This window comes from Lotus japonicus, chromosome 2 (assembly GCF_012489685.1).
Source record: "Lotus japonicus ecotype B-129 chromosome 2, LjGifu_v1.2".
Lineage (NCBI taxonomy): Eukaryota > Viridiplantae > Streptophyta > Magnoliopsida > Fabales > Fabaceae > Lotus > Lotus japonicus.
Genome location: NC_080042.1, coordinates 740,081 through 812,169, shown reverse-complemented (window position 1 = coordinate 812,169; position 72,089 = coordinate 740,081). Strand labels below are relative to the sequence as shown.

The window sequence follows — 72,089 nt, the reverse complement described above, 5'->3', positions numbered from 1 at the left end:
GATTGTGAAAAGTGGCCGAGAGCTCCTCATTAAGGGGGGGAAATTTCGTTTTTCGAAAACTTGTCTTAACGCGTTAGATTGTCGTACTTCGGAGTTTGTAATGTTTCGTGTAACCCTAGTACGTATTGTTTGCTGAGTTTCTGACTCATTGTGATTGAATTCTGTGAATTTGCTCTAAGGTTCGTTTGAGGAACTTTGTGGATTCGACGAGGAAGATTGTGAAGGAAGAGTTGAGGAACAAGCTGGAAAACCTACAGGTGAGGGCTACTCACTGAATACTAGATAATGCTTTAGGTGTCGACGAATTCGACTTGATTTATTGTTTATGCACTTGATTGTGTTTGACTGGGAAAAACGTTTTCTGAGGCTACGGCTGACAATTGATAATCATTTATCGCTTGAATTGTTTTGAGAATGATTCACATGCTATGTGCTAAATGGTTAATCTAGGATGTGTGATATTTGCCCTATTTGCTAAGTGCTACATGGTTAACCTACAATGTGTTGATATATGTGCCAGGATTGTTGGATTGTGTTACTTTGATTATGCAAATACACATATAACTGTTGTTCGTCAGAGTGAGGATAACGGGCAGTTATGCCAAATTTATCATGAGACTTTGGGAAAGATTGACAGGACGGACCGAGGTTCGGGCCCTTAGTAATATTTTAGCGGATCGAGACCTTCTCTGGGAATTACTTGGGATTATGAGATCTTTTAAACTCATAAGATTAGAGACAAAACTAAATGCAAACAATTTTACAAGGAAAATTCATAATACATTAAACAACCTCTGAACCCTTTAAATAATAATAAAAATCTCAGATGAAAGCTTAGGGTTTGGATATTAGCTTTGGAAAATGAGAAGTGTCGCCGAATCCAAGATTTAGGAAAAACTAATAAGTTTCTGAGTATTTTATACTCTTTGCTCGATGAGCAGTTTATTTATTGGACTATCTAAATGATAAGTCAAGGAACTATAAGTTTCCAAGTACATTGTTAGTCTTCGCTCGCTGAGCAGATTTTGACCATCGGATGGAGATGAGTCAGATGACTCGAGAAGTTATCATGAGTGATTACACTCTTTTTATATTTGATTGTCTTTTGTCGCAGAATCGACTTTTACCTTAGGGTATTCTTTTTAGAGACAATAAGTTAGCTAGAACACGTGACGACGTGACGAGTGAGGTCGGAGACGTTGTTTGGCTAATCACGTTGCATTCATTCACACATTTTGAGGTATTAACACGGCAGGAAGTCGGACCTCGATGGATTCCAAAATGGTCTTAAGACCCGGATTTCCATATAAGAACACTACGGTGATTCTTAGTAGCAGACGGAAATGGCAGACCTACGGGTTCACTGCTGATCTGACTACATTTTGTTTGGTATAAGAGACGCCCGAGCAGAAATGGTCCCACCTTGGCCGGTGTTAGGGCTGATTCGATGGTGCCCATCCCTCCTGATTGTATCTTGTTCCTTAGCATTACATTCATGCAACATGCATACTGACTTAGTTGCCGAGTGTGATTGATACTTGTTAAACTTACTTGATGCATGTTAATTGTGATTATTGTCATATATATTCATTGGGAGGTATACAATGTTATGATGCTATCGCTAACTATTAAGCCTAAGTAGCTATTCCTTAAACTTTATCTACTGGGTGTATTACTTATGTAATTCTTTGGAGTTGACCCTCGCGTCTTCTGTGTGTGTTTGGGCGGACTACGCCTTTTGTCAGATGTTTATGCCGGATTGGTTCGAGATGGTTGTCCTTTCGGGGGGGACTAGGTTCGAGATGTTGGACCAGGATACCTCGGGCTCATGGGTGGTCGACCCCGCCGGTCACCGAGCTATCTATTCGGGGCGAATAATGGAGGACCGCGTCAGAAGAATGGGAAACTTGACGCATGGAGTTCTGAGACGCTACACCGTCAGCTTCAACCTACCACCGGGCGTGCACTGTGGCCCTGGAGTTGTAGTACCACCACCACCGTCGCCTGAGGACGAGGAGGACCCTTCGGAGGAGTTGCCTGTAGGAGGGGCTTCATCTGATTCTAGCTCACCCTCCGTCGCGGCAGTCATTGACCTGATCGTCTTGGATTCAGATTCAGACGACGATCATGGTGATGCGTAGCTGGGAGTGGTGTGTAGTACTCCTCTAGTCAGGATTAGGGTAGGAGTAGTGTCGTGACTCTGATCTTCAGTTTTTCTCATTTTGGGGCAGGGTAGGTCCCCGACCTTTAGCTTTTTGTGTGGTTCTCTTTACGGGAGTCACAGGGAGTTGGTAGGACTAGGAGGTCTTCAGGCTGTTTTGGGCAAACCTACTTTCGTTGGAGGACTGTATTCAGAATACTGACCTTATATTTTGTTCTGTACATATTTGCCGACAGGCACTACTTTCCGTCACTGGAGGATACTCGTGACGTAGCATGCTACTTACTGTGGGGGTTGTATATATATCTGTATATTAGTCATGTCTACCTTTCGTCGATACGTCTTTAATTTCGACAAGTCTTTTCATTTAAACAAATCGGAAAAAAAAATACCTGCTTTTCCGCTTTATTTTATTTTTGGTTACTAAAGTGACGCCACCGAAATCGGGGTGTTACGGTCGCTAAATTCTAAATCAACATTTTTATTCCAAAAACATGAATCTGTCGCTAAATTCGTCACATTCCGTCGCTAACAGCGAGGGATTTTTTTCCCTCGCTAAAATCCCTAACTAAATCACGTTTTTTTTAGTAGTGAGTATACACGGAAGCCCTTTTGTGAAGATGTACGCAATTTGATGGCGAGAGGGAACATGGATGACTCAAGCTTGGTCACGAAACACCTTGTCTTGAACAAAGTGGATAGACATATTCATGTGCTTGGTGTGTTGCTGTTGAACGAGATTTCCAGATAGATAGATGACACTTACATTGTCGCAGTACACCAATGTAGCTTTGTGGATTGAAAAGTGAAGTTCTAGAAGAAGATTACGAATCCAATAGAACTCGGAGATGACGTTATCTACCCCTCCATTTTCGGCTTCGACACTAGAGTGAGACAGAGTGAGTTGTCGTATAGAAGACCAGGAGATCATATTGTAACCGAGAATAACACAATAACAAAATGTGGAAGCGTCTGGTGTCAAGACATCCACCTCAATCAACATCAGTCAAGGACGTAAGACCAGAAACTGATGATGTGTACAAATGTAAGCCAAAATTAAGTGTGCCTTTCACATAGCGTAAAACGCATTTTAGAGAATTCATGTGCTATGTTTTTGGATCATGCATATGTAAGCAGACCTGTTGTACAACATAAGAGATATCTGGTCTTCTAAATGTAAGATACTTCAAAGCGCCTACTAGACACTAACAATGAGTGGGATCATCATACAATGAACCTAAGGAGACACTTAGGTTTTGCCTGGTGTTTACTGGTGTTGCAGCAGGTTTGCAAAATGTCATGCCGGCTTAATCAATGATTTCCTCAGCATAATTTCGTTCACAGAGAAAGAGGCCATCAGCAAGTTTGGTTACTGCGATGCCTAAAAAATAACTAAGAGAGCCTAAATCATTCATAGATAATTCTGAAGCAAGGAGTGACATTGTGACACTTGGGGCTGACGAGGGCGGGTAGTTATCGCCGGTGCAGTTAGGCACGGACAAGGAGTGGCTCCGGACAGGCTTCTAGGCTGAGGGACACGTGAATGAACCAATCTCGCACCCGAACAAGAGGTATTCCGAGGCTGTATAGGTATGAGGTTATACAGTTGAGGAGGGCATAAAAGATTTGGTTGGTACCACTCATGACAAAAAGATGCATCTTCTTTTCGGGAGCCCTACTCATAAAAACTCCAAGGTTAAGTGTGTTGGCCTTGGAGGAATATAATGATGATTGACCTCCTGGGGTGTTTACTTGGGAAGTGCGCGAGTGAGGACAAAGCGCACTGAAAAGACTAATGTTGTTACGGTGAGGCTAGTCGTCAGATCAGGATGTTATAAATGGTATCAGAGCCAACCACTCCCAGTACCGTGTAGTTCGAGGACGAACCAAGCGGAATCTGGCGGGCATGTGACACCCGGGGCTGACGAGGGCGGGGTGTAACATCCCTAAATCTCGGAGGTCACTTTATTAATCTTTTTCGAAAACGTGGGTAAATTGTAGCCAAAATAAAATCCTTTTAAAACATAGCTGAACAATAAAGAAATAACTGAAGGAGTAAATGGACTGAATAATTCAATTTTATTAATAAAATCTGGATTACAAATAATTCCTTCAATTTTAAAGACATGAAGGTAAACTAGTGTACGACCGCCCCCGAGCCAACATAACAAGAAGGTCTCTAGGTTAGGCTCGAACCCTATAAGAAAACTCGGCTCACCCCAAGAACAGACTCAATTATCACACTCAATGCCCGACTCATAGTCCTCGCGCCGCAAGAACCTTCCTCGTAGTGTGAATCAGGTAGTTCCCTACTGAGGTGGGTGAATCCTGGCTAGGAGCCTCCTCGATGATCCAATCGGTGTTAGCTACGACGGGTAGTGCAAATCGAGGTAGAGGGTAGCAAGTGAGGATGAGGGATTTCCTCTGACGTGTCCGCCTCCATCTCTCTGACGCGGCCGCTGTAAATATAACGTCTTTGAGCGTGATCAATATCCCACGGGCAGGTGTAGGGTCTCCTCCCGACTGATCACACGCATGCTTGTTGTCTAGGCATTAAGCGCCCCAAACAACAAACAAGCAAACAAGCAAGGGTCAACTTCTAACACACACATATCATAGGTAGGATATACTTCCCTACCAATCACAAGTTCTTCCTCAAACTAACATTCATAAATAGAGGAACTATATTCAGCTCTAAAGTTCATAAGTATGGGGAACTATCTCGTAGTTCTAAGTTATAGTTAGTCGATGCTCGTGCAGATGCAGGCAGACTCTTTGGATATCCGTAAGCCGATCCCTCATGGAAAGGCAGGAAAAGCACAAGTCCACGATCGGGGTTGGACCTCTCCAACGCACCGCTGGGCAACAGCTTGATGATCGAGGTTGGACCTATCCAACGCACTCCCGTATCACATTCGTCCTTTGTTCAGGTCCATCCCCTGAACGCCACCACCGACTAGCCCAATTCAGGCACTAGTCGTGGCCAACCAAGCCCAATCTAGGCACTTGGTCCACAATTGCATGTCATGCAAGTCAGTCATCATCACTAGGCCCTAAGCCTTTCACATCCATCTCGTATGAAAACTTTCATGCATATCAATAAATGTAGGTAGCACCCTTGTCACATAGGCGTGTTCATAATAACAACAGCTAACATTTATTGCATTAATAATCATATATCATTTCTAGCACATATATCATCGATAACCCTAACATCATGATTTCTAACAATCACAATCACAAACAAGATTCTAGGCTGAGGCCGAAGTGCCCTTTCTTAGCATATTCATCTAGCTTAAGGTCCTTAACATTTCACAATCATACAACTACAATCAATCATAGCTGAAGTGCCCTTACCTCGAAGGTACGCTTTCCTAATAGTGTCGGGTTACTCCTTGAAGCTAGGTCTACACTCGAAAAGGTCCTACCAACGAACGGACAAAGTAACATTATGAATTAGTCAATCGTTAGCGATAGTATATCCCTTCCCCATATTTTCGAAAATATCTCCTTAAAACCTCGAAAAACCAAAACTTTCTCTTTCATAAGATCAAAACCTCTTTTCTAAAATCCTTTGTTTGAAGATCATAAGAACATCATAAAAATCTTCAAGAAAAACCCCCACTTTCACAAACATCTCTAAGCAACTTGATTAAAACCATTCTCTTTTGGATTTGGCAGATCAACATAAGCTGCAACCACAGAGCATATGGAGAATGACCTTGCTCAAGACTTAGAAACTAAACTTAACTAGGGAGAGAGAGCTCACGCACAAAAGAAAGGAGAAGAGAGTTCTTGAATGTGAAAAATGAGGAGGTAGCGCTCTCTCTATTTATAGTGAGGGGTGAGAGCCCAACATTAAATATTTTTCTTTCTCCCCAAGAAGCAGCCCAAACCCACGAATTTTCCAGCCCATTTTAGGGTTTCTAGACTCTTCCAACCTTCCTTGATTCGGTCCTCAAAATTTGGCTTATTTCCTAATTAAACCCTCTTAAAAATACCATTTAAATTCTTAATCTTTTTAAATATTCAAATCTGAATTCAAAAGGTTTGAAATCAGATATAAAGAGATCCCCAAAGGTTTTAAAATTTTAAATATTGATCCCTCATTAAAGCCAATTAAGAGAGAAAATTTCCAAAAATACTTTGCCAAGCCAAGAAAGGAAATTAGTTGCACAAGTCTCATTTTTCCTTCTCCCCAAACCCTTGGCCTTCCACCACCTTCTCATGGTCTGATTTTCTTCCAAAAATTTAAAAAATAATAATTTAAATAAAAACCCAAAAATAATTAATGCATTAATTACACAATTTCCCTCCTAAATGCTTCAAAACTCCAAATTTTGAATTTAAAACCCCATCAATGATTTTGACTCCAACATTTAGTGCATCACCTCCATGCTACCTCAAAATTATTTTTCTGAATTATTTATTTAATAAACCATAGGTTAAAAATAATTAAATACGTTTTATTTGAATAAAAACTCATTTTATTTAAATAAAACCCTCAAAAATAAAAGAAAGGAATATTCCCCCATGGAATATCCTTAGATTCATGCCCAAAACCTCCCAATAAAGGTGTGACCCACGAAATTGTCCTCACCAACTCATCGCCGCTGTCGGGCCGATTTTGACCTAAAAGTCATCGTCGCAGAACCCTAGCAATATTACTATCAAAACGACCGTAATGACGAGCACATCATCATCTAGATATGATTAAAGTCTAATAATGCACCTAATAAAAAAATTGTCCTTTCTAAAGGCATAATATCATATATAACACAATAATTCACAGAATATTATTATTAAAATAATATGCCCTAAAACCGGTTCTTACAATACCACCCTGCTGAAATACACACCACTCTTCCACTGCGCACTCTGATACTCTCCGTGAGCTCAATAAAGATGATTCTTTTCGATGTAGGCTTCAATCATTTTGTACCATCACATGTCCTAATTGATAAAATAAATTGCTCATTATGAATGAACATATCTAACAATCATGCCGCTAATTGATAAAATAAATTGCTCATTATGAATGAACATATCTAACAATCATGCCGCTAATTGATAAAGTACAATGCTAGGTTTGTGAAAAATTTAGCCACATTTCCCAGAACTACAACAACATGTTCAGTGTCCAATAAAGATGATAACCCAACCTCGGATGGTAGAAGAACCTCAATTTACTTCACATGTTTCCCACAATGCCCTTATTTTGATCAAGGGAGGAAGTGAAACTAAGGCCGAGGAAGATAAGTGGAGAAGACAAGAGATTTTAAGAGTACTCCATCTACAAACATGGTCAATTATGAGAATAAACTTTTACTCTTTGAGGATAATGTTGATAATTCAAGTGTCAATTAGAGTCCCACATTTCGTTTTCATGATACTCCTTCTTGGGACTTCGCTAGAAGCCATTCTGTGGGGGTGGTGGTGGGTTTTTGTGCACTTTTCAGCTATGCACTTTCGTCTTTCATGCTTCTTGGTCGGTTTGTACTTTGCTCTTGTTTTGAGCTTCAATTTGGCTTAGGCTTATATATTAATAATATTCATTTCATTTTCAAAAAAAAAAAAAATTATTCCCGCATTGGTTAAGAATGGGTGAGATGAAGACTTTATAAGATATTTGACCCATAAACCCATTGTCTTAAGGACATGGGGAAAGACGTGCCATGTAAATCTCTTGGGAGTTACGAGTGTTAGCCCATTGGTTCATGTTCTCATGCTTAGGCTCGCCTTGTCTCCCTAACAAGTGGTATCCGAGTATGAAGGTTGGTGAAGTCGTGGTGACAAACCCTTGCCTAACAAATACTCTTGGCGGTGTAGTCAGACAACGTGTCTCATTTACGCAATGAATTGAACGAGAGTACAAGTGTGGATTGCTTCCCCAGAGGGGGACATGATAATTTGGTTGTGACTCAAACTTGAGGGGGAGAATGTTGTGAATTTAAATGTGAGTTGGAGTCCCTCATTGGCTAAGAGCGGATGAGATGAAAACTTTATAAGAGATGTGACCGATAAACCCATTTTCTTAAGATTAAAATGTAGAGGAAAAGAAAAAAACTCGATCAAAGAAGAAGATATAAACATCGTATAAAATGAAGATTGTGAATAATGTAGACCTAGATGCTACATATGACGAAGAAGATGGTGGGGTTAACTATAAATTAGATAATCTCAAACGGATAGTCAGAGAAATTTTAGTTCCATGTACGATAACCAAATCAAGTCTAGATAATTATCCTCAACAAGATGTTTATTGTGAAAATATTATGGAAGGTCCCACCCCTTCGTCCAGCAAGATAAAAAGGAAAACAACAAGCATTTACAAAGGTGTTCACAAATGGAAATGGGAGATGTATGGAGCAAAAGTCCGAGACCCATTTCGAGGCGTCAGATTGTGGCTTGGTACGTTTTATTCTGAAAAAGAGGCTGCTAAGGCTTATCTTAAAAAGAAGAAGTAATTAAAAGAAATACAGAATGGGTTGATGCTACTAATAAGCTTCGATAACATCATAGACAATTACATGAATGATTTTATTTAATACAAAGAATTTTGTTATTACTTATTGGAGTGAATGCAAAAGTTCAAGTGCTTTTGCTTATGTATTTAATGATATCATTCATGTAATTGTCTATGATGTTATCGGAGATTTCCAGCAGCATTGAATCATTTTCTATTTCTTTAGATTCCTTCTTATTTTTAAGATAAGCCTTGGCCGTCTCTTTTTAGAATTAAACGTACCAAGCCAAAATTTGACGCCTCGAAATGGGTCTTGGATTTCTGCGGCATACTTCCCCCATTTCCATTTGTGAACACCTTTGTAAATGCTCATTGTTTTCCTTTTTATCTTGTTGGACGAAGAGGTGGGACTTTCCATAACCTTTTCACAATAAACATCTTGTTGAGGATAATTATCTAGACTTGATTTGGTTATCGTACATTGAACTAAATTTTCTCTGACTATCCGTATTGTGAAAACATCCACAAAGTATTTCCATTTCTTGCAACGTGTCAAGCGTGCCCGGCGAGCAAACTCACCAAAATCTCCAACTCTACGCAACCTGTCAGTGTGCCAGGCAAGCAAGCTCACCACGATCGCCACTTGTAGATTTATAAAGGGCGTTTGCCCTGCGCTTTTCAAATGCCATGTTGGCGACCTATATTTCGCATGACCTTAGTAGAATTAGAGTTAGGAAGTTATTATGTTCTTTTAGACACACTTAGCTCTCATACCTTGAGCTCGGTGTCTTGCAGATTCGTGGACTTGGCAATCCCCTAGTGGGGCAACGCTCAGGGGATGCCCGCCCAGTGGCGGGTCCCTATACCAGTGGGTTGGGCTCTAACCAGCAAGGCCCAACCGACCCAACAACAGGCATTAGCATGTGGGGGCCCAACTCACATCCCTTTAAAAAGGGGGCGGTTACCAATTGTAGGGGACTTTTGCTCATTTACTCAATACACACATGAAATTCAGTTACTCTCTCTCTCTCTCTCTAGTGCAATCTCTCTCTACACTCTAGGGGTTACCCTCTCTCTCACTTTTTATAGCAGGAACATAAATGTCCGTTGTGTTCCTTTTAATCTTGTTGAGGAAAATTAACTTTCCATATTCTTGTTGAGGAAAATTAACTTTCCATGAATGATTTTATTTAATACAATGAATTTTGTTATTACTTAATGGAGTGAATGCAAAAGTTCAAGTGTTTTTGCTAATGTATTTAATGCTATCATTGATGTAATTGTCTATGATGTTATCGAAGCTTTCTAGCAGCATTGACTCATTTTCTATTTCTTTTCATTCCTTCTTATTTTTAAGATATAAGCCTTAGCAACCTGTTTTTAGAATTAAACGTACTAAGCCAAAATTTCACGCCTTGAAATGGGTCTCGGACTTATGTTGCATGCTTCCTCCATTTCCAGTAGAAAACACCTTTATAAATGCTCGTTGTTTTCCTTTTAATCTTGTTGAAAAAAGGGGTGGGACCTTCCATAATCTTTTCACAATAAATCATTTTTGTTTTGTATAACATATTATTTAATATTAATATTAATCTTAAAAAAATTATTATCAGTTATAGAATTCCATAAGAAATCATAAATTTATTTTAAAAAAAATTAATTTTTGACTTAAATAAGTTTTTGGTCCCTAACTTTTACACTATATTTTGTTTTAGTGTCTCGCTGGCGTAAGTGTGGGAGGTCGTCTCTAACGTTTGCATTAATGATTTGTTTTAGTCCCTCCGGCCGTTGGGTCAACGGCGGAGCTCCGTTTTACCCATGTGGCATGACCACATCATTTAATGAACACAGGTGGATTGTTTTTTAATTATTAATTAGATTATTAATTATTTGAAAAACTGAAATTAATACTTAAATATTATAATTAGTTAACAAAATCATACCATCTTCATTTATTGCATCTTCTTATTAACATCATCTTCAACACATAATCATCATAAAAAAACCCATATATGCAAAGTGTGATGTTCATAAATAATTCCAAGCATAATATCATCTTAATTATCTTATCATCTTCAGCCTCATAAGGGACTGAACTCGACTAAGAACTTCCCGCTCAAAAAAACTAGAGACATTTCTACCTGGTTGCAGTGCCGTAACAACCTAAGCACAATCTATGAAGCATCTTACATTCCCGTGACCCAGCTCGATGGCGTAAGCCAACCTTCACTGGCATAAGCTCCGCCAGGAAGGCACTGCCATGGTTATAAGATAAATTAATTAATATTTATATTCATATTTGAAAAATTAATGCCACTTATGAAAATCAATAAAAATAATAAATTATTTCAGATTTGTATCATATATTAATTAATATTTATATTAACCTTCATAAACTCAATGTTGGGATTTTACCATTAAATTTGAAATAAGATCCAAAATAAACTTTTTACTAATCTTTGATCAACACCTAAATTTCTTATAAGAGTTTAGGTAATCTTTTTGTTACAAACCAAATAGGAAAATCATTTACAGAAATCCATATGAACTGAAAATTTGTTTTTGATTTAATCTTAAAAAACTCAATGTCAATTATGGAATTCTATAACACATTCTAAATTATTCTGGATATATAAAATATGTAAATTAATATTAATATCAATCTTTAGTAATTGAAATTTAGGATTTTGGACTGGGCGAGACCCCAAGGTCCCTCGCCCAGGAGACCCGACCTTGGGCGTGGGACGCATCATGACCTTGGGCCTCCCTTCCCGAGGCCCAACTGGCCCATTTGGATAGGATAGAGGCGCCAAAGCCCAACTCCACCTCTATAAATAGGAGGGGAATACCAATTGTAAGGGACTCTTAGCTCATTTGAGAAATAATAGCATTGAAATTCGGTTATATTTTCTCTCTCTAGGCGGTTAGAGTTTCTCTCTCTAAGCATTCACACCATTTTCCTCACGCTTTGGGTACTACCTTCCCTCTCTATGTTCTACCACGAACCATTTGGCGTCGTCTGTGGGGAACGGTAGATTTCTATTCGCGGACTACGTGGATCGTGATTCAGAGGAGTGAAACTCGATTTTTCTAAGCGATTTTCTAAAGTTTTCTTCGTGGACAGTGATTGGGAGGAGAGATTCCTTGATTCTGAGTTTTGAAGATCTTTCGTCGGTGCACCTAGATAAACCAGTGGAGGTCAATGGCGGAGCATCGACTATCACATGGAGAGAGGTTAGAGCGAGCACACGATCCGCCGCAACGGCACGATGAGCAGGCAAGGTCTTTGGCTTCCATCTCGAGGGACAAAAGAGGTGCGCAGCTTCAACCTCAAGAACCGAGTGATGGAGCGGGTTGGCGATGGCTGATTCGCGACGTCATTAATCGCCTAGAACGACATGATGCAGAAACGAGCATAACAGACACATCGCCAGAGCTTGATGCTTCATACAGACAACACTACCGAAATTCCATACAACGACTGGAGTTTCCTTCCTCTCAAGGACAGGTAGAAGCGGAATGGTGTGCCTATCACCAAATCTCAGGACACGATACTGGAAAGTGTCGAGCTTTACAGCGTGTGGTGGTAAAGCTGATTGTGGCAGGGAAATCAGCCACGACGCGGGGCGATGTGTTTTCGACGGCCAAAGAAGTTGGCACGATTGCTGGAGCTTTTGGTGGAGGAGGGACCACTAGTGCAGCATGGAAGCGATATGTTAGAGCGGTGAATTCAGTTGCAGAGATTCCTTTTGGTTTTCAACATGCAGATATCACGTTTTCGTCTGCTGATTTCTTCGGAATAAGGCCGCATTTAGATGACCCGATCGTGATCTCCCTCCGTGTTAATCAGCTCACCGTGCAGCGAGGGCTTCTAGACCAGGGAAGTTCGGCGGACATCATTTACGGCGGAGCGTTTGCTCGGCTTGGGGTGAGCGAGGGAAACCTCGCTCCCTATGAGGGAACTCTGGTGGGATTCGCAGGCGAGCAAGTATGGGTGAAGGGCGCCCTCGGCCTTGACACCACGTTTAGCGAAGAAGAGAACGCTAGGACGCTCAGCGTCAAATATCTAATCCTCGAGACAGAGGGGTCATACAACATGATCATCGGGCAAAACACCTTAAACCGTCTGTGCGCCATGATCTCAACAACCCACCTGGCGGTGAAGTATCCGCTGTCGAATGGGCATATTGGGGGAATTGTAGTGGATCAAAGGGTCGCAAGGGAATGCTACTGTAATGCTGTGGATCAGTATGGGAAGAAAAACACTTCAGTCAGGCACCGTTGCAGCGAAGTTGAGACGCCAGAGGAAAGTTTGGACCCGAGGGGCGAGGGACGTGTTAACGGGCCCACACCGATAGAAGAAACCAAAGAGCTGAAGTTCGGCGAGAAGATACTCAAGATAGGAACCAAGTTAAGTGAGGACCACGAAAAAAGGCTATCAAAGTTGTTAGGCGAAAATTTAGATCTTTCGCCTGGAGTCACAAAGACATGCCAGGTATAGACCCAAACTTCATTTGTCACAGGCTGGCATTGAATCCAGGGGCTAAGCCTATATCCTAGACTCGCCGGAGAATGAGAAACGAAAAAGAGAAGGCCATCCAGCAAGAGGTAAACAAGTTGCTAGCTGCGGACTTCATAAGGGAAATCAAGTACCCTACCTGGTTGGTAAATGTGGTGATGGTCAAGAAGGCATGCCCAAAAGATTCTTATCCCTTGCCGAGCATAGACAAGCTGGTAGAGGGAGCTTCAGGGAATGAACTTCTGAGTTTAATGGATGCTTATTCAGGATATCACCAAATTAAGATGCATCCTTCAGACGAAGACAAAACAACATTTATGACTGCAAGGGTAAACTACTGTTACCAGACTATGCCTTTCGGGTTAAAGAATGCGGGGGCGACGTATCAGCGGTTGATGGATAGGGTGTTTGAAGGCCAAGTAGGAAGGAACATGGAGGTGTACGTTGACGCCATGATCGTTAAATCGGTTTTGGGATCAAACCATCATGAGGATTTGATGGAGGTCTTCGGTAGGATTCGCAAGCATAACATGAGGCTTAATCCAGAAAAGTGTTCTTTCGGCATACGGGGTGGGAAGTTTTTAGGCTTCATGATTACATCGAGAGGAATCGAAATCAATCCAGATAAATGTAAGGCAATCCAGGAGATGAAAAGCCCGAGCAATGTGAAGGAGGTGCAGAGACTTACTGGGCGGATCGCGGCCTTATCCCGTTTCCTCCCTCAGTCGGGCGACAAGTCAGCCCTGTTCTTCAAATGCCTCAAGAAGAACGCGGCATTAGAGTGGAATTCAGAGTGCGAGGAGGCCTTCACCCGCCTCAAGGAGATGTTTTCCGCCCCACCAGTCCTATCAAAACCTGTCCAAGGTCTTCCTTTGCATTTATACTTCTCTGTTGGTGATCATGCAATAAGCTCGGTGATCCTTCAGGAGGTGGACGAAGAGCAAAAGATAGTCTATTTCGTAAGCCATACACTTCAGGGGGCGGAGGTCAGGTATCAGAAGATAGAAAAAGCGGTGCTCGCCGTCCTCGTCACCGCCAGACGCCTACGACCGTATTTTCAAAGCTTTCAGGTAAAAATAAGAATTGACCTTCCTTTGAGACAGGTATTGCAGAAGCCAGACTTGTCAGGAAGGCCCATCACGTGGTCAGTAGAGTTGTCAGAATATGGATTGCAGTATGACAAAATGGGGAAGGTCGGCGCACAGACCTTAGCAGATTTTGTGGTAGAATTGATGCCTGAAAAAGGGGAAAAGGTGAACACGCAATGGATATTGTTTGTCGATGGGTCGTCGAATGACAACGGAAGCGGGGCTGGGGTCACGCTACAGAGGCCCGGGGAGTTGGTGTTGGAATAGTCCCTCAGATTCAAGTTCAAAAACAGCAATAACCAAGCAGAATACAAGGCTCTTATTGCGGGCTTGAAGCTGGAAATTGAGGTGCAAATCGACAGTCTGCTGGTAAGGACGGACTCGCTGCTAGTGGCAAGCCAAGTCAACGGGGAGTTTCAGGTAAAGGAGCCGGCCTGGATAAAGTATGTGGAGCGCATGCGGCTGCTTATGGTAGTTGAATTCGTGCCGAGGGCGCAAAACCAAAGGGCGGACGCCCTAGCGAAGCTAGCAAGCACTCGGAAGCCTGGAAACAACCGGAGTGTGATTCAAGAGACGCTCACCAATCCCAGCATAAAGGGGGATTTGGTGGCTTCGGTTGATCGCCAGGAAACATGGATGAACCCCATCATCGATATTTTGGCGGGGGAACCAAGTGATGTGGTAAAATACTCAAAGGCGCAAAGGAGGGAGGCGGGGCACTACACGCTACTCGACGGGATACTCTTCCGGCGAGGATTTAGTTCACCCCTCCTACGATGTCTTCCACCTGAGAAGTACGAGGCTGTTATGACGGAGGGTCATGAGTGAGTTTGTGCAAGCCACATTGGAGGAAGGTCGCAGGCGAGCAAAGTCCTCAAAGCGGGTTTCTATTGGCCTTCGATAAGGAAGGATTGTGCAGAGTTTGTGAGGAAATGTGAGAAGTGCCAAGTATTCGCAGACCTACCTAGAGCTCCGCCGGAGCAATTAGTCACAATCAGTTCCCCATGGCCCTTCGCCATGTGGGGAGTCGATCTCGTCGGGCCCTTCCCCACCGCTAGGTCGCAAATGAAGTTCATCCTTGTGGCGGTAGACTACTTCACCAAATGGGTGGAAGCTGAGCCTCTGGCTAGCATTACTGGAAGAGAATCGTCTGCCGGTTTGGAGTACCGAGGGCGATCGTTTCGGATAAAGGGGCGCAGTTCGCAAGTAATCAAACCAAGGAGCTCTACGAAGAGATGGGCATTCAGAGGAGATTTTCTTCGGTGGAACATCCGCAGACAAACGGGCAAGCAGAATCGGCGAACAAAGTCATCCTGCGAGGTTTGAAACGCCGACTCTCGGAGGTCAAGGGGGCTTGGTTAGACGAATTTCCAATTGTAATTTGGTCGTATAACACAACTCAACACTCAACTACAGGGGAAACTCCGTTCAGAATAACTTACGGGGCGGACACCATGCTCCCTGTAGAGATAGACAATAGTTCGTGGCGGACGACACCGAAGTTCGAGGGCTAAAATTCTTTAAACATGGCAGTAGAACTAGACTTGCTATCGGTGACACACAATGAGGCCCGCCTCAGGGAGGTCGCGATGAAGCAGCGAGCTGCGGCCAAGTATGACACAAAGGTAAAACCAAGGGAGCTGCAGGTAGGGGATTTGGTGCTTAAAAAGCGAACAGGAGTCACCGGAAATAAACTGAGCCCAATCTGGGAAGGGCCCTACAGGATCTTAAAAGCTTTGGGAAGAGGAGCATATCACCTGGAAAGCTTGGATGGGAAACGGGTGCCACGATCCTGGAACGCAGCGAAACTGAAGTACTATTACAGTTGATAAGGCAAAAGGGAGCTGGATCTGATGCGAAGATGGGCAGGGCGCCTCACGTAGGCTGTGGAGTTAAAAGCGAAATGAACAAACATACTTTTGTACTTATCCCAGGAAGTTATTGGCCGAAAGCACCCAAAAATGGTAAAAACAAAGACACGTTCTTGTTCTCCATCTCGGGAGTTTGTTTGCTATCACGCCTGATTGAAAATACAAAAATTGCATCCAGCAATTTCAATCACACTGAATTGCGGCGAGAGCTCGGTGGAAAAAGTTCCCTGAAGCGCGGCAATCCCAACACGACCTTGATGTCTAGGGATTGCTCCGGAAAAGCCGACGCAGTTCGCCGTCACTCGTCGGTGATGTGTGCGGATAAGCTTCTTATCCCAGTAATCTCCCCGAAATATGGGCGAGCATTTTTCAACTAGGCTCGAAAGTCTCGGGTAAACCCATATGACCATTGGGCACTGAGCAATTGTAAGTCCCCGCCTAATTGGGCTGGCGGGGCCACACCTGATCTTACGGGAAATATGTGTGTGAATGAAAGCCTCGGTTAAAAAACTGAGCGACGAGTCCTAGTTGAACCCAGCACACCATCAATGTCGTCAGACGTAATTCATAAATAAAGAAACGATGGAGGATACGAGAGAGGAAATCGAAAAGCGCTAAAATGTGCAAGAGAAATAATATAGTGAAACTAAAATAGCTGGCTTAAACTAAAAACACGACGAGTAAAGCAAAAGAGTACTAACATTACAATAATCCAATATTAAAATAAGAAGTAAACATTGTTTTATTTGTCTCTTTATTTTTGCTCCACAGCGTCTCCAAGGTCAACATTAGCGACTCCCGGTGGATCTTCGACACCCTCCAGCCCGGCGGGTGTAATCTTCTTAAAAACTCCCAAGGGATCAAGGTTGATGTTGGGATGAAGATGTTTGACTTGAGCCTTGGCGATCAGGAAACCACGGATACGCTCATTGGCCACCGCGTGAGCAGCTTCGCCCCTTATCTTCTCCTCTAGGGTGAGGGCCTGGGCGTCTTTTTCGGCCAAGAGTTTGCGTTTTGACTCCAAATCAGAGCGTGCATCGGCAAGAGCTTTCCCCCTGTCCGCCAAATCTTGGTGCAACTTGGCGATTTCCTCATTCTTGGTCAAAAGGTCTCCCTTCTGAGAAGTAAGGGCAGCCTCCTGGGTACCAAGAGTTTTGCGGAGTTCTTCAATTTGGCTTTCAAGTTGTTCATCTTTCTTGTCCGCCGCAGCTTTCGCAAGCTTCACCTCAGCGAGTTTCTTCTGCATCTTCATCGTCTTCTCCGTTTCCGAGACCAACTGTTTGGACAACTTGGAGCAAGTTTCATTGATTTGAAGGTTGGTTGAGCGCAGTTTCTCCACCTCTTGCCGGAGTCCAGCAATCCCGGTAAGGGGATGGGCTTCCCAAGCCACTTGGGCGAACAGGCAGCCAGCTCGGAGGAGGTTGGACACAGCTTCTTGGGCAACGTCTTGCGGGTTTTGATTGGGCGTTTCCCTCAGTTTCTCGAGGAAGGGATGAGAAAGCAGGAAGGAGAAGGGATCGGTGCTTGATTCGCTAGAGAGGTTCTGTGAAAGATTCAGAGGGGGATCTTTTTCCCCGCCAACAGCCTTGGGAGAAGCAGGAGGTGGCAAATCAGAGGTAGAAGTTGAGAGATGAACGACAGTTGGCGAGGACTGGGTCATCGGTGACACTGGAGGCGAGAAAGGCCCTCAACCTGGGCAATGCTCGCGTCGCCCTGATGAATAGGTTTAGAAGAATCACCCGCACCAACCGAGGCGGGAGAGCCAGAGGCAGTGCCCTCCTCGCCAGGGACGGTTGAAGAAACGAAAGGTGGTTTCAGCTCGTCCAACTTTTTCTTCTTGGAAGCACCTTCGTCCGACGGCGAGCTTTGTCTCTTCTCCCTGGTATGAGCGGAGGAAGGAATTTTGACGCCCCCGGAAAGGAAAGCCTTCAGCAGTTCGTCTGAAGAGAAATTCATTTTTCTTGAAAAGAAAAAGAGAGAGCAGTCGTTAGAGGGGAAGGACATGTAAAAAGAAGGGTGCGACAGAGGAGTAAGAAAAAGGACCTAGTCGGGGAAGCAATTTGGATCCTGGGGGGGCATCAAGCAGTTCAATACATCTAAAAAGTGGAAGTCGAGATAAGACCCCAACGACGAAGCTTTCTCTAGAGGAAAAATATATTTTTGGGAAGCCGGATAAGAAACTGGGGGACAGCGTCCAGTAAAGAGGGAAAAGGGCCTTCCCGTCCTTCTGTGTAAATGATGAGGGGTAAGCGGGGTGGACGATGAACCTGAAATACCGGCGAGCCAAATAAGATTCCGGGCCCACTTGATAAGGGGCAAATCGTTCTCGTCCTGGCCGGGGCACCAGGGTGACCCGGCCGCGAGACCCTCGAGTTTGAGAATCTACTTCAAAGAAGAAGGAAAAAAGGGTAGCAGAAGGCGATACGTCAACGCTATGACAAAGAATCTCAAAACACCGCAGATAGGCCCAGGAGCGGGGATAGAGTTGACAAGGGGAAACATTCATATCGCACAACATTTGGGTAAGAAAGGAAAAGAAAGGAAGTTTAATGCTTAGATCAAGAAACAGATATTCGTAAGCAAAGAAAAAATGGGAATATTTGGGGTCATTAAGCCCACGATGCTGCCAAGGGCGGTCTTGTCCCCGACATCCGGTGGTTCGGAGAAGGCCTTCTAATAACGAAGAATGGCAGAGCCCACCGACCTTACTAGCAAGGTCAGAGACAGATTTGCTGGTCGACAGTTCCGATGGTTGATCAAGAACTCCTTGATCGGGGGCTTCTGAGATAAAGGAGGGCAAAGTGGCGAAGGTCGCCAAGCGATGGGCTTTGATCTCCTCAATGGAGGATAAGGTCCCTGTTAAAGACATCAAAGAAAGAAAGAAAAGAAGAGGGAGAAGGAAGAGATGAAAACTAACCAGGAAGGGAACTGTGAGAAGAAGAGCAAGAGCCAGAGTGGGGATTCGTGAGATCAGCAAAGGAGATCGGAGCGAGAGTCGGGAGCAAACAAGGGAGCAGTTAATAGAAGATGATGTATGATGTGAGGGAAAAGAACTCAAGGGTTGGGTATGATAAAGATTAGGAAGTCGTGCCTCATTATGGAAAATCATCATGGTAAAGGTGGGGCCTTCACACAAAAGGTGTGACGTGGATTCCGGAGAGCAGGGGCAGCGCATTAAGTGGAAAGCTGTGACGGTTGAAGCTGGTTGGTTCAAATTTAAAAATTGACAAGATTCAAAGGTGGCGATTGAGATTATGTGGATTTACTGATCCAAACATCGCTTCAAGGCGCGACGCGTGGGATAGACACAACGTGCGACAAAGTATCACGATTCAGAGCACGTGCGCAACTATGCTGAGGCGGGTGGACTAAAAGTCATCGCCACAAGCCTGCTTGTGGACTGGGGTCGCCCGGAAGAAGAGGGCGCGGCTGGAGGTACAAAGTGTCGATTGCAAAAGACTTTATTTATCAGGCCATGTTGGTCATCGTTTTTCACTTCTAGACTTTAAGTTTTTAAGTTTTAGTCGATATCCTTAGGGCTCTCGTCTTGTTTCTTGCTTAAAGACACACTTAGCTCTCATGCTTCGAGCTCGGTGTCTTGTGGACTGGGCGAGACCCCAAGGTCCCTCGCCCAGGAGACCCGTCCTTGGGCGTGGGACGCATCATGACCTTGGGCCTCCCTTCCCGAGGCCCAACTGGCCCATTTGGATAGGATAGAGGCGCCAAAGCCCAACTCTACCTCTATAAATAGGGAATACCAATTGTAAGGGACTCTTAGCTCATTTGAGAAATAATAGCATTGAAATTCAGTTATATTTTCTCTCTCTAAGCGGTTAGAGTTTCTCTCTCTAAGCATTCACACCATTTTCCTCACGCTTTGGGTACTACATTCCCTCTCTATATTCTAGCACGGAACAGATTTTATATTAAATTTTATATGAATTGGACAAACCCTCTCACCAACACTTAGTTTTTTTTATATAGTTTAGTTAATAAAAGTGAAAGTACCGGTTACATAGGACATGATAATTTGCTTTTATTTTTGGAATTATAATATCAGTTACACATTTCAATGGGACATGAAGATAATTAAAGTGGTAAAAAGTTAGGGGACATGGGGTTTGGTAGGGGAGGTTCAGGATCAATTTATAGAAGGTGCAATTTATCTTTCCGATGTACAAAAAAAAATTATTCTTAAAATTGATAAATAAATATTAATTTTATTCTTTAGAAATTAAAGTTGGTGATCTCAACATTAAATTTGATATGAATGCCTCAATAAACTTTCTACTAACCCTTGCACTTACACTTAAATGTTTTTTAGTGTTTTGTAAAATATTATTTACACACCAATTCCAAAATTTAATATCAATTAAAGAAATCTATAGGGACATGATAATTGTTTAAATAACCGAATAAATTTTTTCTAGAGTGCTCCTAACGAAAAAAACCCTATGGCAGCTACGATGGATGTTGACGGCGCGAAGCCATCTGACGACGACAAGTTGCCGGAACGCCTTTCCTTCCGTGACAAACTTATGGGAGGTGCAAGGGCTGAAAAACCAACCGAGGTGAAGGACCTAGTTGACCAAGGACGCATGAAAATCCAGTTGGTGAAAGGGAATAGGCTGCTGCCTAAGATAGTAACAGATCCGTATGTGGTGGAGGAGATGAGTGCTCCATGGAAAGAGGCTTTGGTGGTAACGCTCTTGGGTAAAACCCTGGGATATCGCACAATGAAAAACAAGTTGGCCAATGTTTGGCGGCTGGATGGGGACTTTGACATGATTGATGTGGGGAATGGGTTTTACATGGTGAAATTCGACATCAAGGAGGATAAAGAGAAAGTGGTTAATGGGGGACCATGGATGGTTTTCAACCACTACTTAGCAGTTTCAACATGGAGCCCAAAATTCATATCGTCGGCAGCAAGAGTTACAAATACTCTGGCTTGGGTTCGTATACCTGGACTCAATGTGGTGTTTTATGATGAAAGCTATTTGTTGTCGAAAGCAAGGGCGATTGGAAAACCAATCAAGGTGGATCGGAATACTCTGAAAGCGGACAGGGGGAGATTTGAGAGGATCTGTGTTGAACTTGACCTCACACTCCCTGTGGTGGGGAAGGTGTGTATTGAAGACTATTGGTATAATATTGAGTATGAGGGGCTTCATGTGATCTGTACGAAATATGGGTGCTATGGACACCGAAGCCGGGAATGCAAAGTGACCCCAGTGACGGAAGTGGGAAGCAAGGACCCGGTGTCCCTTGTGGAATGTGGCCAAAGTCCAAACCCTAACCCTGAAACTGCGCAGGCAGTCATGGCAGCACAAAACGGAGCTCCAATAAAGGAAACAATGGAGATTGGCGGGGTCCCAGGAGGAAAAGACGGAGTAACTCAGGGAAAAGGTGCGCAATCAGGAGGCATGGAATGTGGCAATAAATCTTGAAGAGGATCTTCAAATCCTTGGATATTGGATCACCGTAACAAAGAGAAAAAAAGAAGATGGCTCCTAAAACTCAGGGAAATAGAGGGAATATTCCCCGCTCGGATTCAAATGGAGTAGTTATTGGCAAATCATTGCCAAAGCAGATAGTGCAAAAACCAAGGGAGGAGAAAATGGCTGAAGCAAATTCCATGATGCCTGGGGCCCACTTCACCTTTGGCAGCGTCTGTGGCGTGGAAAATAATGTGCATGTGAACAAAAATAAAAGGTCTCGTGTTGAGGAGACAAATAGACAAGGCACACGAGTAACAAGCCAAAGCATGGACCCAGGTGACCAACCAACACAGGCACAGGGGGACCCAGATTTGAATTATGAAGACTTAGCAAATAAGCATATGTAGTGTATTGGTACCACAATGGAAACTCAGCCTCCAGTGGACAATGCTAATCTTGCCATGCCAGGGTGATTGTTCTGGGATGATGGCCCCTTTCCTCTCTGATTTAGTTGTCATGATTGGATTTGAAGATAAATTGTTTTTGTCTTGAAACATAAGGGGTGCCATGAACGAACAAAGTAAATGTGTTCTTAAAGAATTAATTCGTAATAAACGTCTGGATATTATAATCCTAGTGGAGACTCGGTGTCAGTTTGCTAGAGTAAGTAGGTACTGGGAGTCCTTTGACAACTTACCTGCATTCATTTCAGAAGCAAGTGGCTTTAGTGGAGGTATTTGAGTTTTAAAAAGCAGTAGAGTTCCCTTGTCCTTCAGGTTGATTGATATGCATCATCGGGCTATTACTTTTGAAGTTTGGAAAGATAACCTTTCCTGGATTTGCAGCGCAGTGTATGCCTCCCCAATTCTAGCTCAGCGAGAATACTTTCGGCAGTACCTAACCGGACTTCGCCAGAGGGTAACTCTTCCCTGAATGATCATTGGGGATATGAATGAGGTTCTTCATCCTTCTGAAGTGAGGGGATGGGATTTCCTGGCCTCTCGAGCAACTCGGTTTGCCCAAACTCTTGAAGATTGCAGAATGGTGAATCATGGTTTAGTTGGGGGCCGGTTTACCTGGTTCAGAAAGGTTAATAACCGTATTACTCTCTCTAAGCGTCTTTATAGAGCCCTAGGAGATGTGGACTGGAGATTGGCCTTTCTGGAAGCTTATGTGGAGACTTTGAATAGGGTTTCCTCATATCATTGTCCGCTGTTAATGCATTGTGGTGTAACTCCTGATGCAAACTTTAATCGGTCGTTCAGATTCTTGGCTTCCTGGGTTGACCACCCAAACTATCAAATTGTAGTTGAAAATGCATGGCAAAGGGGTCTCAACGACATTGACAAGAAGCTAGAGCAGGTCAGGAAGGATTCCATTACTTTTAACAAAGAGGTTTTTGGGAATATTTTCCGCAGAAAGCGTTGGGTAGAAGGCCGCCTCTAGGGTGTCCAAAGAGAACTTGACAGGTTAGTTACTTCTGACATGATGAGATTTGAATCTGAATTACAACTGGAATATAAAAATATTCTTAAGCAGGAAGAGCTTCTTTGGTACCAGAAAGCTAGAGATGATAGAATTCAGTTTGGTGATAGAAATACTTCCTATTTTCATGCTCATACTATAATAAGGAGGAAGCAAAATATGATCCACAGATTGAAACTACGTGATGGTGACTGGTGCACTGATAAGAATAGCCTGGTGGAGGAGGTGCAAACATACTTCCAATCCTTAATTATTTGCTGCTCAGGAGACCACAGGTAGAGTGGAGCTTACCCATGATAGGTTTTCTTCTATCTCTGTTGAGGACAGGGCTGTGCTTTCCTTCTCAATTCTCAAGGAAGAGGTCTATAAAGCTCTAATGTCCATGAAATCCTTCACGGCACCGGGGCCGGATGGGTTCCAACCTTTCTTTTTTAAGAAGACTTAAATGCATTTGGTGCCCCAGATGTTTCAGGTTCGTGCAAATGACACCCTGTTGACCCGGCGATATAAGAGTATTTTTGTGGGTCTTTTATTTTATTTTTAATTTATTTTCTGAGTTTTGATTAGTTTTTATGCTATTTTTATATAATTTTCGTATTTTTAATTAATTTAGGATTTTATAAGTTTTTATTTTGATTTGTTAGATTTTAGTAGTTTTTATCTTATTATTAATTAGTACTTTTTAAATTATAGATTTAGTTAGGATTTAAGTTGTTTATTTCTGGATTTTATCTTATTTTATCATGTTTTTATTTAATTTTAATTTCAGGAAAATCAGGAATAAGAGAGCTGATCCGGTGCTGCTGGTCCACGGGATTTACTACGCACACGCAGGAGATGGACAATTGTTGTTTTCTTCCCCACCACATGGCTTAATCTCACTATGGGTCTACCGTAATGCCATGGTCCGCAAAGCACTTGAATACTCACTTTAAACTTGGACCAATGGCGATGCGACACGTGGCAGAGGTGTTGAACCAAAAGCAAATTCCGCCAGAAAGAGAAAATCACGTGAATACTTAGAGGAAAAAGACGGAAACCGCGAATAAAAGAATTACGAGTAGAAATATATATAGGCTTAATTGCACTTTTCGTCCCTGTTGTTTGGTCTTTGTGCAATTTTGGTCCCCTTTGTTCTAATTGCGTGATTTGAGTCCCCTTAATATTAATTTGTGACAATTGGGTCATTCCCTTAGTTCTCTGTCTAAATTGATCTATGTGGCATTTATAAATGATGTGTCACTGGTACTACTGTCACTAGGATTCCACATAATTAAAAAATTATAAATATATAAAAGAATAAAAGAAATGGCATCAGTAAAATCTTTACGTAATATTATCATCTTCTTCATCTTCACACACATCCCCATCAACAAAAAAAAGGCCATAACCTCATCATGTTCTTCAACTTCAACCAAAAAACCCAGAAACACAATCAATCGAATAAACACTTCTCATGGCACACCAAACCCAACCCTATATCATCTTCAAAACCTTACAGCAAAACCCCAAACCCCCATAAGATTTCCCCCAAAACCCAAACCCAAAACAACAACAGTAAGAAATCCAACCAGATCTACAACGCGAAGAAGAAAAGATGAAAAAAAATTGAAGCTTTCTTAAACCGAGATAACCTCTCCTCTACACCCACAATCATCAGCCACAACCCCAAGTCCATCACTTCAACACCTTGTTCTTTCCGAAGCAAATCTTGCAGATGCAAAATTTAATGATGCGGAGATTCACAGAGGAAAAAGTTTTCAACTCCAATCTCTTCAACTTAGATGTCTGGGTTCAAAGCTATGACCATCAACTAGTTCTGAGTCTCAATCTAGGTTCAAATGTCTTCTTCTTTCTTCCTCCCACTCTTCCCTCTGTTTCAATCTTTGGCAAGAAGATGGACATCATCGATGAAGATTAGCGGCACAGGAAATGAAGATCAGCAGCGGCAGAGACGAAAGATGAGTTGATGAAGACGTGGGAGGAGCTTGGAATGATGAACAGAGATGAGACAGTGAATTGATGATGAACGGTGAAGAGGTGGGAGGAGATTGAAATTAGGGGTTTTTGTTTAAAAGTTTACTGAATTAATTAAGTAATAAACACTAATGGACCTAATCTTTTGACGGTCAATTGAATAGTGGTGCAATTAGTTTTTTGTTATTTAATTAAATAATTACATAGTGGTGCAATTAGTACAAAGAGGGGGTGCAACTAGAAGAAAAGATGGTGCAATAGGTGAGGGGGTGTGAATAGTAGTGCCAAATAGACTAACGTCGTTTATTTTTAACGGTCAATTGACGGTAAGACCAAAATTGCACGTTCACAAAATAAAGGGGACCCAAATCGCGCAATTAGAACAAAGGGGACCAAAATTGCACTGTAACACCCCGATTTCGGTGGCGTCACTTTAGTAACCAAAATAAACTTAATGCGGAAAAACGTAAATATTTTTTTTTGTCGATAATATAAACAAGACTGAAATAAATAAAACCCAAAAGCGAAGGGCAACATAACTAGTATACAATATAGATAACATTCCCCGCTGTAAGTAGCGACCTCGTCACGAGTAACCTCCAGTGACGAAAAGTAGAAAAGTGTAACGCCCGTAGGCAAAATGTACAATTCCAAAATGATAGGTCAAGTGTCAGCAACACAAGCCCTCAAAAATAAGAATAAGTCAGAGCTAGGACACTAACACCCAACCTTAGTAGACTCTAAACACCCATCCCCCATACTTCCATCATCGACTCTCATCTGGTCATGCATGAAGTCCGGGTCCACGTCGAAGGCTCAGTAGTAGTCATTTCGCTCCGGGTCTTCCCCGAACGACGAAGAATCACGAAAGAATCCACCGACGACATCTGACAAAAAGGGCATACATAGCCCCCCAAACACAGGTAGCACGTGCAAGGGTCAACTTACGGAATACAGTATGGAGAATACAAGACATCAGGTAAAGTATAAGGGGTATATATATATATATATATGTTGTATATGTACATATAAGTTCTGCATTGTCTATCCTAAGGTTTAAACATAGCATGTTATCAAATCTCTAGTACAATTCAATCATCAAAGCACATACGATATTTATCAACATCTACTCATCAAAACACATAACGATGTTTATCAACATCAACTCCTATAAACACGTAACGATGTTCATCAACATCAACTCATCCAAATCCCAACGAATATAATTAGAGTGCATGATATGTCAATGCAACGTAAATCTCGACAATTCCGGAAGAAGTAGGCTGGGCACGATCGAGTCGGTCCTAACACTGGCATTGTGTCGACCATAATCCCTCGGGTGTCACTTACAACCTTGACATAGCCGGATCAGTCCTAACCCTGCGGGTCGACTTTTCCCTCCGCCATGCCCGACAATCAACAGGTCGATCCTAACCTCACGGTCGATCATATCCCCCGTCGATGTCCGAATTACCCGAAGGTATAAACTGTACCCGAAGGTATAAACTGTACCCGAAGGCATAATTGTACCCGAAGGCATAAACTGTACCCGAAGGCATAAACTGTACCCGAAGGCATAAACTGATCTCATGATGATCTCCAAATCATCCGACTCATCTCCATCCGATGGTCAAAACTATTCAACGAACGAGAGTATCGACATACTCGGAAACTACTCGTTTCCCGGCTTATCTCTCGGATAGCCCAACAACACAGCTGCTCCAACAGCACAAGAGTATCCCGCATTCACAAGGTCTCACGCCTCAGTGAAGCATCATGCTGTTCACGAGGTCTCACGCCTCAGTGAAGATCCATGCTTTCCACAAGGTCTCACGCCTCAGTGGAGTATCACGCATTCACAAGGTCTCACGCCTCAGTGAAGCTTCTCGGCTCATCCCTTGGATGGCTAAACAAACTGCTCAACGAGCGAAGGAGTATCAACATACTCAGAACTTACCAATCTCCTCAACACTTCGATCCGACGACACTTCTCGTTTTCCAAAACTAAGATTCGATTCCTAAGCTTCCTTCGAGATTATTATCATCATTAAAAGGTTTCAAGGTTGTTTAATGTCTTATGAGTTTTCCTTACAAAATAGTTTCCACTTTTGTAATATCGCAAATCTTATAAGTTCTCGGGATCTCCAAATCCCCAAATAACTCTAGAGAATGTCTCGATCCATGAAAACCATAACAAGGCCCGAATCTCATTCGTCCTATCAAACTTTCTCAAAACTCTCAAAATAAAATCGGCATGACCTGCCCGCTATTCTCACTAATCAGAAACTCAGATTTCGTTGCAAAAGCATAATTACATCATCACAGTCAATCAACATGTCATATATCAACAAATTAAGCAATATCCACATAGCATTTAGCATATAAGGCATGCACCACACATCCTAGATTACCCACATAGCACATAGCATGTAAGTCAATCTCAAAAACAGTCAGTAGATGAATCATCTACATTGTCAGCCGAAGCCTCAGAAAACATTTTACCAGTCAAACACAAACAAGTGCATAAACAATAAATCAAGTCGAATTCATCGACACCTAAAGCATTAACTAGCAAGGTAAGTTGCCCTTACCTTTAGTTATTCCAGCGTTCTCCTCAAACGTTCCTTCACAATGAGCTCCTTGATCTTCAGGAAATTCTTCAAAAGAACCTTTAGAGTAAAACCACAGAATTCCATCAAAGACTATCAGAAACTCAGTAATCAATACTCACTAAGGTTACACGAAGTAGTATATACTCCGAGGTACGATAATCTAGCGCGAAAGGACAAGTTTTCGAAAAAGGAATTTTCCTCCTCCTCCCCTATAGGGCTCGGCCACTTTTCACAATTGTGGGATTCGATTTTTCTTCGATCAAACTTGGTTCCTATGCTTTCATTAGCCGTAACTAAGGGTATTCTAAACTCGGAAAAATTATCGGATCAAAAACTGTCGCAGGGGTATTTTGGTCATGATTTTTAACTTAGAATTTCAAAACTGAAATCCCAAAAAGCAAATTTGACAGGGACATTACTAACGACGTTTATGACAACTAATCCTACTAGCACTAAGCTAAGGCGATAGTTTTCAGCCTAAAGGTTGAAGCTTTACCCAAAAAATGGGTATTTAAGGCTAAAATTGATTCCGGCGGAAATCCGGCGGCATAACGGAAAATCTAATCCGGCAGAAGTGATCTTGGGCACATAAGGAAGAGGTTTAGAATCAGAAATGAAATATTCAGGATAGTTTTGCAAAAACCTCAAAACTATCAGCTCAGAAAAGTCTACAGAAAAGCTATGGAAAAAGCGATCAGAGGTAAGGATTAGCGACTATACCTCGAAACCTTGAAGCAACAACTGATGAATCAACGATCAAGCAAGGATTGAACAAAAACTCTTCTTCCTTCCTCCTTGGATGAGCTCGCGGGTTTGTGGAGAGAAAATGGTGGAAATTTTGTGTTTTTCTTCCTTTCTTGGCTATATATAGAGGTTGGCAAAACGCGGTAAAATGAAAGTTTCGCGAATCTGATTTTTCCGGCTTCATTCTCCATGAATTCTAAGATAGGTTTTGGAGAAAGAATTCCAAAACTAAAATGAGGTCTCCTTGTATTTTTAGCGACTAATGCATAATCGGTATAAAACTATTTTACCCGATAAGTTGCTTTTTGCATCGAATGTCGGAATGGAAAACTTCCTTCTGAAGAAAGATTGAAATCATCAAGAGAAATGGGTGTACGCGTGTAGAATCTTCATTTGAAGTTCTGAATAGAAAAAGTCTTCATTGTCGGTTGATTCTAGGGTTTTGAAATACCAGGGATTCGGTTTCGGCAAACTTCCGATGATTGGAATCGGACGTTCGTAAATCCTAGAGTTTCGCCTCGAAACGATTTTGATATATGGAAAAAGAGAAGTTCTAACATTTCTCTGAAGATTTTTGGACTAAAATCCTACAGTGTTCCAAGGGTGGAACATAGTGTTATTTCCTAAGATTCTTGTCCTAGGTTTTAAAGCGAATATTAGTCGTGCTATAACTTAAATCGACTTCGATACAATCCTCAGACTTTTCCTGAACTTTCTCCTTCATATATTTGTTTCATTTGGTAAACTCTAGTTCAGGTTTCCCTTCACGATACATCAACCCTAATCGTGAATAGGATTCTATTTAGTTGGCATAAGTTTAAAAACTTGGGCCTTACATGCACAAAGGTCAAACATCAGGGATGTAAGACCTGGATTTGCAGAACAAGTTAATATCCGACTCACGCGTAGAATCAGTGTAAGCGTGACAGGAGTTTGATATTTGAGAAAGATTAATGAAGAAGAAAGTTCAGGAATAGCTTGAGGAATGTTGCGGAGTCGTTGTAGGAATTAGTGCGAGTTGTCTGCACACCTGCTTTATGGCGAGCGTGTCCAGAATCGGCTATTTCGCTTTTAGAGCAACGTTTTAAGTGAGATTTTGAATCCTTGGAAAATTTAAAGATTCTCTTTATTTTTTCTTCGACCAGCGTTTCATTTCGGAACTCTGGACTGTACGCACGATAGTATTCACTTTTCGGAAGTCTGCCGACGCTAATTTCTTTGCTTCGAAACCCTAGATTCGAGCAATGGATGAAGACTTTTTCTATTCGGGACTTCTAACGAAGTTTCCGTCCGCGCTGCCAGATTTGTTTCGACATTTCCAATCTTTCTCCAGTACAAAGTTTTGTCGTTTGAGCATCACAGCAAAAAGTAGTTTTTCGGGACAGACTAACTTACACCGCCTTTGGGATTTTAGATATCGTTTTTCCCAAATCATAGATGTTTGTTTTGAGTTCTCTCTTAGAATTTGTTGGTGAACATGCTGCAAAAATCGGAATCGCGAAATTTTCATTTTCCCGCGATTTCGCCCGCCTATAAGTAGCCCGAAAAAGCAAAAATCTCACCATTTGCAACCTTTGAGGCCGCGAGTTTGAGGGAGCTTGGGGGAGAAGAGATTTTCGCGAAACCTTGACCAATCTTCGTGCAGTTCGTCCCTACTTCAAGGTATCGAGGTAACTAGCATGATTCCTACCTCTGATTACTGTTTCTGTTGCGTTTTTGAAGTCGTTTCTGTGCTCACAGTTTTGAGCTTTTTGTAAAACTGTCCGATTTCTCTGATTTCTTGGTTGGGTTATGTTCCTTACGTTCCCAAGAGTCTAAAACCTCTGTCAGTAATCGCCGATTGTGATCGAGCTGTCCAGGATCTGAAAAACTGTTTCAAAACCTTTTTGTCGCACATTTCGAAACTTTATTGTCGAAAAGTCATAATCTGACTTCGTGCCTTTAGGATTTGTTGTCACGGATGTCGTTAGGATCATTGCTGTCAAATTTGTTTTCCGAACTGATAACTTTGAGGTTTTGAGCCTTTATTTTGGACCAAAATGCCCCTGGATAGCCGTATTTCGACCCGATTGTCCGAAAATTGTTCCGACAGTTTCTTTGCCTTAGTTTTACCCTAAAACTACCTTGTGAATTGATTTGATCGAAGAAAAAGAGCCGAAGCTCTTTTTCCTTTGAGGCCGTGGGCTATTCCTTTAGGGGGGGAGTTTTTCGTTTTCGAAAACTTGTCTTTTCGTACCCGATCGTCGTATTCTGAAGCTTTAATGCTTTGTCTATCGTTTATGTATTGTATTGCGATCGAACTAATCGATTTTGTTTGGATTCTGCTTTGTTTTCTCCGAGGTTCAGTTGAAGGAACTTTGGAAGGTTCAGAGCACTTGAGTGAAGGAGCTTGTGATTTCGAAGCTGGATCAGCTCGAGGTTAGGGCAACTTACTATATTAGCTATGATTGCATGATAGGCGTCGATAAATTCGACTTATGCTTTATCTGATGTTGTTTATGATGATGAGTTGATGTTATGATGCTTTTCCATAACTTGTGATGTTGTGCTTTTGTTGGATTGTGCGTTTTGACGCGACTTCGGAGTGGAGATTCATTGATCTGGTGATCTTTGATATTTCGGGTTGGATGAACAACCCTAGGCAAGTCCAAACGAGGGGTTTGAGGCTTAGCCATTTGTTGGGATTCGTTTGAATACTTAGACTTTCCCCGGGAAACTTCTTTTGGAGGGTTTTTGGAAAACTTAGAGTGAATAGAATTTCGAAAACTAGAGACTTTGGGAGACTTAGACTTTGAGAAATAAACTCATAACATGACTAATCCAATTCGAAACGTTTTTACTGAATGAATAATCATAGGAGAACTAAAGGAGAAAATAATTGCGAAAGACGGGGAAAAGTCGACTTTGTTGTGGGTTTGGAGAGTTATTGGAATTGGGAAAGCCACTAAGGTGAGCTATGGTGAGGATTGAAAGTCACCGAGTACTTTAGTACTCTTGGGAGTGTTGTTCGAGTCGTGCTGTATTGACCGGCACGGACTCTGGGCTTTGTTTGTGGGTTTTGCGGTGGGAGTGGTGTTGTATTGACCGACACTAACTCCGAGTCGTGTTGTATTGACCGACACTGACTCTGGCTTTGATTTTGGGTTTTGTTGTGGGAGTTGTGTTGTATTGACCGACACTAACTCCGAGTTGTGTTGTATTGACCGACACTAACTCTTGAGTTGTTTCGAGTTTGGGTTTGAGCTAAACACTTATGTGGTGAGGACGATTCGGTGTTTGGCTAACCATATTGCACACATGCATATACGCGATGAAGTGCCAAGCAGAGTACTTCGGTATAGCAGGAAGTAACGATCAGCCATGCAGAGTTGAATCGGTCCTGACTATACCTGGCACAACAGGAGGTAACGATCATCCATGTAGAGTTGTATCGTGCCTGTTGATGTTCGGCATAGCAAGCAGAAATGGTCAAACCATGTAGAGTTTGTACCGTCTTGACTATAGCCAAAGGTGATAAGCGACGCCCGAGCAGAAATGGTTAAACACGAGGCCAGTGTTACGACCGTCTCGAGGTGCCCAGCCTATAAGTGGCAATACCGTTGGTTTGTCCCGTCGCCAAGCAGAGTGACGTCGTTGATTTGTTCCGTCGCCAAGCAGAGTGACGTCGTTGATTTGTTCCGTCGCCAAGCAGAGTGACGTTGTTGTTTTGTCCCATCGCCAAGCAGAGTGACGTTATTCGGGTTTGTGTCTGCATATTCTGCATTGGCACACAATGCATCCTATTATGATGGACGTTGCATGACATATCGTGCACTCATAAACATCGTTATGTGTTTTGATGGTTGAATTGTGTAAGAGATTCGATAACATGCTATGTATATACCTTAGGGTAGGCAATACATAACTTATATGTATATATATACAACATATATATATATACCCCCTTTATCGCATGTTGATTGTATATCTATTGTATTCTGTAAGTTGACCCTAGCACCTTGGCTTTGTTTGTATGTTTGTGTTTGGGCGGTCGGCCTGCTGCCAGGCGTCCGTCAGCCGGTTCGTGATGATTCGTTGTGCGGGAAAGACCCGGAGCGAAATGACTAATACTAAAGCTTTCGACGAGGACCCGGACTACATGCCTGATCGAGGGAGGGTCGATGATAGTAGTGTGGGATATGGGTGGTTAGAGTCTTTTGAGTTGGTTGTTATTGTAATAGCTCTGATTCGTTTTGCTTTTGGGACAGGGTAGGTTCCCGACGCATGGCTTTTGTGTGGTTCTCTTACTGAGGGATCACAGTGAGTCAGTCGGACCATAGGGGTCTTTGCTTAGGCCATTTTGAGGCCGACTTTCTCCTAGTGGTTTGTAATTATATTTTTTCTCACTTACACTTCTGGGTCTGTATATATTTGCCTACGGGGCACACTGCTTTGGAGCCACTGTGAGTGCGCGTGACGTGGAAGTGCAGCTGAGGCTGAACATGTTTATATTTGATGTATCTTGGTTAGTTTAGTGGTTGGGCTATATCTTTAATTTCTATTGCTTGATTTGAAAGGAATCAAACGAAAAAAATACCTGCATTTTCCGCTTCATTTTATTTTCAAGTTACTAAGTGACACCCGGAAATCGGGGTGTTACATTGTGGTATCAGAGCTTAGTCGAGTCTTTTGGGAGTCTTTGGGGAATAGGTCTTCTGTGCTAGGTTGTGTGACTCTGCAAGGAGTGAAAATTGATTGTCTGCAGAGCGATTTTCGCTCTAATTGCTTGCGTTACTACTCAATCGGATTGAGTGGTTTGTCTAGTGCAACCGTATGGTTAGTACTAATCGGACGTTCGATGGGACATAGGATGGTGGATCTTAACCGGATGGCGGAGGCAATAGCTACACTGATCGAGACAATGATGAACCAGGCTGCGGAAGACGCTTATATGCGCGCTGAAGAGGCTGCACGTGAGCATCATCAACGACTGATGGCGACGGCAATGTATCAACAAAGAGGAATGAACCGAACAGGAGCTGGGGGACCAATGAGGTCGGGTTCCCAAGGCTACAACGGAAGGGAGAGCTACCATCAGTGGGGACCATATCAGCGTTCCGAGGGAAGAAATCTTATCTCAAGAGCGTACAAACCAACGACTGCTGATACTGGAGGGAAGCCAGTTGGTGACAAAGGTGTGACATGTTTTTGTTGCGGAAAGTTTGGGCATTTTGCCAACAAGTGCTCAGTGATTGGACGGAGATGCTTCAAGTGTAACCGAGAGGGGCATCTAGCTGTGAACTGCAAGACACTCCAGGGGGAAATGTCTGATAGTAAGATGAAAGGGAATGATGCTACCGAAGGGACATGAAACAAGATTTTGGGAAAAACAGTGACGTGTTACAGGTGCAGGAAAGTGGGGCACTATAGTAACAAGTGTCCAGACGGGGGATCTCTATGCTTCAACTGTGGGGAAAGCGGGCACTATGCTAGTAGGTGCAAGATCAAGGAAAGTCTAAGCTTCAATTGCAACCAACCGGGACATATCTCTAGAGATTGCAAGGCACCCAAGGGCGAATCATCAGGGAGTGCTGGGAAAGGAAAACAACTTGCTACAGAGGAAAGGATTGATACCAAGGAGGGAGCATGAGCTGTGGAGTTGAACGAGGAAGAACGTGGGAACGATGGTAATATTTACTACTTAGACTATGATCTTATGATTATTATCCCTAGTAGGACCTTATTCGAAGTTGTTCGTGTTTTAACTATAGAAGTTACACGAGGTTTAGAACGACACGCTAAGCCTAGAAAGTAGTCTGGCATCGATGCGTTTATAAGGAAGCTAGTAGCTGAAGAACGAATCTTAGAGGGATTCCTTATGGGTAGTATATGTGTTATGTTGAGGGTGCGTAGTTCCGTAGCGGGACCGTTAAGGATTTGATGTCGGGATAATTGTGACGACTGGACGATAGGAACTCATTGACTGTTCCAGTGGGTTTTTCTAAATTTCCACCTTCGATGTATTGGGCCTGATCAACCTAATATTGAGGGGGTGATATTCGGAATCACAGCTAGTTATGGACTTTGATAGAAGGATGTGTAAGATGAATTTGAATTGATTGAGGATTAGTCGGATTTGGGAGGAAAGTTCGTGTTAAGCACTTGATTGTGAAAGATTAAGATTTAAATCTTTAGAAGTCAATGAGTGTCGTATAGACATTGATTGGTTAGTTCGTGTGATTACTCCAAGTAGAGGTAGACTAAGTCAAGAGGTTTAATGCTGGAAAAGTATTAAGTAGTTTCTCGGAAGTTATGCAGTCATAGGTTATGTGTCTACTGAGTGGAATTGTTAGAGACTAAATAAGTTGAATTTAATCAGGTTTTAGATGATAGCTTGATGGTAGCAAGAGTAAAGAAGAATTAACTCTGAACTAGATTGTTATAGTCGGGTTCGAGGAATAAGTTTTGCTAAGCGTTTGATTAATATGTGGAGACATTATAGTCTTAAGAGATGAATTTTCACTTGAAAAGTGTTGAATTAATGATTAAGTTGGAGAAAGAAAGTTTTAGCATAAGTTGAATACTTGAGGTTGTTGATATGGATTCCAAAGAAATATGCTAAGATTACTAAGTGAGATTTACTAAGTTGGATTGAAATCTTAGGGTTAAGATTGATCTTGAGAGTCGAGAATCGCATACGAGTAGGAGATCTTATGGTTGTAGGTGTGACAATAGGAGTTGAATCTTAGAAGATTGAAGACCTGAAGGTGAGTTTCGGGTTAAGACCATTGAGGTATAGTATAAGAGAGATCTTGAAGTAAAGGAATTCTGGGTTGTGTAGAGTGTTAAGGTTGGTTATAAGTTGGTGATCGATTGATGTTGATTATGAGGTTGCGGACATAATGACCACGTGATAAGATTTGAATGATGTTAGCATAATAAGTTATGATTATGGATATCAGGATCAAGTGGTGAGTGTGAAAGCATGACGACACTTATCAGGTCGTTTGGGTAAGTGAAGGAGTTATAGTTTTTAAGAAACGGATATTCATTTAAGAAGTATTGAAGGATTAAAGATCAGTAGAGACCCAAACTTGGTGAAGGTTTAGGTTTTAAATCTATGAATGTCTGTCTAAGGTGTGTAGGACTCGAAGTTTGTCAGAATTTGATTGAGAGATTAAGAAGTTGATTGACGAGATGGTGATTGAGTCACAAAAAGGAAGGTGTTAGTATTAAGATGAATACCTGAGGTTGTTATATTTTTACGAGTTTCGTAGAGTATAAGAGTCAATGGGACTTTGTTATGGATTTTGATGATGCATATTACGGGTAACAAGTGAATTTTACTAAAGTTGAATGAGAATCCTAGGGCTAAGGTTGACTAGTGAACTGAGATTCATGTACACAAACGAGATTTAGTGGTGTTAGCGGTTACGATAACAGTTAAATCTCAGAATGTTGAAGGATCGGATGATAAAATGGCTAGTTAAATCCCTTGAGGTATAGATATGATGTAATCTACTAGAGGATAAGTCTCGATTTGTGCGAAGTGTTAGGGATTTTAGTAAGTGTAAATAGGTTTGAGTGAGGGAAGTTTTGAGGAAGAATACGGTAATAACGGATTGTTAGATATTAAGAGGAGGATTATCTTATAAGTTGTTGATAAATTGATGTTGAAGGGGATAAGATCAGTGAAGGACAAGAAATAAGGACATAAGTCGAGTTCTAAATTCGAATAGTGACTAAGTAGAAGTTTGATTTCTTGGTGTTTGTAAAGATAGTTACGAAGTTGGAGGTGTTTTAATGGACTAGCAGTTTCCAAGGGGATGAATCGTCTAGGAGTTATCGAACGGACAAGTGGAGTTTTGGACTGTAGATGAAGATCACGAGGACAAGTTGAGTAGTTACTTTGAAATGACAGAGAGGCACCGAGTTTAAGAAGAATTTCGGACGACCGAAAGTAAAGAAGCAAGTGGCTAGGGTTGTGCGACTGCACGGAGTGCCAACCGGTATCATTTCAAGAAGAGATCCGACGCAAGTGATCGAGCCAGACGACATGAAGTTGAATGATGGTTTGTCTTTTGGGACGCCGACAGTTAGCAGTGGGGATAGAAGAGTGGAACAGTTAAGGGGAAAACAGATTGCTTAAGTAAAGGTTATGAGGAACAATGACACGGGCAATACTACATGGGAATTGGAAGACAAGATCAAGGAACTGTACCCCGGACTTTTCTCAGAACTCTGAGTTTCGAGGACGAAACTTTCTTTTTGGAGGGGAGTATTGTAAGACCTGGATTTGCAGAACAAGTTAATTTCCGACTCACGCGTAGAATCAGTGTAAGCGTGACAGGAGTTTGATATTTGAGAAAGATTAATGAAGAAGAAAGTTCAGGAATTGCTTGAGGAATGTTGCGGAGTCGCTGTAGGAATTAGTGCGAGTTGTCTGCACACCTGCTTTATGGCGAGCGTGTCCAGAATCGGCTATTTCGCTTTTAGAGCAACGTTTTATGTGAGATTTCGAATCCTTGGAAAATTTAAAGATTCTCTTTATTTTTCCTTCGACCAGCGTTTCATTTCGGAACTCTGGACTGTACGCACGATAGTATTCACTTTTCGGAAGTCTGCCGACGCTAATTTCTTTCCTTCGAAACCCTAGATTCGAGCAATGGATGAAGACTTTTTCTATTCGGGACTTCTAACGAAGTTTCCGTCTCCGTAGCCAGATTTTTTACGACATTTCCAATCTTTTTCCAGTACAAAGTTTTGTCGTTTGAGCATCACAGCAAAAAGTAGTTTTTCGGGACAGATTAACTTACACCGCCTTTGGGATTTTAGATATCGTTTTTCCCAAATCATAGATGTTTGTTTTGAGTTTTGGAATTCTGACGCCAGAATCTCTCTTAGAATTTGTTGGTGAACATGCTGCTAAAATCGGAATCGCGAAATTTTCATTTTCCCGCGATTTCGCCCGCCTATAAATAGCTCGAAAAACAAAAATCTCACCATTTGCAACCTTTGAGGCCGCGAGTTTGAGGGAGCTTGGGGGAGAAGAGATTTTCGCGAAACCTTGACCAATCTTCGTGCAGTTCGTCCCTACTTCAAGGTATCGAGGTAACTAGCATGATACCTACCTCTGATTATTGTTTCTGTTGCGTTTCTGAAGTCGTTTCTGTGCTCACAGTTTTGAGCTTTTTGTAAAACTGTCCGATTTCTCTGATTTCTTGGTTGGGTTATGTTCCTTACGTTCCCAAGAGTCTAAAACCTCTGTCAGTAATCGCCGATTGTGATCGAGCTGTCCAGGATCTGAAAAACTGTTTCAAAACCTTTTTGTCGCACATTTCGAAACTTTATTGTCGAAAAGTCATAATCTGACTTCGTGCCTTTAGGATTTGTTGTCACGGATGTCGTTAGGATCATTGCTGTCAAATTTGTTTTCCGAACTGATAACTTTGAGGTTTTGAGCCTTTATTTTGGACCAAAATGCCCCTGGATAGCCGTATTTCGACCCGATTGTCCGAAAATTGTTCTGACAGTTTCTTTGCCTTAGTTTTACCCTAAAACTACCTTGTGAATTGATTTGATCGAAGAAAAAGAGCCGGAGCTCTTTTTCCTTTGAGGCCGTGGGCTATCCCTTTAGGGGGGAGTTTTTCGTTTTCGAAAACTTGTCTTTTCGTACCCGATCGTCGTATTCTGAAGCTTTAATGCTTTGTCTATCGTTTATGTATTGTATTGCGATCGAACTAATCGATTTTGTTTGGATTCTGCTTTGTTTTCTCCGAGGTTCAGTTGAAGGAACTTTGGAAGGTTCAGAGCACTTGAGTGAAGGAGCTTGTGATTTCGAAGCTGGATCAGCTCGAGGTTAGGGAAACTTACTATATTAGCTATGATTGCATGATAGGCGTCGATAAATTCGACTTATGCTTTACTGATGTTGTTTATGATGATGAGTTGATGTTATGATGCTTTTCCATAACTTGTGATGTTGTGCTTTTGTTGGATTGTGCGTTTTGACGCGACTTCGGAGTGGAGATTCATTGATCTGGTGATCTTTGATATTTCGGGTTGGATGAACAACCCTAGGCAAGTCCAAACGAGGGGTTTGAGGCTTAGCCATTTGTTGGGATTCGTTTGAATACTTAGACTTTCCCCGGGAAACTTCTTTTGGAGGGTTTTTGGAAAACTTAGAGTGAATAGAATTTCGAAAACTAGAGACTTTGGGAGACTTAGACTTTGAGAAATAAACTCATAACTTGACTAATCCAATTCGAAACGTTTTTACTGAACGAATAATCATAGGAGAACTAAAGGAGAAAATAATTGCGAAAGACGGGGAAAAGTCGACTTTGTTGTGGGTTTGGAGAGTTATTAGAATTGGGAAAGCCACTAAGGTGAGCTATGGTGAGGATTGAAAGTCACCGAGTACTTTAGTACTCTTGGGAGTGTTGTTCGAGTCGTGTTGTATTGACCGGCACAGACTCTGGGCTTTGTTTGTGGGTTTTGCGGTGGGAGTTGTGTTGTATTGACCGACACTAACTCCGAGTCGTGTTGTATTGACCGACACTGACTCTGGCTTTGATTTTGGGTTTTGTTGTGGGAGTTGTGTTGTATTGACCGACACTAACTCCGAGTTGTGTTGTATTGACCGACACTAACTCTTGGGCTGTTTCGAGTTTGGGTTTGAGCTAAACACTTATGTGGTGAGGACGATTCGGTGTTTGGCTAACCATATTGCACACATGCATATACGCGATGAAGTGCCAAGCAGAGTACTTCGGTATAGCAGGAAGTAACGATCAGCCATGCAGAGTTGAATCGGTCCTGACTATACCTGGCAGAACAGGAGGTAACGATCATCCATGTAGAGTTGTATCGTGCCTGTTGATGTTCGGCATAGCAAGCAGAAATGGTCAAACCATGTAGAGTTTGTACCGTCTTGACTATAGCCAAAGGTGATAAGCGACGCCCGAGCGGAAATGGTTAAACACGAGGCCAGTGTTACGACCGTCTCGAGGTGCCCAGCCTATAAGTGGCAATACCGTTGGTTTGTCCCGTCGCCAAGCAGAGTGACGTCGTTGATTTGTTCCGTCGCCAAGCAGAGTGACGTCGTTGATTTGTTCCGTCGCCAAGCAGAGTGACGTTGTTGTTTTGTCCCGTCGCCAAGCAGAGTGACGTTATTCGGGTTTGTGTCTGCATATTCTGCATTGGCACACAATGCATCCTATTATGATGGACGTTGCATGACATATCGTGCACTCATAAACATCGTTATGTGTTTTGATGGTTGAATTGTGTAAGAGATTCGATAACATGCTATGTATATACCTTAGGGTAGGCAATACATAACTTATATGTATATATATACAACATATATATATATATATATACCCCCTTTATCGCATGTTGATTGTATATCTATTGTATTCTGTAAGTTGACCCTAGCACCTTGGCTTTGTTTGTATGTTTGTGTTTGGGCGGTCGGCCTGCTGCCAGGCGTCCGTCAGCCGGTTCGTGATGATTCGTTGTGCGGGAAAGACCCGGAGCGAAATGACTAATACTAAAGCTTTCGACGAGGACCCGGACTACATGCCTGATCGAGGGAGGGTCGATGATAGTAGTGTGGGATATGGGTGGTTAGAGTCTTTTGAGTTGGTTGTTATTGTAATAGCTCTGATTCGTTTTGCTTTTGGGACAGGGTAGGTTCCCGACGCATGGCTTTTGTGTGGTTCTCTTACTGAGGGATCACAGTGAGTCAGTCGGACCATAGGGGTCTTTGCTTAGGCCATTTTGAGGCCGACTTTCTCCTAGTGGTTTATAATTATAATTTTTCTCACTTACACTTCTGGGTCTGTATATATTTGCCTACGGGGCACACTGCTTTGGAGTCACTGTGAGTGCGCGTGACGTGGAAGTGCAGCTGAGGCTGAATATGTTTATATTTGATGTATCTTGGTTAGTTTAGTGGTTGGGCTATATCTTTAATTTCTATTGCTTGATTTGAAAGGAATCAAACGAAAAAAATACCTGCATTTTCCGCTTCATTTTATTTTCAAGTTACTAAGTGACAGCCGGAAATCGGGGTGTTACAAGGGATGAAAAGTGCAATTAAGCCATATATATATATTGATAGAAAGGTTAAAGATTAGAAGCTTTTTTTGGTGATTGGAATTGAGCACAAACTTCTTACGGTTTTGAGAGCTTTTGCTAGGTTCCTCCTGAAGATTTTAGGTGCTATATTTTCTTTCTCTTGAATTCTTGATTATGGCCATGCTTGGCTAAACTTCTTTTAGTACTTGGGTTGTGAATCAGTTTTGAATGATGTTTTGATTTAAATCGTTATTTATATGAATTCTCTTTTCAAATTTTCGTAATTGAATCAATTTATATTGTTTATTCTTGAGTGCACGCAAGGAACTTGCTAATTTCTATGAGAACGAAAGTTGATTAGGAATTAGGGAAATAAGGATTCGATTCGATTAGGCGTTCCCTACTGCTTGATTCAAGAGTAGAACCTAGTTGCGTTGGCTAGTTTAATTAGGACTTAATCTTCGATTCTCTGGTCTAGGTGCTCGTAAAACAGACTTAGTAATTGAATTGGAAGTTTAGGGCGTGTGAGTTATCAACATCCTAGAATAAAGGCTAGATCACCGAAGAGAGGTTTATTGAGTTCATATAAATATTGTTAAAATTAAAGCATATGACAAATAGGTGAAACATACCCGAGTGCTATTTTCCCCAACTGAAATCGCAAATTTGTTTAATTTTCTATGTTACTTATTGCGTTCAACATCACTACTTCTAAAATCTGAAATTGGTTTTTATTTTTTTTTATAAGTCTAAATAAGAGAATTAATAGAAACTATTATTGAATCACAATCCTTGAGGGATCGATAATTTATTACTACTACCCAGACCCTTGAAGTGGCAAAACCAACACCTAATCAGTTGAGCTACATAAAGAATTAAAATTTTAAGCAAGACAATTTTATTTATATCATTTATTTCGTCATTTTCTAGGTGTTATTATCCAAGCTACCGGAATGGCCTTCTTGTCTGAGTTGAACATGAGAAGACTATGAATATGTGCTATTATCCAAAGCGTTTCATGTTAGTTTCTTTGAAAATGATGAAAACAAGTGTTTATGGTTACCTAAAATCAAGCAAGAAAGAAACTAACATAACTTTTATTTATTTGTACCAAATCTTGAATCTGAGGCAAGCAGACCACAGTTCCTAAATCTAATAATTTTTTGCAATTGCCACTCAGTTTGAATACCCAAAATGAAAGGATCTGAGCCAAAGAAATCTTCATAGAAGGAAACATAATCCTAGAGATTTTCCGGCAAAGTATCGCTGGAGAAAATGGTGGCTCGCGGCGGAGATGTTGTCGGAGGGGAAATGGGTAATGGTTCTCCATCCTTTCGTGGCTAGAGGCACAATGGCGGTGTAAGACCCAGGATTTTAGAATTAAATAAATAATTAATTTCCAACTCATGCATAGGATTTTGTGTAAGCGTGAGGGGAACTTGACTTGTGTTTGATGTTTGGATTAGTATTATGAAGAAGAAAGTTCAGGAAATGACCAATAATAGTATTATAGTCGCTATAGGTTCTAGCATGAGCTTTATTCACTTCTGCCTTAGGGCGAAAGCGTTAGTAAATGGCTAATCTGCTCTTAAAGCACTGTAGAAACGAAATTCAAAAAAAATCTTCAGAGGAATGTAAGAATTTTCTCTCACTCCTTTCCATGACAAGTGTTTCGATACAAAACCCTGGACTGTACACATGATAGATTTCATTTCTCGGAAGTTTGCAGAAACTAAGTTCCTGACAACTCAAGAACCTTAAAGTTAACCTTGGATGAAGACTTTTTCTATTCGGAGCTTCAAACGAAGATTCTATCTTATAATTCACAGAGGAATGTGCAGGAAAAATCGGAATCGCGAAATTTTGATTTTCCCGCGTTTTCCATCTCCTATAAATAAAAGAAAAAACAAAAAAAAATCACATTTTCCACCATAGATGGCCGTGGGTTTGAGAGGAAGAAGGGTAGGAGAGCTTTTCGCCATATCTTGACGGTTCGACGTGCCGTTCGTTGCTACGCGGAGACCTCGAGGTACTGATGTTATTCCTTACCTCTGATCGTAAATTCTGTCTTTCTGTGCTCAAAGTTTTGAGCTTTTTGTAAAAGTGCCCAAATAACTTGATTGCTCTGCCTAAACTTATTCCCTACATGCCCAAGAGCATGAATATCCAGTTACTTTCTGCTGAATCTCGCCGAATCGCCGCAGAGATCCAATTATGTGGAAATGCCCATTTTTAGGATAAAGCTTCGCTTTTTGGTTCAAAAACTCTCGACTGAGCTTAGCGCCAGTAGGATTAGTTGTTATAAATGTCGTTAGGATCAAGCTTATCAAATTTATTTTTCGAAATTCCAACTTTGAATTTCCGAGCTAAAAACACTGACCAAAATACCCCTGTGTTAGTTTTCGACCCGATAATTTTTCTGAGAGTTTCCCTGACCTAGATATCACCTACGAATACCTAGGAATTAAATTAGATCGAAGAAAAGTTCGGGAAACCCTATTTTTTTTGTAGTGGCCGAAACTTAGTTGGAGTTGTACCGTGTCCAAAAATATATTTGGGTTTGTATGGCCTGAGCCATAGCGTAGTTCTCCATGTTGTCGAAATTTGGGCTTTGGTTTCGTGTCATTCCGAGTTCTGTAGCTCGAGTTATGCACGTTTTAGCGAACGAAGTCTCTGTTGTCCATTCGTGCTCAAGTGTCGAACTCTGAAACTGTAAAAGCTTTCTTTCGGTCTTGTTTAGTGTTATTGGATTGTATTGTTTCTTAGTGACTAAGAAATGATATTGTGCTTAAGGTTTGGAGCGAGTTGAGCTGAGGAAAGAGGTTTAGAACAAGCTGCGAGGTTTCACAACGGAGGAAGAAGCACCAGAGGACTTGCTGAGTTCAGGAGTTTGACTTTGGAATCAGACTGTGATATTGAGCTGGGAAGGAGAATAAAAGGTTAGGGTAACTCGGTTTTAGTGCGTCTTGAGTCTTGCATGATTTTATCGCACTGCATGCGTTTGAGATGAAGATGTTTATATTGATTGGCATTGGATTATGATTATTGTACTGAACTGGGAAAATGTTTTATGGAGGCTTCGGCCGAGTGAACTTATTGAGACGTGTGTCTCCGATTTCTGATAGGCTTTGGCCGTTTACTGGTTTATGTCATTATTGCTTTCTTGTGGATGTTTTGATTGTTGTCGTGGTTGATGTTGGGATGGATCATATACTAAGTGTGTGCTAAGTAGCTATATGCTATGTTGATATTTGTGCATATGCGTTATTGGATTATATTGTGGAGCCTGTGTGGCATATTGTGGAGCCTGTGTGGCATATTTTGGAGCCCGTGTGGCATATTGTGGATCCTGTGTGGCATATTGTGGGGCTTGTGTGGCATATTGTGGTGGGGCCTTCGTGGCATATTAAGTGGCAGGTCAATGGTTTTCGTTCCAGGTGACTGTCCCGTCTTGCGAGACGCTTTTGATTGGACCTGTCTTGGCAGTAACACATAGTTGTACCACAGGACACTCATTGAGGTTGTTGATATCTGAATTGATGTTATGTTGTTGAGGTTGTTGATATCTGATTTGATGTTATATTGTTGAGATTGTTGATATCTGATTTGATGTTATATCGTTGAGATTATTGTTGTCTAATTTAAATCTGTTATTATGTTGCTGATATCTGATTAAATTTTATGTTGCTGATATCTGATTAAATTTTATGTTGCTGATATCTGATTAAATTTATGTCGTTGATATCTGATTTGATTTTATGTTGTTGGATATATGTCGTCATCTATCTGGAATTAAGTTGCTAGCTTATGTGCCATGTCATGCACTTAAACTTTAATAACCTGCTTTTCTCTTTTATATGTGGTAATTGCATGGAGTTAACCCTTTCTATTTGCTACTTGTTGTTTGGGCGCTTAACGCTATTAGGCGACAGAGAACCCTTGATGGAGCTTGACCTGAGTACGAGCCGAAGATGATGACTTGAAGATTAGTGAAGGACCTAAAGAGTAGAGTCGGGTTAGAGGCTAGAGCCTTGGGTTAGAAAGCTTACCGTTATTGGTTTAAGCTCACCTAATGATTTTTAGGAATTTATGTTTGAATTTCTGGGTAGATTCCGATGCTTTGCTTTCCTGCGGTTCCCCGATGCGGAGACCATAGGAAGTATGTCGGATTTATGGCGTCCTTGCATTATAGATTCTTCGTTGAGTTGTTTCTATTGGTTAGGTTTTGTAGGTTGGGTGCTTTCGTGTTTACCTTCGGATACTTGCCTTATTCAAGGCTTGATGTGTATCTATATGTAGATGGGAGTATGCATGACATGTTTTAGAAACACTTTGAATAGAAAAAAATATACTCATGTTTATAAATCATTTTGGAAAACATTGCATATTTATTTTATCAGGTTACTATGGTGACCCCCGAAATTCGGGGTGTTACACGCGGCGTCTGTTTCTCCAAATTCTCAATGATTTTCTAGGAAATCGCAGTTACAGGTCGGATGGTTCGTCGGTGAACGACTAGATCGCGGCCGTGAGACGTCCAAGAGGCCTTTATGGTTGTTCCTCTTCACTTGGGTAGACGGGAATGATGATTTTGTGGGGTTTTCAGTTGATTCAAGTGCAACGAATGTGGTGTTGGTGGTGGTCTCACCGGAGACGAATGAAGAAGATTAACTCAATCTGATCTTGGGTTGAAGAGGACAGAGCTTGGGTAAGTTTCATGGTGTTGTCCTTTTGAAGGAGAAGAAACTGTGGAAGGAACATGGTGACGATGGTGATAAGGTGAAGAAGAAGGCACAACCAAGAGAAGGAAAACATGAAGAGGAGAGGGAAAGGAGAAATGAGAACGTGAAAGGGAAAGGAAAAGAGAGAAGAACTTTGTGTTGGTTAGAAGAAAATGACGAAATAAATATATAAATAAAATTGTGTTGCTTAATATATTAATTCTTTATGTAGCTCAACTGGTTAGGTGTTGGTTTTGCCACTTCAAGGGCCTGGGTTCGAATTTCCCTCACCTTTTTTTTCAAATTTCACGTGGCAGGTCCAAAAAATAAAAATAAAAGCCACGCCAGCACCTTCCGTTAGTTTTTTAACGTTGAAACTGACAGAAGGGTACTCTCTACACTATTTTGTTTCACCGAGGGTACAAACATTGACGAAAATAGATGGGGGTGTCATTTGCACGAACCTAAAACATCAGGGGCACCAAATGCATTTAAGCCTTTTAAGAAATATTGGGGGCTCGTGGGGGATGATATGTATGCTGTCGTAAAGAATGCTTTTGCTTCGTGTACGGTAGATGAGAAACTATTGCAGACCCTGATTGTGTTAGTTCCAAGGGTGGATAACCCTTCCTCAATTAAAGAATTTCGCCCGATCAATTTGTGCAATGTTTCTTATAAACTGATTACAAAGGTTCTTGTCAACAGAATCCGACCCTTTCTGAATAAGCTTATAGGTCCCATGCAGAGTAGTTTCTTACCTGGAAGAGGCACCATGGACAATGCTTTTTTGGCCCAAGAAATTTTTCATCACATGAGTGTTTCCACGGAAAAACATGGTAGTTTGGCTTTTAAGATCGATTTAGAAAAAGCTAATGACAGTGTTACTTGGTCCTTCCTTGAGGAGACTCTCCACTATTTTGGCTTTTCTGGAACCCTGATTAATATGATAATGTGTTTTGTTTCATCTTCTAGTTTGTCAATCTTGTGGAATGGATCCCGCCTTCCCTTTTTTCGCCTGGTCGTGGTCTCTGTCAAGGCGATCCATTGTCTCCCTATCTTTTTGTGTTATGCATGGAAAGATTGTCAGTGTGTATTGATCATTTAGTGAGCTTAGGCTCATGGAAGCCAATTCAGGTGTCTCCCCAAGGCCCTCCAATATCACATTTATTTTTTGCTGACGATGTTCTTCTTTTTTGTAAAGCAACAACTGAACAGGTTCATCTTGTAGCTGATACGCTTCAAAAGTTATGTGCATCATCAAGACTGAAGGTTAACATCGCCAAGTCAAAAGCGATCTCCTCAAAGGGTGTTCGTCCAGCGGTGCGAGAGGAGATTAGGGCCATTGCTCCTATTCCATTTGTTCGGGACCTTGGCAAATACCTAGGCTTTCCGCTGTCTAGTGGCCGAGCATCAAGGAGCAGGTTTAACTTCCTTTTGGAAAACATCCAGCAGAAATTACCATCTTGGAAAGTCAATCTTTTGAATGTTGCAGGTCGAGCTTGCCTAGCTAGATCAGTACTAGCAACGATTCCAACCTATGTCATGCAAGTTTTCTGGCTGCCTAGAAGCATCATCCAGGGGATCAACCAAGCTATTCGTGGCTTCATATGGGCTAAGAGTGGAGGCCAGCGGGGGTGGCATCTTGTTAATTGGAACACAGTGATCCAGGGGCGAAAAGATGGAGGCTTAGGGATCAAGGAAATGGCTGATTTTAATACGTCGCTCCTAGGGAAAGCAGTTTGGTACTTAACACATAACTTTGATAAACTATGGGTGAAAGTGCTCAAGCATCGCTACCTGCAGCACAGATCCATTCTGAGCGTAAAAGCTCGCACAAATGACTCTCCGGTTTGGAAAGGAATATTACGAGCCCGTGATCAGTTGAAGGATGGGTTGCGGTTTCGTATGGGTAAGGGGAACACGTCGGTTTGGTTCTCGGATTGGTCTGGGGAAGGTCCGCTTGCACTTCAAGTTCCTTTTGTTCATATATCAGACTCTGATATGAAGTTGCAAGACCTGATTGAGGATGGGTAGTGGGCGTTGCACCGTTGAAGTACTTGGATGAATGAGCATGTCCTGACTCTTTTTAACAAGGTGCGGCCGCAGGTAATGCATAGTGAAGACGATACCTGGTGTTGGGAGCATGGAGGCTCGGGCTGCTACTCATTTAGAGAGGGATATGCTTGGTTGAGAGTAAGAAATCAAGCGAACACACACGGCGGGGATTGGTCTTGGTTGTGGAAAATCCCGATTCCAGAAAAAGTGCATGTTTTCATGTGGTTGTTGATGCACCAAGCATTACCATTTAACGCCAACAGATTTAGGTGCCATTTATCAGCGTCGGAGAGCTGCTCTCGTTGTTCCTCTGCTCGAGAAGACTTCATTCACAGCCTCAGAGATTGCCCCCACTCTCGGGAGCTTTGGACAAAGATGGGTGCTTGGTCGTGGAATAATTTTGCAGCCGTTGAGTTAACAGATTGGGTAGTCTCGCAAGTTAGAGGTACTAATTCAGTAAAGTTTGTGGTCTGTCTCTGGGGAGTGTGGAAGTGGCGGAATAATATGGTGCTTGATCCCCACCCGTGGCCTTTCACCGTTGCTTGGAATAACTTGTGTCGTGAGCATGATGAGTTTTACATGCTCTTTAACTAGATCAGTTATACATTGGAGCGAGTCTTCTTAACAATGTCTGGCGTCCTCCGGTTGAAGACTTTGTTAAACTTAATACGGATGGCAGTTACAGAGAAGCTGAATACGCATGTGTGGAGGAGGTTTGCTGCGAGATAAGGAAGGTTGTTGGCTGGCGGGGTTTTCTTCCTTTGCCCACGGTGGTGACCCCTTTGTAGCGGAAGCTACGACATTGCGAGATGGTCTTCTAATGGCGTGGAACCTTGGCTATTAAAGATATCTTGTGATGTTGATTGTGAAGCTTTGGTGAACATTCTTGATCGTGCACACCAAGATCGGGCCCTGCATCATCCTCAGGTTCTAATGCTCAAAGATATCATGACAATCATGAATAGGGATTGGAGAGTGACTGTTAATTGGGTGCATCGTGATGGTAATGCAGTTGCGGATTGACTTGCCAAACATGGGCACAGTCTCTTGACTCTTGGTGTTCATACTATTAGTCAGCCGGCGAGTGAGCTTCAGCTTATCCTGCTGAAGGACTCTCTTGCTATGCCTTAGTTTTCTTTTCTGTTTTTTGTTAATTTTCCGATGTACCAAAAAAAATTCTATAGGACATAATAAACTATTTCGGATTTATAACATATATAAATATCAAATTAGGATAAGGATAAGATATATATTGTGATTGTGATTTTATTAAACAATTTAATTAATTATACTAATGACAAATTTATTATGATTTTCTTTGCACAAAATTTGTTACAACAAAAAGCAATTGTCGGTAGTAGGAGGAGAGACCTCAAAGTTTCTCTAATTTCAGGTAAAGGTCAGGTATGAATGTTGAAGCTGATTTCTGGCCACTCAAGTTAATTGTGTGGGGTCTCATCATATCTTTCGTGAAGCAATCGATAAGACAATCTTATTGGCCAAAGAAGGTTGCAATAGGATGGAACCATTACGGTTTTGTTCTGCAAATGCTGCTGACCTTGTAGTTACTGATTTATGAGCCCTGTTTTGGTTCGATTACTGAGGTCTGGTAGGTGCTGCTGAGTTGCAGAAAAGTCTTGTTGTAGTCTGCAATCGCTGTTGCGCGCCCATTCTTTCTCAAGCTAGGAGAGATTAATTCCGTGTTTAATCTGGCTAATTTTCTTTGCTGTTTTTCCTTCTGTTTTGCTGTTTCTTGTTTTCTGCTTTTTAGTTCCTGCTATCTTCAATTCTGTTTTGTTTATGCTCTTGTAATCCCGTACTGTTTATGGGGCTTTGCCTCTTTATTATATATATTCTATTCTGTTTTTCCAAAAAACTACCAACTTGGGTTCGTATAACTGGCCACATGTTCCGATTTTTACTCTCACCTCCACATAGGTTGAGGGATCGAATCCCCCTACGTCTCAGTTGGTGGATAACCTTTCTCCGGGAGATCCCCCGGCTCTCCTACTCTAGAATGGATCTCTGTCGGTCTCCCAACATGCCAATAGCACCCTACGCAATAGTTTCCTGGTGCTTTCTCTCCGTTCTACCGTATTTTTATCAAAAAAAATATAGTAACTTTCCTCTCCATGTAGTCATTGTATTAAAATTTTAAATTAATAAATATTAATCAAATCCAATTAAGTTTATCCCATTATACTAATTATTGTCTTCTATTTTTTATCTTATATTTCAGGATGTCCAATAGGTCAATCATAATTTCAAGTTTGATTCTCAATGTAATTACTATATTTGCAAAAAATATATTAATAAAATCATTATTTACTTAATGCCTTTTATTAGCTCATATATGCCATTTCAACTCTATAAAACAAATAAGCTTTACCAAATTAAATAGTTCTAACATTGAAATAAACGTAAAAAAAATAACATTAATATGATTATTACGATACTACAAATTAAACTTAGACACATTCAACCCACATAAAACACTTCAAAATTTACTTTTCTTGTATCTAAAATTAACTTTATTTTGTTAATTAAAAAACTTTGTTTAAATAAACCTATAAAAACATCGTTTTATTTAAATTTTAACTCTATAACAAAAAATGAATACCACCGTGCAACACAAGGGTAACAATACAAGTTAAACATATAAGCAAGTCCTTATACATGAAAATTTCAATTATTCTCTTTGACAATATTAGTTTATTAAATAAGTTTCTAGGAAGGGAAGTTCTGATAGATGGGAAGGGGTTAGATTATAAGCATAAGATTTGCCCCCTACGATCAATCAGTTAATTTGTTGTTCCATTTTCTAGTGGTGTCAAATCAACATCTTGTATAGCTACAAGCTTTGCATTTCCACCATACTCTTCTGGGAGAACCTCTTCACCAACCTCACTTATAAACTTGCTTCTCTCATCCTCATTGGTTACAATTACAATCTGCATCCACCAACAAAAGCTCATGAAAATTAAATCTGCTTCATTTGAGCCTATAAAATTGGAAACTGAAGTATGTTCAATCATAGAATACAAAGTGGTCAAACAAAATTCTAAGCTAAGTAACTTGATAGTGTTTCTGTTCAAATGAGTAATTAGAAACAAAATTGTATTATTAACAAATAATTATTCAGCATAAACTAGCTTACAAAACCCAAATACCGTATTGAGTTTAGACTTTAGAGTACAAAAGAAAAAGTTAACATTGAAAGTGGCATGTTTAAGTTCATAAATTCTTCAATTTATTCCTTAATTCTAATGGTGACATTTCTTTCCTTCTGGTTCAATTCATTTCTGTTGTTAATGCACCATTCAATTGTAAAAGGAATGTAATGAACTATTTATCCTAAAAGCTTAAGCTCTTGGATGAAAGTACATGAATAGTTCTGAATCTAACAAAGAACATGACGCTTCGATGTTGGAATGAAAATTCTTGGTGCTGAAGATGTCAGAAGTGGACTGACATATAGGTTGTTCAGATCTGGGATTTGCATCAACAACTTATGTTATAACTAGAGAAACAGATTCATGGCATCTATTAGAATTTGGGAGGCCTAACTCCACCCAAAAGCTAGCTCAAGAGGTGAGGATTGTCTTCCCATGTATCAGGTTTATCTTGGTCATATCTCTACTCAACCTCAGACTTCTCAACAATATAAACAAACGCATTTAATGGGATTAGAGTTAACCATAGGACAGATTAAGATCTATGTTAGGATCCGAAAATCCTAACGTGAAGAAACGATAGAGAAAATAGGACAAAAGGGAATATTTTTGGTATTTTTCTGAATATAAGACTGATATTAAAATAAAAAAGGATAAACAGGAACTGAGAGGCTGGGTCCTCTTCAGAACCAAGAGGCTGGTTCCTCTACAATAGGGCTGGTTCCCTTTACAACTCAATAATTTAATCCATGCCTCTAACCTAAGGAGGGCACTCCTATTTATAATAACTAATCCTAATATCAATAACTTAATCCCAAAGAAATACAGAAGATCTACTACTAGAATAAGAGAGAACATCCTAATATAAAAGATACTATAAAGATAGATTCCTAAATTAAAATAAATTAAATCCTAATATAATTAATCCTAACAATACTCCCCCCCTAAAATCAACCTTGTCCTCAAGGTTGGAAGTAGCATAGCATAGTAGATCCAGTTTGAGGGGGAGTTAAGTGTATTTCATTTTTAGTTATCCATACAAAATAGACATGGTATGGCACAGGGGAAACATTTTATGATTTGTTCCTGGTTATCTTCATATCCAGGAACAAATAACCAGAATCTTACATAATGAGACTGAGACTGAGGGCAGGGCAATATAAAAAGCTGAGATGCATATATATATGTATAGCCAGTGAACTACTAAAGCTTACAACTCACAAGTATCAAATTTCAACATAAGATAGCAGTAATGAGTACCTTCTCAAGGGTTGCCCTCTCTAGGAAGCGAGAAACTACTCTCCAAACACTCACAAAAAACCATGGCATATGCAAAATATAGCATTTTGCTAATCGTTCCGGGTAGTAAGCCTGTATTCACCCCAAAAGCCGTTAATTTTTATTATAGTATAAGCTGTACATACCTTTCCAATAGATATAGATATTATTGATAGAATCAAACCTAGCTTGATGCTAATTCAGAGTTCAGACATGATAAAGTGATTGTAATAATTTAAAAACAAAAATGGAAATATTTTAAGATGTATATCAGCATTTATAATATGCACAAAACAAAGAAAGTCACCTGTAAAAATTGAAATCCAGTTATTAACCCACGTGCATCAATGTTTTTATACGAAAGATTCTGCAGATCAAGAATCCCAATCAACTTTTCGTTTCCTATCTCCCTTCCTTTGAAAGCACTGAAGATAAGAAAAAAATTAACAATTAATCTCAATATTATATGATAAATATTCAATAGAATAGAAGTATTAATCGTGATAGAAATGACTATCTGGCAATAAAATATACATTGCTGTTAGGAGGGTTTAAATCAAATGAGTTGTCATGTTATCTTAGAAATGAAGGCAAAGATATAGTAACAACTAACAATAAATCAGGTACATATTTGCTTCCCAGCTTGAAAATCAAAATTCTACCTGCTAGGAATTCTCTTCTAATGATTTGCAAATATTTAGATGAACGAAAGACATAGCATGGGGCAGGTAGCAAAATGCAGAAAAAAAGTTCATGTCTTATACCAAGAAAAAAAATGTCATATTTCTGGATTGGAATTTCTTTACCTCTTTCCTTGTTTTTTTGTTTTCATCAGTTGCTTTTCCCTCTTTAATAATACTCTTTCTTGCTAGATCATTTATAAGCCTAAGTATAAAGATGAATGTTATTGAGAAGACTTTCACAGCCCATTCTGATAGCTGATCAGGAACCACAACTAGTAAGCAAATTAAAATATCAGAACCCAGATCATCATAACAATGAAGTAAAGGAACAGGGGACAGGAGATATATTTCAGATGGAGATGATACAGAGACTAAGCCAAGGCTCATTATACAGGGGGAGGATCAATTAACTACGTAGTTTTGACAATCCAATGAAAATGGACGGTGCACCAATGAAGTTGGACGATCTACATGTTTCACATGTATAACAAGCAGAAAATTTTCTTTTCTGGTAAGGCTCAAAAGTTCAAGACTAAAGCAGCAGAATGCTTGTGAGGCCCAATTATCTTGTGTGCATGGGGTGCGAAATCAGACAATTGCACTAGTTTTGACCAATCGTGGCTTGAAGTCATGAGCTCAAACCCAATCCTTTATCTGGCAACTTCACATCAAGTTCTTCCATAAGCAGCAAGCTTGATAATGGACGCAATCCCCGTGTTTAGATAACACGTAGTGCACATTTTAATATTCATTAGCAAAAACGGAGCCTCCACTATCACTAAAGTAGCTTTCCCCAGCTGTAGTCACAACAACTACCTCAAATGGTTGAATTCAACTTCCTACCTTGTGATTTGGACCAATTTCATTGTCTCCCTCTTTGCTTTGTACTTTACACCTTGCCCTCTGTGGTTGTTCCATCATTTCCTAATCGATCATCCTATACTTGCCAAAATCCATTTTTACATGGAAAATGCATGCAAATAAGCATGCACAAGCACAACTTAAACTAATTCACTCTAAGGTGTTTCCACGCCCAACAATGACTTATTTAATGCATAAATGTGCCCCTCACAAGTCATTTCTGTCATAATTGAATGGAAAGAACAGGTATAGGAAGTAAAGCGACAAAATTCAAACATTAGGTGGCACATCGAATCGGGTTAAAATCACAAGTTTAGGAACAAAATTTATCTTTAGGCTATGCAAGATAGTGATGAAGTTACAAAAACATGAAGCCTAACAGTTAAAAAATCTCTACATTGCCATGCCTTGGTCTAGGGTAAATTGGTTCCTCTAGACAAAAGGTATAAAAAGCACCATTGTCATAGTTGAAGTAGTAGTAGCAGTAAAATTAGAGAGTACCTCGCAATTGTCTTGTCCAGTAGATATACAACGAATTCTGAAACCATTAACAAAACATAGTCAGCCAGATAGTTGGGATTATAAAATATGAATACAGAATCAGAGAATTGATTTGATGAATCTCTTCTCAAAGCAGACCAGGCTGGAAAAGTGAACCAAAAGGAAATTGTGAAATAATTTTATTTAGAAATGTATGCTCGATCATGCTCAATAGTCAATACCAATAACCATATTAGAAATGTATAAAGAATCACTAAATTAAAATTCATAGAATACGGAGAAAAAAAACATATTGAATGAAATCACTTTATTGAATGAAATCACTTTATTTCCTCTTCCTTTCTGCTATCTGAATTTTTGTTAGTATTTGAATGCTTATACCCTTTCGGAAGGGCCAATCAAGATTTTCCAAAAGTTCAGATAAGTGGTAAGTACAAATCATCCTAAATACATATTTATGTAAATAAGTATGGAAGTGTTTATGTAAAATAATATATGCATACATGACACAGGTAGACTACTCAATTTTTTCAAACAATTACAAGCGAATGTAATATCACCAGGTCGACAACAGATTGTCCAATAGGTAATATGAGTAGGGTCTGCCCTATTGCAAGCTCACTCATTTTAGTTGGTAAGATGTTTGAGCATATAGTGAGTTATTAGCTAAAATGAGTGAGTTGAATTGTTTGGAAATAATTAAGTAGTCTAGCTATGACTTACATACATACTATGTCACATATAAACATACATGCTTATTTACATAATACGTAGTTTTGGACACTTTGCATTTACCAATATCCTAAACTTTTGGAAAATGTTGATTCAGTTTACCATGTAAAAGCCAACAAATTAAGTGACCTTGTCATATGCAGATTCCAGTCTCATTCCAATGCAATTTGTTATTTTCAGCATGGGAGATGTTATTTGGCCATAGCAAAATTGAATGATTCCCACACAGTTTATAATATTCATTAGCAAGAGTTAACAATTGATTTCTACTTTGTTGAGCTTTAAATAGCTAAATTAAGCAATAAATCCCTTATAAAGCGGTTGCTGATGTCCTGACAGTGCTTGTAGTACCTTTTGGTTCATAGCAGTAACATTTTTCTAGTTAATCATTTTTTTATCTTCCTAGTTGACTCTGCTGTGGATATTAAAACTGAACCTTCTGAGTCATTATATTTTCACTATATCATCATATGTATTTGAATTGAAATGTTAGCATGCTTCAGATATACTTCTGTAAAGACTGTAAACATATCTATCTATATTTTACCATATTCACATTGCATAATACCTACATCCAATATTGGGATCAACATTATCTTTGTTTTTCAATTGGAGTCTTCATACTATGGGTTGCCTGATCCCTCTTCAATCTAGATGTGATTTTTAGAAGTGAAACCAAACATCCACTTAAAGCTAAATGTGCCATCTAGTTGTTGCGAGCAAGTTTCTCCTGGTTGCAGATCACCACATTTAACATTTTTTCTTTGTGTAATGTCTTAACTAGTAAAGGCAATCTTATGTGTGATATGAGGACAATAATAGAAAAATGACCATCATTTTAAAGTAAATCAATATGTGCTATTTCTTAAACCTGGACACTGGACAGGTATGGAAACGTTAAGGCTTATACCAACTCTAATAGTTCAAAGGAATCATAAATTTGAAAGCAAAAGACAAATATCATAAAAGAAATGGACTGGTAGTAGGTTCTATTTTAAGCAAAAGATAAATAATTGCACAGCTTTACATTAATATCCAACCACAAAAACTTAAAGCAAAAAGCTGAAAATGACCCATTATCCATATAGATATTTTTCTTTTGGCATTTGATCTTGCATTCTAGACGCCCAAGAACACCACAAGTGGAATAATCAAATAATTTGGAAAAAAATTCATTTCGTTATTTAAATTCAATAATAATTTTCTCCTATCAAAAGAAGAGAAATAGAGGGCCCAATATGAATAGTTTATCACAATCATATACTCCTGAATTACAGAGACTGATTGAAAAGCACTTGAGTTACAAAGACTGATTGAAAAATCAACTACTATGATGTGGAAAACTGCAACCAAGTATACCTCTCAATTGAGATGTTGAAGCTCGATTATTGGTATGAGTTTCCTTTCTAAAATTTTGGATTTTGAGCAAATAAATTGGCCACATAAATTTAAGAAGGGAGGGACCATTCTCTAGAAAAAAAAAATTAGCCTGATGGTCCCCACTAGGACAAATTACATCAAAAAGGCATCTTTGAACGGACAATACTAGCATCAAACTTTCAAAACAAATAAAAAAAAAAATTCATCTTACCCATGGAATTTTATTTTTATATATTTTATATTAAAAAAAAAGTGTTGCAAGTTCATGAAGTAAAAGCAGGAAATTACTCTTGAATTGTGGCTGATCCTTGGAAGGAAAATGCCTCTTTGCTTGGACAATCATAACAGGGTATTTCTCCTGAGACAAGCCCTGCAAAAAGATCTTTCTAGTTTCCAATTCATCTTGAACTTCAGAACTTGGAATGTAACCATCAGGCACCATAGCTTCCCTCCATTTGCGCCATTGAACAAACATCTTAGCTGCTTTATCAGGATCCATACATCGAGCAATCAAGAACCTCATCAGTGTAGGGTCCCCATAACCCTGGAAAAGAGGTAAAATAAAACCATAAACAAAAATCTAAAAAATAATTAAAATTTGAACTTGGAATACACAGTTACTGCATGTTTGAATTTAGAATCAATTCTAAAATCCTAGTAACTACACACACAGAAGCTTCTTTCTCCCACAAAATAAATTCTGAACTTGAGAATCAATTGCAGAAATTTCAAAACATGCACTTAGTACATTACAAAAGAAAACATGCTGGTTACTTGCCTCTGCAGAAGAACCAAGCTTCTCAACAGACTTTCTCAACTGGGCAAGTGCAAAATCTGTTCCTTCATCCATTTGGGGCAAGAAAACTAGTGGGGTTGGAGCAACACTGATGATGATGCTAGGTCCAAGAAAACAGGCAAAGGGAGAAAGGAAAGGGAAGATCTTGAAATAGTCCCTGTTTGGTGATGAAGAAGAACAAGGGCACGTGGAGGGTTGACAAGTTAGCACGGTTACGTTGACATCACGGAACCAGATATGAGGGACAGGGAGGAAGGAACAGTGGAAAAGTAACTCAGGCCGCGGTGAAATGATTGGTCGTTTGGCTGCACATGAGCTCCAAAAATAGGCAGACTTTTACATGATGGTTTTTTAGGGTGGCAGGAATGCTCTTTGTGTTTTATCCAATCAGTGCAAGCCATGTGGTAAGTGGGTGTCATATCATCTTAACTTAAAATCAGAGTTTGGTCCCCCAACTATATGAACTAATGTAATTAGTATATAATTTCCTTTAAATCAATTATTAATTTAATTAGCCAAAAAATAGTAAATATGAAAAATCTAAATTTGGGGATAATCTTTCAGAACCCTACAATCAAAATTCCAATCTCTGCAACTTCAACCATCACCGTCGCCCCTGTTCATCACTGCCGTGTCCGTCACCGCCGCCCCTGTTCATCGAATTCGCGTCCCCGTCGTGCCTCCTCTTCACCGCCTGTGTTTCAATCGGATTGTATCTCCAGTCTTCATCATCACCGTGATACAATCGGGTCCTTCGTATTCTCTGGTGATTCGAACCAAAATGCCTTTGTTCTTCATCTTCTTCGTTCGTCACCTTCGTGGTGTAGCTGCCGCCTTCGCATCATATCCAAACCGCGTTCATTTATCAACCTCAACCACCGCCGCAAGCCCTAACATAGCTCCACCACTGTGAAGACTCAGGTATTCTTTTATTGTATTTTCTCTTTTTATTCCACTGAAATTTGTAGTTTTTATTTAATATGGATGATAGGAATGAACTGGGTGGTGACCTTGTACTGTTTCTTTCAATTTGTATGCTTGTTTGATGATGGTTTGACTGATTAGTTTGAGGATTTGTTTATCTTTTTTCAAAATGAAACAATCACTTCGCTTCAATCTATGCACGTTGATGGGGTTGTTGATCTTTTACCTATTCTATTCAATTTAGTTGAATAGTTCTTCATGTCTATTTGCTTTGTTCGTGAGTTACTTTTTCTGGGTTTCCAATTTACTTTTTTGGGTAGAATTAGATTAGGCCAGTGTAACATCCCGATCTGACGACTGGCCTCACGGTAACAACACGAGTCTTTTCAATGCGCTTTGTCCTCACTCGCGCACTTCCCGGGAAAACTTCCCAGGAGGTCACCCATCACGATATTGCTCCAAGACAAGCACACTTAACCATGGAGTTCTTATCAGTTGGGCTCTCGAAAAGAAGTTGCAACTTGTTGTTATGAGTAGTACCAATCAAATCATTTATGCCCTCCTCAACAGTATAGTCCCATACCAATACAGTCTCGGAATACCTCTTGTTCGGGTGCAAGATCGGTTCATTCATGTGCCCCTCCGCCTAGAAGCCTGCCAGGAGCCGCTCCTTGTCCGTGCCTCACTGCACCGGCTATCACTCCCCGCCCTCGTCGGCCCCGGGTGTCACAGGCCCACCAGCTTCCGCTTGGTTCGTCCTCGAACCACACCGTACTGGGAGAGGTTGGCTCTGATACCATTTGTAACATCCCGATCTGACGACTGGCCTCACGGTAACAACACGAGTCTTTTCAATGCGCTTTGTCCTCACTCGCGCACTTCCCGGGAAAACTTCCCAGGAGGTCACCCATCACGATATTGCTCCAAGGCAAGCACACTTAACCATGGAGTTCTTATCAGTTGGGCTCCCGAAAAGAAGTTGCAACTTGTTGTTATGAGTAGTACCAATCAAATCATTTATGCCCTCCTCAACAGTATAGTCCCATACCTATACAGTCTCGGAATACCTCTTGTTCGGGTGCGAGATCGGTTCATTCATGTGCCCCTCCGCCTAGAAGCCTGCCAGGAGCCGCTCCTTGTCCGTGCCTCACTGCACCGGCGATCACTCCCCGCCCTCGTCGGCCCCGGGTGTCACAGGCCCACCAGCTTTCGCTTGGTTCGTCCTTGAACCACACCGTACTAGGAGAGATTGGCTCTGATACCATTTGTAACATCCCGATCTGACAACTGGCCTCACGGTAACAACACGAGTCTTTTCAATGTGCTTTGTCCTCACTCGTGCACTTCCCGGGAAAACTTCCCAGGAGGTCACCCATCACGATATTGCTCCAAGGCAAGCACACTTAACCATGGAGTTCTTATCAGTTGGGCTTCCGAAAAGAAGTTGCAACTTGTTGTTATGAGTAGTACCAATCAAATCATTTATGCCCTCCTCAACAGTATAGTCCCATACCTATACAGTCTCGGAATACCTCTTGTTCGGGTGCGAGATCGGTTCATTCATGTGCCCCTCCGCCTAGAAGCCTGCCAGGAGCCGCTCCTTGTCCGTGCCTCACTGCACCGGCGATCACTCCCCGCCCTCGTCGGCCCCGGGTGTCACAGCCAGTGCCTTGTGTTAGTTTTAGTACTTACTGAACTTTCAAGCATACACTATGTTCATTAGAGGGTCCCAAAATGTTAAAAATTTGCAGAAACAACAGTTGATCAATGGAGAAGTAGAAAATAATATGTTCCTCAAATATGACATTGTCCTTTTATTTAGCTGCATGAAGAGTCTGTATTTGGCTACAGCTTTTGATTGTTTTTGCAAAAGATGTTGCATTGTGGCCAGGCTTGTCATCGGTGGTATTTGCCAGCCTGCCCATCATCAGTAAATTTCTGGCGTTCTGCTTAAATCTTCCAGACATTATGTTAGGCAGCTTGACGCTCCCTTTGTGTTGTTTTGTCAAAAATTTCCAAGAGCTTTTTCTCCATTTCAGTCATCTTTTAAAAATATTAGAGATTGAAAAACACATTGGTTATATGATGAATAATAGAACAGTCCATTGATTCAATCGTAACATGACTTGTCTTACATTCAGATTTACGAAAAGAAAAATGAAGACATTAATCTCCCTTCAAACTTGTCTCATTTCTTGGTAGAAAGTTTAGATGCAGGATTCAGCTCTCTAGGCATAGTTGGTTGTTGTACCCCAATGGATGATGACTCCCAAATGTGTTTAATCTTATTGTAGGCTACTAGACTCTTGGTAATTTGGTATGTTAGTTATTTAACTATTGCAACATTGTTGCTGCTTTTTACTGCATTCTAGTTCGTACATTTAGTTTTGAAAGTATTCTTATATTTAGTTCACTGTAGTTTACATTTACATTTAATTAACTACTTGTTGTCTGTTGGTCATGCTCATTCACTTGTCTTCTGGTGCTATCTTTGAACATCTACTTTGGGTCGATGGCCTTGTGAATTGCCTTTTTTCTCTTCTTATTATTAAGTTCTAAAAATGCAAATGGTCATTATAGGCCTTTGGGGAAACTGATAATGTGCTTGCTGAATGCAAGTTACTCACTACACAGCTTAGATTCTGGAAAAAGCTTAGATTCTGGCCTTGACATTTTTCTACAAATGCTTATTTTGTTGTTTTCACTTTATTTGCAGTTTTGCAGCTTTGTTATAATCAACTGACTGGAAGCATACCTACACAGCTTGGTGCTTTGAATTAAAATGTATTAATGCATACATTTCAGGGCATAAAAGTGGATGGAGGCTCATGTGAGAAGGAAATATGACACAAGTATCAAGTATAAGTGAATGGGGTGGTTAGAACGAAATGGAACCTTCTTTAGGCTCCGTTTGTATTTAAAAGTGAATATTTCTAATATAAAACAGTTTCTGTCGGTCAGAAGGCAACAACCGGCGGTCACACATCGTGACTAAAGTGCATTTGTGATTAAAAATATTAATCTGTAATATTAAACATTTTTCTGACGGCCTGATGGTATATCTGGGGGTCCCAGACCGCCAGTAGATGCGAAACACCAGAAATAAAAATAATGTTGATCTTAATTATATTCTTAAATTAATTAAATAAAAGACAAATCTTAAAATTGAATTAAAGTAAATTTTAAATTTTATTTTAAAATGGAAATAGTGGAATTACTTAATTTTAATAGTAAATGTTGATATTAACTATAGCCTGAAAATAATTGAACTAAAGATAATTTTCTAAATTTAATTAAAGTAAAATTTGGAATTGTACTAAAAAAGAGGTGTTATGTTAGTTGCACACATAAAGAAAACCTTTAGGTTGTCGACAAGAGGTGCCTTGGTGTTAGGGTTCCAAGTATGGTTCAGTATTTTATTTCGTCCAGAAAATGTTGTGGTGAGATATGAAGACTCATGAAAAAACACCTCGATATTTATCTTAGAGTGATTGGTAATGATCACTTTATATCGATTAAGAACTATGTCTAGTGTTAACCCATAGGACTTGGTAGTGATCGCTTTATATAGTTTAAGGGCATGGTCTAGGGTTGACCTAAAGCATTTGTAATGATCGCTTTCGATCGTTTAAAAGGTCACCCTATAGTGATTAGCAATGATCACTTTATATTGTTTAATTACATATTCAAGGGTTTTCCTAAAGTGATTAGTAATGATCACTTTATAACGATTAGGGATTTAGTCGATATTGTCTTAGAGTGATTGGTAATATCTCTTTATTTCGATTAAGAACTATGTCTAGTGTTAACCCATAGGACCTGGTAGTGGTCGTTTTATATAGTTTAAGGACATGTCTAAGGTTGACCCGTAGAACTTGGTAGTGATCGCTTTATATAGAGTAAAGTCTAGGGTTGACCAACTGAACTTGCATTGTTACAAATATAATGTTACTCACCTTCACTTTACTTATATATAATAACTGTAAGATCAAGTTTTGATCGAGTAGTACAACTCTATGTTTTGATGATTACAAGTTAACATTTTAGTATGAACAATTATGGTACTCTAACGTGTTTTTCTGAGTGTGCTATTTACAGGCTCTGACCTCAATTTTATCTCACACAAATCAGAAGCACTGTGCTTAAAGAGTGACCCAAGCAACGCTTTCGCAACATCTATGTTCACTCTGAACAGTAGAAAAGCTTCAGAAGATCTGAAGCCTTACAAGCTCTGATATGGACTCAGTCACTTGAAGTTCTTAAGATCCAGACGTTCTGACAACCCAGACACTCTGAAGGTTCAGACGTTCTGATGGTGTAGAAGACTCTGAAGATCCAGAAGCTGAAAAGTGGAAACTCTGATGTCCAGAAGCAAGATGGCTCTGAAGACCAAGTACTTCCCTCTGAGTTCAGAATCAGAAGGTACAACGGTCAGAGGATCTCTGCTTCCCTCTGACTCTGATCAACGAGCTTCACAAGTTCCAACATGAAGCATTCCCCTGATCAGAAGTCTACTAGGTTAAAGGTCAAGTCACTTTCCAAAGTACAAAAGCAAATGTATTATCCTGACGACCTACCTAACATTCTCAGCCACAGCAGAAGCTGGAATTTCCAGAACTGCCCTCCAACGGTAGCATTCTCATGCAGCGTTCAAACCCTAATCCTTGGAGTATAAATAGAGGCTGAAGATTGAAAGATGCGGTTGGAAGAATCTCACACGCGCAAGCTATATTCAAACCTTCTAAGCATTCTTTCATCTGAATTCATTGTGTTTACTATTAGCTTTTCAGAAGCAAATTCTTTGTAAACATTCTTTCTTAAACAGTTGTTTAGCTACCTTTAGGAGATCAAGTTTGATCGGATCCTAGAGAAGACTAAGAGAGTGAATCTTAGTGTGAGCTAAGTCAGTGTATTGTTAGTCACTTGTAGGTTTCAAGAGCAGTTGTAACAAGTACCTGATTAGTGGATTGCCTTCATTCTAAGAAGGAAGAAATCACCTTAAAGGGTGGACTGGATTAGCTTGAGTGATTCATCAAGTGAACCAGGATAAAATCCTTGTGTGCTTTTCTATCTCTTATCTTAAGCACTTTATTTGTTCTCGAAAGATTTGCCAAAATATTTAAGGTGGGAGTTTTATTCTGAAAACGTTATTCAAACCCCCATTTCTACCGTTTTTCATACCTTCAATTGGTATCAGAGCGCAAGTTCTAATTACCACACCTAACAGTGTTCAGTGATCCGGGCCGGTGTGAAAAACAATGGCTACCACTAGTGAAACGCAAAAAGATGGTTACAATGCAAAGCCTCCCATGTTCGAAGGTCAAAGGTTCGAATATTGGAAAGATAGAATCGAGAGTTTCTTTCTGGGCTTCGATGCAGATCTCTGGGATATTATTGTGGATGGCTATGAGCGTCCAGTTGATGAAGAAGGCAAGAAAATCTCCATATCAGAGATGACTGCTGAACAAAAGAAGCTTTACTCACAACACCACAAAGCTAGAGCTATTCTTCTGAGTGCCATTTCCTATGAAGAGTACCAGAAGATTACAGATCGTGAGTTTGCCAAGGGCATCTTTGAATCCCTGAAGATGTCTCATGAAGGAAACATGAAAGTCAAAGAATCAAAGGCGTTGTCTTTGATCCAGAAGTATGAGTCCTTCATCATGGAACCTAGCAAGTCCATAGAGGACATGTTTTCCAGATTTCAGTTGCTGGTAGCTGGAATAAGACCTCTCAACAAAAGCTACACTACAAAAGATCATGTCATAAGGGTCATCAGAAGTCTTCCTGAAAGCCGGATGCCTTTAGTGACCTCAATAGAGCTTACAAGAGATGTTGAGCGTATGAATTTAGAAGAACTTATCAGCATTCTGAAATGTCATGAGCTGAAGCGCTCAGAGATGCAAGATCTGAGGAAGAAATCTATAGCCTTGAAATCCAAATCTGAGAAGGCTAAATCTGAGAAGTCAAAAGATCTCCAAGCTGAAGCAGAAGAATCTGAAGAAGCATCAGAAGATTCTGATGAAGATGAGTTGACTCTGATTTCAAAAAGGCTCAACCGTATCTGGAAGCACAGGCAGAGCAAGTACAAAGGCTCTGGAAAGGCCAAAGGAAAGTCTGAATCCTCAGGCCAGAAGAAGTCCTCGATTAAGGAAGTCACATGCTTTGAGTGCAAAGAATCAGGGCACTACAAGTGTGACTGTCCAAAATTGAAAAAGGACAAGAGGCCAAAGAAGCACTTCAAGACCAAGAAAAGTCTGATAGTGACTTTTGACGAATCAGAGTCAGAGGATGTTGACTCTGATGGTGAAGTTCAAGGACTCATGGCTATTGTCAAAGACAAAGGAGCAGAGTCAAAGGATGATGTTGACTCTGACTCAGAATCAGAAGGAGATCCTAACTCAGACGATGAAAATGAAGTATTCGCTTCTTTCTCAACCTCTGAACTGAAACATGCTTTGTCTGATATCATGGATAAGTATAACTCTTTATTGTCTAAGCATAAAAAGTTGAAAAAGGACTTATCTGCTGCTTCTAAGACTCCTTCTGAACATGAGAAAATCATTTCTGATTTGAAAAATGATAACCATGCTTTAGTGAATTCTAACTCTGTGCTTAAAAATCAAATTGCTAAGTTAGAAGAAGTAATTGCATGTGATGCCTCTGATAGTAAGCATGAATCTAAGTATGAAAAATCTTTTCAAAGATTCCTGGCTAAAAGCGTAGACAGAAGCTTAATGGCTTCAATGATCTATGGCGTAAGCAGAAATGGAATGCATGGCATTGGCTATTCTAAACCAATTAGAAATGAGCCTTCTATGCCTAAAGCTAAATCTGCTTTGTTCCCTCTGGTACCATATTACCTGATCCTTTACCTGCTGAAGTTGCTAAACTCCCTCTCAAAAAAGGATCTTTCTCCATGTCTAAATATCATGCAAAAATTCCTTTACATTACCATGTTGAGAAACCCAAGGTGATGAGAACCTCTGGGGTAACTAATAAGAGAGGACCCAGAAAGTGGGTACCTAAGGATAAGATTATCTATGTTGTAGATATCCTTGATAGCTCCACTGAAACACCAATCATGGTATCTGGACAGTGGATGCTCGCGTCACATGACGGGAGAAAGGCGTATGTTCCAAGAGCTAAAACTTAAGCCTGGAGGCGAAGTTGGCTTTGGTGGCAACGAAAAGGGTAAAATTGTTGGTACTGGTACTATTTGTGTAGATAGTAGTCCCTGCATTGACAATGTTTTATTGGTAGACGACTCAACTCATAAATTATTGTCTATAAGTCAATTAGCTGACAAGGGTTATGATATTATCTTCAATCAAAAGTCCTGCCGGGTTGTAAGTCAGATCGATGGCTCTGTTCTGTTTAACAGCAAGATGAAGAACAACATTTATAAGATCAGATTATCTGAGTTGGAGGCTCAGAATGTGAAGTGCCTTTTGTCTGTTAATGAAGAGCAATGGGTATGGCATAGACGGTTAGGGCATGCCAGTATGAGAAAGATTTCTCAGCTGAGTAACCTAAACCTTGTCAGGGGCTTACCCTCTCTGAAGTTCGCTTCAGATGCTCTTTGTGAAGCATGTCAGAAAGGCAAATTCACAAAAGTCCCTTTCAAGGCAAAGAATGTTGTCTATGCAAAGAATTTTCTGAGATGATGCAGGCTGAATTTGAGATGAGTATGATGGGAGAACTCAAGTACTTTCTGGAAATACAAGTTGATCAAACACCAGAAGGAACATATATCCATCAGAGCAAATACACTAAAGAACTTCTGAAGAAGTTCAATATGCTGGAATCAACAATTGCCAAGACTCCAATGCATCCTACATGCATTCTGGAGAAAGAAGATGCAAGTGGTAAAGTTTGTCAGAAGCTCTATCGTGGTATGATAGGATCACTTCTATACTTAACTGCATCTAGGCCAGATATATTGTTTAGTGTTCATTTATGTGCTCGTTTCCAATCAGATCCAAGGGAAACCCACTTAACTGCTGTTAAGAGGATCCTAAGATATCTGAAAGGTACCACTAACCTTGGCTTGATGTATAAGAAAACATCAGAGTATAAGCTTTCAGGTTATTGTGATGCTGATTATGCTGGAGATAGAACAGAGAGAAAAAGCACTTCTGGAAATTGTCAATTTCTGGGAAGCAATTTAGTCTCATGGGCAAGCAAGAGGCAATCAACCATTGCACTATCTACTGCAGAGGCAGAATATATCTCAGCAGCAATATGCAGCACTCAGATGCTCTGGATGAAACATCACCTGGAGGATTACCAAATCCTTGAGAGCAATATCCCAATCTATTGTGATAACACTGCTGCAATTTCATTGAGTAAGAATCCTATCTTACACTCAAGGGCAAAACACATTGAGGTAAAGTATCATTTTATTCGAGATTATGTACAGAAGGGCGTACTTCTTCTAAAGTTTGTTGATACTGACCATCAGTGGGCAGATATCTTTACAAAGCCCTTAGCAGAGGATAGATTTAATTTCATTCTGAAAAATCTGAATATGGACTTTTGTCCAGCATGAAGATGGATCAGAACCTCTGACTGTGATGCTTCTTTATCAGAAGATGTCTAGTTCAGAAGGTAACTCTATCAGAGTTTAAGTACCCATTGGTGCTGACTCTGAAGCTGAGACAGTAAACGTGTGTCAGTATCTCTGATACATAGTTCCTTGTGCCCGTGCTGACAGTCTGTCGTAATGAGTGTTGATGTGCTTCTCTCCTTCGTGTGATATGTGTATTAACTGTTGCTATGATGTCTTTAATTTCTAACCGTTGATTTTAATTTGCTTTTTGATCAACAACGTTTATTTTCCAAAAACCCACTATACACACACGTTCTCCTACACTCAGGTTTTACTTTCTCTCTCTTTGGTTTTTCAAATCCTTATCCCCACGATCTCTCTCTCTATTCATCCTTTTCCTTTCTACCCAAAACCTTCAACCGCCTTCAAGATGGTGAGACCCAACAGAAACGAAACTGCAGATTCAACCAGATTTCCGGTTATGGTAGTAGGTCAAGCTACAGGTCAATCGGGTCCTGAAACTCAAGCTCAAGCTCAAGCTCAAGAGAAGATGATTCCAATTGCAGAACGGGGGTGTGCCGTTCACTGTGTCTTTGCTCCTGAAGAACTCCAGGTTCTTGCTGAATGGAGATTCGACCTGGACAATATAGCTGCTAATGGGTATGATCTTCGTCCTGAAGTTCGTGTTCAAGGCTGGGAAGAATACTTCAACAGGCTTCGAGGTCCAATTTATGTGAAATTGGTCAAGGAATTCTGGAAGCACGCCGACTGTGATGACACTCAGGTGGTCTCTTACAATGCTGGCAGAAGGATCATCATCGCAGAGAAATCAATTGTTGATCTTCTGGGTGCACATACTGGAAAAGGGTACAGATTCCAACTGACGGAATCAAAGTTGAAACCCAGAACAAAGGAAGAAACCAACAAGGCTCTCTACACAACATATAAGCCTGGCAAGAGCGACTACAAGGTATTGGATCTTCATCCCAAGCTGAGGATTTGGCACAAGATTCTGCTTCACTGCATTAATCAGCGGCCAAAGGGAAGCTCACCAGACTACATCAACTTTTGTCAAAAAGTGATGTTGTTCTTCATTCAAGACCACAAGAAGATCTGCCTTCCCTTCTTCCTGTTCTCTTACCTGAAAGAGTGCATCAGAAAATCCAGAACCACTGCTTCTATCAAGTCTGCCATCAAGTACATTCCCTTTGGAAGATTGCTTTCAGATCTATTCATTGAGAGCAAGTTTGTAGAAGATCTGATGACGGCAGGATGCACAAAGGATCTGTCGACCATTGCTAGTGATGTCTTCACCTCTACATCTTTGAAGAAGATGGGACTAATCAAGACAAAGGTTCCTCCTGCTCATGAAGACACTTCTGATGAAGTCAGACGCAGAAGAGTCCCTCTGGTTGATTTCCCTCTCTGGTCCCAAGCAGATGATCCAACTGCAATCTTGTGCTACATTGATGATTTGAAGAAACAAGGGTACGAGATAGATGTGGACGAGTTCTTCAGACAACTGCCACCAGCACCAGAGTATGATTCTCCTCCCAAGAGGAAAACTCAGAGAAAGATCATCTTGGAGGAATCCTCTGAAGAGTCTGATCCCTCTGACGCTCCTCAGAAGAAGAAAAATAAGGATGACAAGCCTAAGAGGAAGCACGAGGAAACCACCAAGCCTGATGATGATGATGGTGATAATGATGATGCTCCTCCTCCTCCAAAGAAGAAAAAGAAGCAAGTGAGGATTGTGGAGAAGCCAACCCGTGTGGAACCAGCTGCTACAGTTATCAGAATGGAGACTTCTGCCAGAGTTACTCGGTCTGCCGTGCGATCATCAAGTAAGTCTGCTGTTATTGATTCTGATGATGATTTAAATTCGCTTGATGCACTCCCCGTCTCTTCACTCCTTAACCGCACTGCCACCCAACTCACTTCTATTCCAGAGTCTCAACCAGCTGACCAAACCACTTCTCCACCCACTTCACCTAGATCTTCATTTTTCCAACCTTCACAACAAGAAGCACCTCTTTGGAACATGCTTCAGACTCCACGTCCCTCTGAACCAACCTCACCCATCACCATTCAATACAACCCATTAAACTCTGAACCCATTATTCTCGAACAATCTGGACCTGAACCCAGAACTTCTGATCACTCTGTCCCCAGAGCATCAGAACGTCCTGTTCGCAGAACCACTGATACAGATTCCTCAACACCCTATACTTCTGTATCTTTTCCTACCAATGTTGCTGACTCCTCACCTTCCAACAACTCTGAGTCTACTCGCAAATTTATTCAAATTGCGAAAGAGAAAGAATCTGCCATTCCAGAGTACTACCTCACAGTACCTAGCCCTAGGAGATACCCTGGACCTAGACCAGAACATCTAGTTGACCCAGATCATCCTATCCAGGCTGACCCTTTGCATGAAGCAGACCCTTTAGCTCAACCTGCTCAACCAGAACCAGAAAACTCGGTATCTGACCCTTCTTCAGTTAGATCACCAATTCCTCAGGTTGAAACCTCTGAACCTAACCTTGAGACCCACACCTCAAATGCCCAAACCTTAGATGTTGGCTCTCCTCAAGGAGCTTCTGAGGCCAATAGCAGCAATCACCCCACCTCTCCTGAAACCACTCTCTCCATTGTTCCCTATACCTACCTCAAGCCAAACTCTCTTTTTGAGTGCATCAATGTTTTTAATCATGAAGCATCACTGATGATTCGCAATGTGCAAGGTCACACTGACCTTAGTGAGAACTCTGACTCTGTTGCTGAAGAATGGAATCGTCTGAGTAATTGGTTAGTTGCTCAAGTTCCTGTTATGATGAGTCATCTCACTTCAGAAAGGGATCAGAGGATTGAGGCCTCTAGGCAACGGTTTAACAGAAGAGTGGCTCTGCATGAACAACAGCAAAGAACTAAGTTACTTGAAGCTGTTGAGGAAGCAAGAAGAAAGAAAGAACAAGCAGAAAAAGCTGCACGTCAGGAGGCTGCACAAGTTGAAAATGCAAGGTTAGAAGCTGAAAGACTACAAGCTGAAGCTGAAGCTCAAGCTCTTGCACTAGTGCCTTTCACACATGCTGATTCGGATTCCACTCAAGCTCCTCACTCTGCTCAGGATGTTCCCTCTACCTCTACACAGCCAAGTTCTTCTAGACTTGACATCATGGAACAACGTCTCAACTCTCATGAGATTCTGCTGATGGAAATGAATCGAGCTATTCAAGAACTCCTGCGTCGCTCTGACAAGCCCTAGTTTTTAGGATTTATTTCGTTTTTCTTTCTTAATTTTTCTTAATTTATTTCACTTTTATTTTAATTTGCATTATTTGCTATGTTTTGCTTAATCGTCGTTTCTCATTGCATATATATATATATAACATTGTGTTTGCAAAATTTTTTTTATTCATATCAATCATGTTATTACATCATACATTATTCTCTATCTCTAGAATGGAGGATCCTTTCTCATTCTTCTGCATTCTTGGCGCTGCTCCACTCTCTCCTTCTCCATACGATCCAGTGAATACTCTATGTTGCCGAGTTTGATGCTCAGCTCATCTCTCTCCAGACTATCTTCTATCGTCTTGAGTCTCTTTTCCACAGTCTCATTCTCTTCCAGCAGATTCAGCTCCAGCTGGAAAAGCTCCTGAATCTCCTCCACAAAGCAGAGGAACTCCTTCAGATCTTTCTCCATCTCTGGACCAAGATCTTCTTCCAGCAGTGTCTTCGTCAGCTCTTGTATGGTCTTCGTACCATCAGGATGCCTTATATTGAGGAACATATCTTCCTCAAAAGCCCTCCTTCTAAGCTCTTCTAATGCCATTCTGTATGATGCCATTTCTTTCTTAATTGGAATTGATCGAGTTGTGAAGCTTACCCTCTTCTAAATCGCTTTATATAAGCTTCATTCTCTCTTTGGAAGTTATTGCTCCTACAGTTTCTCGAGGTTAAGTCCTTGGTAACTGAAGCTTCTCTTTACTCTCGTGGCCGGTGGTAAACATTCTTCTTTTGCATTAACTCCTTTCTTTAATTCGTTTAATTCTCTTTCATGCATCGTTTATTTCTCCATCCTTTTGAAATTAGACCTTCTCTACCTTGTACTTCAAGCTAAGTTTTTCACACCCCATGCTTTTTGCTTATGACAAAAAGGGGAAGTACACCCAGTTTTTGATGTGTAAGCTGTGTTAGTGTGATTTATTTTTCTTTTGGAGAATTTAAGAGTTCCACCTTTATGACCATAGATGTGTCACTGGGAAAATACAAGGAATACATTTCACTTCTTCTAAAGTGATTCTATTTGACTCTGATACCACTAATTGTTGACTCTGAATACTTATGCGCTCTGATTATTTCAATTCACCTATGTCATACATTTTCACTTTGAACTCTTATGTTATTTAGCTCAGAATCTAGACATTTCGAACGTTTTCATTAAGTCTTCGATTCCGGGGGAGCTATGCTCAGAATCAAGCTGTGACTTGGATTCAGAATGAGCAAAATAAACTATTCACATCAGGATAAGTTTAATTCTATGTCTCTAAACTCTGAGTGAATTCAGTTTATTGTTTAAGAATTGTTCATCAAAATACTTGGTTTTGTCATCATCAAAAAGGGGGAGATTGTAAGATCAAGTTTTGATCGAGTAGTACAACTCTATGTTTTGATGATTACAAGTTAACATTTTAGTATGAACAATTATGGTACTCTAACGTGTTTTTCTGAGTGTGCTATTTACAGGCTCTGACCTCAATTTTATCTCACACAAATCAGAAGCACTGTGCTTAAAGAGTGACCCAAGCAACGCTTTCGCAATATCTATGTACACTCTGAACAGTAGAAAAGCTTCAGAAGATCTGAAGCCTTACAAGCTCTGATATGGACTCAGTCACTTGAAGTTCTGAAGATCCAGACGTTCTGACAACCCAGACACTCTGAAGGTTCAGACGTTCTGATGGTGTAGTGTTGGTCAATCTGCAAGTGCACACAATCTACCCGGTTTTAATTTATCGAACCACAGGGAATTGGAATGTGAATTCAGTTTAAGCCTTGAGTTCACGGTAAGAAAGCGTGTAAAATTCAGTTTTAAGGTTGATTGATTGTTGTGATACTTAATTAGAAAGCTAACAAAGATAAGTGTGTGATAATCAATGGTGAAAATGCCTTGGGTTCTTGCTTGACTAATTCAGTTCTAATCAACCTATTCTATCCACAAAACTCTGAGTCTCTCCTTGATGTTCTAGCCTAATCAATCATCTATCGATGCCTCGCATAGACAATCCTCTCAAGCCAAAAGATAGGCACAATTCCTTGATAACCTAAACATTTGCTAAAGGCATTAAGCATGCAATTCAGGACAACAAACCCCAACCCTTCCTCTATTCCTAGTAGCAAGTATAGAAGAGGTAATCCCACAACAAGTCCCTAATCTATAACAAACTTCCGTTCTATTATAGAAAAGCATAAAGCTAGCACATGTTCTAACTTGAAACATAAAGCATGAATATGGGATTCAAGGGTTTACTCAGAAGATTCATGAATAGAAATAGGAATTAAGGTTAAAACATCTTAAGTCTTACAAAGAACCCAAAGCAAAAAGGGATTTAGCCAAGCATGGCTATAGAATCCATACAAGAAAAGAAGGATAAAACCTGGAACATGGACTTGGAGAATGCTTCTCCTCAAGCTCCAGAGCCTAACCCTACTTCTAACTTATTTAGGAATGTATAGAAATGAAAAAATTTATAAAAGAAATGACAAAAAGCCTATTTATAGGCAAACAGGTCGAGTCTGGGCGCTCAGGCACCAATTAAGCACGCCTGAGCGCCAATTCCAAGTGGAAAAAGCAGCTTCTGGAGGTAATTGGCGCTCAGGCGCTCAACAGGAGCGCTCAGGCGCCAATTCCTCTCTAGCATGGTGTAAACTTCGAATCAATTGGCACGCGCCTGAGCGCTCTCTACATGCTAGAAAGCCTCTTGACCTTCTTCTTAACTCCCCT

General features: G+C 40.7%; 2 protein-coding genes across 2 annotated transcripts; one reads left to right on the top strand and one right to left on the bottom strand.

Moving 5' to 3' along the window:
- The first annotated feature begins 20,571 nt into the window (after positions 1 to 20,571).
- LOC130735131 (uncharacterized) lies at positions 20,572 to 21,555 on the top strand. The gene has a single exon (XM_057587230.1). The coding sequence runs from the start codon at positions 20,572 to 20,574 to the stop codon at positions 21,553 to 21,555; it is 984 nt and encodes a 327-aa protein (XP_057443213.1).
- A 28,286-nt stretch (positions 21,556 to 49,841) lies between these two features.
- Positions 49,842 to 56,941, bottom strand: LOC130737356 (sec14 cytosolic factor). Its single transcript, XM_057589100.1, has 6 exons — positions 56,590 to 56,941; positions 56,100 to 56,355; positions 53,700 to 53,736; positions 51,962 to 52,079; positions 51,637 to 51,747; positions 49,842 to 50,154 (listed from the first exon to the last, which is right to left on the bottom strand). The coding sequence occupies exons 1-6, from the start codon at positions 56,659 to 56,661 to the stop codon at positions 50,005 to 50,007; spliced, it is 744 nt and encodes a 247-aa protein (XP_057445083.1). The 5' UTR covers positions 56,662 to 56,941; the 3' UTR covers positions 49,842 to 50,004.
- Between the last annotated feature and the right edge of the window lie 15,148 nt (positions 56,942 to 72,089).

Coding starts and splice junctions, on each gene's coding strand:
- LOC130735131 (XM_057587230.1), top strand. CDS start 20,572: ATGGATGTTGACGGCGCGAAGCCATCTGACGACGACAAGTTGCCGGAA.
- LOC130737356 (XM_057589100.1), bottom strand. CDS start 56,661: ATGGATGAAGGAACAGATTTTGCACTTGCCCAGTTGAGAAAGTCTGTT. Junction 53,737..56,099: donor GGATCAGCCACAATTCAAGA/GTAATTTCCTGC, acceptor TAATGGTTTCAG/AATTCGTTGTATATCTACTG. Junction 50,155..51,636: donor AGAGGGCAACCCTTGAGAAG/GTACTCATTACT, acceptor TGGTGGATGCAG/ATTGTAATTGTAACCAATGA.